The sequence below is a fragment of the Cyanistes caeruleus genome, chromosome 18, assembly GCF_971803275.1.
Source record: "Cyanistes caeruleus chromosome 18, bCyaCae1.hap1.1, whole genome shotgun sequence".
NCBI lineage: Eukaryota > Metazoa > Chordata > Aves > Passeriformes > Paridae > Cyanistes > Cyanistes caeruleus.
The window spans coordinates 9559556-9628507 of NC_141718.1; the positions used below are offsets into that span (position 1 = coordinate 9559556).

Consider the following 68952-nt stretch of genomic DNA (forward strand, 5'->3'; position numbering starts at 1 on the left):
GCTGCTGTGGGGACAAGTGACACACAGTGACACCGGGATGGAGGTGGTCAGTGCTGTTCCTGCTGGTATGGGCAGGAGCTGGGCACTGCTGCCAGCTGCACACAGCAGCTGAGGGGGACACGGGGAGGGAGCCAGGGGGACAAGTGACAGGAGTGACAAGGGCAAGGTCTGAATGCATTAGTGACGGCGTGAGGGTCCTGTCAGTGCCAGCCTTCATCCCAAGTGACAGCCCTGACAGCCCGGCCACGAATGAGGCAGGAGCAGAGGGTGACGGGGGAGGGAGCTGGGTCCCTGTGCTGTGACACCTCCCAGAGACCCCTTGAAGGGCAGGAGAAGGGACAAAGGAGCAGCTGTCCTGGGAGCCCCAGGGCTGTGGGGAGAGAGGGGCTTGTGCTGTGCACTGTCCCTCTGAGCAGGGCACTGATGGTGCTCCCAGAGCATCCCACTCTCTCCCGCTCCCCCTGCCCTGAGCCTGGCCATCTCCTCTGCTCTGCCTCCCTGGAAAATGCATTTCGCTTGCTGTTCACCCTGGGGGAGAGCAGAGCTGTGCCCCAATCCTGCCTGGACACTGGCATGTGGCTGGCTTGGGGCTGTCTCCCCTGCCAGTTCCTGCCCTGTCTCCCTGCTGCCTTCAGCCTTTGGGATGGGCTCAGCCAGCTGCAGCAGCCTCAAAGGGCCATTAGGAGATGGTGTGAAGGGGGTGGAATTACTCCAAGTCATCCCTGGGGTAACTCCAAACTGTGGCAAGAGTGGGCAAGGGCTGGTGCTGAAGCACAGAGCTGTCCCGAGCATCTCCCTCTGGGAATAAAGGTGTAAAGTTGGATTTCTTGGCTCGTGTGAGACAAGCAGAGCGGGGCTGAGGGGCTGTGAGCAGGAGCAGATGCTTGAAGAACAATTCTGCTCCCCCAGATATGCTCAGCCTCCAGCAACAGATCATGGAAGCATAAAATATCCTGAGCTGTAAGGGACCTACAGGAATAATGGAATCCAACTTCGGGCCCCCCTCTGGCAGGAAGAGCCTTTTTTCCTGATATCCAAGCTAACTGTCCCCTGGCACAGCCCCGGCTGTTCCCTCGGCTCACAGCAGAGATTGGAGCTGCCCCTCATGGGGAAGCTGTAGGTGGATGTTCAGGTGGGAAAGGACGTGCAGTGTTCAGTAATCCTCAAGGGATTTCTTTATTCCATGATTTTTGCTCTCTTTAATCCTTCAAAGCTGTCACAACACAACATCCTCTGGCTGTGGGGATATTTAGCTGTCCCTTGGAGGGAAGCTGCTTTTATTCATCAATAGCAGAGTGGTTTGGATTTGAAGGGGCCTTAAAGCCCGTCTCATTCCATCCCCTGCCATGGGCAGGGACACCTTCCACTGCCTCAGGCTGCTCCAAGCCCCGTCCAACCTGGCACCTTGAATATATTCAGGGATCCAGTTTCCCTGGGACAAGCCCTCTGTTCCCCTTCCCTCCTCGCTCCCTCATGACTTTTAGGTGTGACATGGAGGCCCTCAGCGCCATCCCCCCGCGCAAACTCAACATCTCTGGAGGGGCTTTGGCTCAGTGGCCGCCCGGAGTCCGGAGCGGCGGGCGCGGAGCTCCCTCCTGCGGCACTGCCGAGCAGCGCGGACGGGCCGGGAAGCTGCAGCCGCGCTCTGAGGGATAACCGGGGGGTGGTCACCCCCTCCTCATCCCGCTCCCCTGCCCTCCCCGCCGCTGCCTGTCCCCGGTGCCCCAGCGCTGCTCCCGCGGGCCCCAGCCCCGCAGGCCCCGTTGCTAAGGGGCCGTTGCTAAGGACCAACATCCGGGTCCCGCCCGCGCATGCGCGGTACCGCACTCGGCCCACGTGACCCGGGGAAGATGGCGGCGCCCGTGGGGCGGCGTGCGCGGCGCTGAGCGCTCCCTCCTTGGCGCCTGGCGCTGCCATGTCGCGGCTTATCGTGAAGAATCTCCCCAATGGGGTGAGGCGTCTGTGAGGTGGCGGGTGGCATGCGGGGGCTAGGATGGGTCTGAGGAGACGCTGAGAGGGGAAGCGGGATGCCGGGCAGGGAGAGGCACCGGGAGGGGAGCGTATGGTGGGGATGGGGAAGAGTGGGGAGACCCCCTGGGAGAGAAGGTTTGAAGTGGTGGGAGGATGAGGTTTGGAGGCGGAGCGGCGAATGTGCCGGGGGAAGGGGCTGTGAGGGGATTCGGGGTCGTGGTCAGTGCTGGGGTGGGAAACACGGGGTAGCTTCTGGGAGGAGAATGGTGGGAGAGCTCCTGGAGGAGTCAGGAAGGTGCAGGAAGCAGCGTGAGCGGCACGGGCTGGGCAGGTGGCAGCCCCTCAGGGTGGGCAGCGGGTCTGGTTGTGGTCACTGTGCCCCCCTCGTTGTCCGGGAGCTGGGGGCGGGTGCCCTCGGTGCTGCTGTGTCCGGCAGGATCCCCTCCTGTTCCCCATCCCCACGTGCGGATTCGTGGGGAAGATGAACAGCTTTGGTGGCTGAAGTAGGGGTTTGGTTCACAACGTGGCTCCTGCAGCCTTCCAGAAGCCCTTTGAGACAGAATATTTTGGGGTGGTCCTCAGAGCCTCTCTGTGGCTGATTTCCCTTCCTTTCCCAGATGAAGGAGGAGCGCTTCAGGAAGCTCTTTGCTGCCTTTGGCACGCTCACTGATTGCTGCCTCAAGTACACCAAGGATGGAAGGTTCCGGAAATTCGGCTTCATTGGCTACAAGTCTGAGGATGAAGCTCAAACAGCCCTGAACCACTTCAACAAAAGCTTCATAGACACTTCCAGAGTCACAGTGAGCTGATGTCTACAAATATCTCCCTGGGATTCTTAAGGAATGGGAGCTTAGAAAGTGATTCCTCCCTGTGAGGGTGGGCAGGCCCTGGCACAGGGTGCCCAGAGAAGCTGTGGCTGCCCCTGGATCCCTGGAGGTGTCCAAGGCCAGGCTGGACAGGGTTTGGAGCATCCTGGGGCAGTGGAAGGTGTCCCTGGCCATGGCAGGGGTGGCACTTTAAGGCCCCTTGCAATCCAAGCCATCCCTGGATTCAGTGCCTGTCCACTCCTGACTTTCCCATGGTGATTGAATGTGTAGCTCTGTGCTTTTAAAACAAACTGTAAAAAGTTGTTCCTGCACACACCCTCCATCCCATCAGGGTTACAATAACTCCTCAGTGCAGTTAGCCAGCAGTTAGAGCCCAGGCTGCTGAGCACATGTTTATTAAGGACCTGACTCATTCCAGGTGGAGTTGTGCAAGTCTTTTGGTGACCCTACAAAACCCAAAGCCTGGAGCAAGCACTCTCAGAAGGCCCCTGCCTCAGAACAGCAGACCAAGCAGTCCTTGGCAAGTGCTCCTGCAGGCACAAAGAAGGTGAGTCTTGCCTGATTCCTGGAGGCTCTGATGTGTGGCAGTGCCAGAGAAGGGTGGCCTGGGCTGTGGGGAAGGGGACACCGTGTGCTGTAGTCCTGGTGCTGCTGTTTCCTGCCTCAGGGTCTCTGTTCCTGTGCTGTTAGGTTACCTGGAATTGCCTGTGCCTCTAATAAACCTCTCTGGGTTTTTTCCCAAGGATAAAAAGAAGAAAGATCCAGTGGATAACTTAAAGGAGGTGAGTTGAGGTTGGATTTCTGTCCCTGCATTCTTGCTGCTGAATAGTTCCTTTCTGTCCTGATTTCCATGTTGTTAATTCAGGCTGGGACAGCCCAGTTCTATTGTAAAAAAATATTTTAACAACCCCAGTGTGGGGGTCCAACTTTTTAATGGTCAGCTATCCCTGTGAGCACACCTTGCATCCAGGACAGTTCTGTTGCAGCAGTTCTGGGCTTTAACCATTTGTGAGTTTTGTCACATTTAACTTACCTGGTGTTTCCTCATTTTATTGTTTTGTTTTCCTCTTTGAAGTACTTTCTAAACACCAATTATAAAAAAAAGTAGGAATGGGACACCTTGAGAAGACTTTAATCATGTTGTCAGTGTAAATTGAGCTCCCCTTAAGGGATTTTTGGTTTTACACTGTTGGAAATGAGGTGGTATCTTGGATTTCAGATTCACTATCAGTCTCTCTTCACAGCTTGTCTTTTTTTCCTCCCCCACAGCTGGAGGAAGATAAAACATTCCAGGAGTTCCTGGTGGTTCACCAGAAGAGGTCCCAGGTGGCCACTTGGGCTAATGACACTTTGGCAGAGCAGCCCAAGAAGGGAAAGTCAGCAGCAGCTGATTACCTTAACTTTGATTCAGATGAGTCTGAGGAGCTGAGTGAGGATGGGGATGAAGCCTCTGAAGACGAGGAGGAGATGAAAGGTACCCGAGGGAGCTGTCACCCCTTGCTTGTCTCAGGCACAGTGCCTGTGAGTGACAGGGTTGGACTCAGTGTCACCAGGAGAGTGGGGTCTCACCTTTCTGTGCTGGGAATGTCTGGCTTTTTCCCCAGATTTGGGGAAATGTGACAAATGCAGTGTCTGCTATTCAGGGGGGTGGCATTTGTGCTTTCCCAGTGTCATAGGGAGGAGTAACAAGGCAAACATCTGCAGCTTTCCTTGAAGTGCTTTCCTACTTGCAGCCTCTTTCATCTGCAGGATTTCCAGGGCTGGATGTGGTTTCTGTGGGTTTAGGGACCTGTGGGTGTCTGTCAACTTGTCTGGTCTGCCTTTGATGCACATTTCTGGGAATTGAGCCTGCCAGGGTTGGTGGGAAGGGACTCCTGGCTCCTGAGAGGAAACCTAGAGTAGTGGGTTCATTCTGAAGACTCACAAGTCTGGGCTGCAGTGTGGTGTGTGTATTTTAGAATTCAGTGTCCCTGCAGCAGGGATGGGTGTGGGTTTGGAGCTTTTCTCCCTCCCTCCATGACATTTCCTCAGGCTGTTCTGGTGGAGCGAGTGGTGCTTTCCCTGCTGCTTCTCATCTCTCCTTGGGTAACTCAAATGTAGGTGTGATTGTGTCCTTTTCCCGGTAAAACTGAACACTTGAAACCCTTCTCTGGGGCCTGCTTGGGGTATTTAGCTAAAATTATGACAGAACAGTTTTCCCTGGAGTACCTCAAACCCCCTTCTAATGTGTTTTGTACGTGAACTGTTGCGTTGAAATCCAGGCTCAGTCTGGAGGTGCCAGGATGAAATTGTTCTGCTGTTCTCAAGCCTTTCCCATGGAAAAGGTAGAGGATAGGGAGGTGATGGTCATGATTGTGTCAGTTTGCAGCTTTTTCCTGGCCTGGGGGGAGAGCAGCAGCATCTGTGTGAAAAAACTTCTCTGCTCTCTCCTCTCTGCCAGGAAGCAAAGAAGGGAAGAAGGCAGCTACCAGCAAAGACCTCTCAGATATGGATTACCTGAAATCTAAAGTGGTGAAGGATTCTTCCTCCTCATCCAGTACAGAGGAAGAAACAGAGACTGAGGAGGAAGAAGAGGAAAGTGAGACTGAGGAGGACTCAGGCATTGCAGAAACACACCCAGAGAAAAGGGAGAAGCCAAAAGCCCAACAAACAGAGCAAAAAACACCAGCAGGGAAGAAGAAAAAAGGATCCACACTAGAGGTACAGCAGAATTAGACTTCTGTCTTCTTTGAAGCAGCAGCTTTATGGATGGCAGGTGCCTGTCAGTCCCTGCAGGGATGAGCTGACAGCCTGGGAAGGCTGCAGGGCCCACTGGGTACCAGCTTTCTTGGCATTCCTGGTGTGACCCATTTACAAATCTTGTTGAATCTCCTCAGGGCTGACTAAATTCCCAAAGATGAGGCTTGCTGCTAGTGCCCTTTTCAGAGGCTTTTTTTTTTCCAGGAAATGCTGTCCTGGAAACAGCAGAACTCTGATTTTCATGGCAGTGCACCTTCAGCTGGCACCTCCTGCCCCAGGCTGCTGCAGCAGCAGCAGTGGGAATCTCCTGATCTTCCCTCCCACTCTTCAACCTCCTGTTTGTTGGCCAAGCCCAGCTGGTTGTGCTGTGATTTTTGTTCTTTCATTCAGCTTTTTCTCCCTTTTCTTTACCCCTCTCTGTGCAGGGCAGCTCAGGGGAAGCCAGCACTCCATTCACAGTGAAACTTCGTGGGGCCCCCTCAAACATCACTGAGGCAAGTTTGTTTTCCCAGCTGGGGAGGGAGGCTCAGGGGTGTCTCAGAGCGTACCTCTGCGAGATATTTGTAGAGAATTGTCACTTCTCACTCTTTTGAGGGTTGTGTGGGTGATCAGGGGAAGTCTTGTGCAGAGATCTCTTTGTTGAGTGGGCTGTTTCATATATAAAAAAAAACTAAGCCTGTAACTTGCTTCTTCCTGTATCTGAGAACTTACTCAAGCAATTCTAATTCTTCCCACAGCAAAAAATTCGGGAATTTTTCTTCCCTCTGAAGCCAGTGGCAATCCGGATGGGAAAAAAGGCCCAGGGGAAGAATTCAGGTAAGAGCTGTGTGTGGAAGGGGGGTGGGATCTGTGAGTTTGGGGACCTCTTGATCACCCCTCTGCTCTTTTAGTCTGCAGTTCCAAATCCCTGGCTCATGGCCTGATTCTTTGAGACCTTTCTGTGACTTTGCAGCTCTCCTGCCCTACTTGCTGCCCACAGGATGCCGTGGGCAGAGTAATGTTGGCTGTGCTCCCTTAGGAGTAGCAGCAAGAGCCTTTTTTTATTGAGCTGCATCCAGAATTTTCTATTCTAACCACCCTAAACCATGCCAAGGAAAAGCCTGTTCCTCTGGGATAGCTGCAGCAGCCCAGGGCACTGTGCTGATTTGTGTGAGCAGGTCCTTGGAGCTTTGCTCTGTGCTCTTTTCCTTTCATACTCCAACAAGGGATGCACCTTTTATTTGCTCTTGGGGGCACCTGTGAAAGCCTCCTCCAGCTGCTAAGTCAAATTTTTTTGATTTGTATATAGAGAATAAGCTTTGAAAAGGCAGCCTTCCAGTCTGACATGGCCATTTCCAGGCTGGATTGAAACTTTCCATGGGAGCTGAATGCTCTGTCTATCGGAATCTATATTAAAGCAAGCCCAATTCACCCTTAATTACCCAATTAGTGGTTGTGTGTGTTCCCCACATGATGCTCAGTTGAACCTTCCCTTCCTCCAAGGTTACATCTTTGTTGACTTGAAGAGTGAAGCAGAAATGCAAAGGGCCTTGAAGCGGAAAAAAGAATTCCTGGGTAAGGGCTGTTTGTTCCTCCTCGTTCCAGCCGTGGGAGCTCAGCTGCTCGAGTGTTCCCTGCACAAGTAGCTCCTGTGATTGGAGTTTTTCCCAGGCAGATGGGGGGCTTGTTCCTTGGGATAAATCAGGTGCTGTGACAGGAGTGGGGTTTTGGGACCCTCGTGTTTTGCCGTGTGCTTGAGGTTGTTCTTGTTGGGGTAAAAATAACTCTGCTCGAGTCCAGCTTTGTACAGACAGTGCTGCAAGGCTGGGCTGGAGCCCTGGGCTTGGCCTAAGCCTTGGGGTAACTTCTGAAATTCTGTTTGCAAGATACTGTGTGTGGAATGGGAATGGCTGTTTGGATGAGGCTGGGGCTCCCTGAAAGGAAAGGGGGCTGGTGTTGATATCCTGATTTTTATGAACACTGATTCTTACAACCCCACCTCCCTGTTATTTTTGAGTCCTGCTCAGAGCCTGTGGGGCTGTAATTGTGTCTAACCCTGGGCTCTTTGTCATGCCATGAGTTTTAGCTTTCACCTTACCCAGATTGCGTGCTGCATTAGTTTTTAACTCTGAGCTTCACCTAAAGTGTCAGCAAGTTCTCCTCACAGCTCAGTCAGACAAAACAATCCTTTTCCAGCCCAAGAACCAAGGACACCATTGCAGCTTCAGGCCCAAACAGTATTAACAACAGCAAATTGAGAAGAGCAATCTGTGAGGATTCTTTATAACCTGAATATTCTTTATAACCTGAAGCTGTAATTGGACAATTAACCCCACAATGGAAGTGGACCAAAATTTATAAAAGTGTGAAAACTCATGACTGAGTGTCCATCGTGGGTGGAGCCTCAGCCAGGCTCTTGTACTGCCCAAGGTGCATCCTTGGAAGACTTTTTAATAAATCCCTGCTTTATTCCCTTGGCTCTGTCAAGTCTCTGTTCTAGGCAGCCTCTCAAGGCATCGTTTGCACACGGGTGTTGTTTGTTCATGGCCTTGGGAAGCTTCCAACGTCCCTCTGTGTTGTTTGGGGATCAGGTGGACGCTGTGTGGAGGTTTCCCGGTGCAGGAACACCACAAAAGAAACTGTTCCAGCAAAACCTGAGCACCAGCCCTGGCAAAGGAGGCTGAGGGATGATGAGGAGGAAGAGGACTTGTCTGAATCAGGGAGGCTCTTTGTCAGGAATCTGCCGTTCACCAGCACGGAGCAGGACTTGGAGAAGATCTTTTCGAAGTACGGTGAGTGTGCCACGGGACTGGAACTTGCAGGGCAACGCCTTTCCTTTGTCCAGAGGTTTTCCTGCTGGGTGGGAGTGGACAAAGCTCCATGTCCCATATCTCTTGGAACGTGGCCCAGCTCCCATCATCTTTATTTTCTGGTGTGATAATGTGAGCCTGCTTGGCAGGAGGCTTCCTGCAGGTTAGAGGTGAATCCTTGAGATCCACATGACATTCCAAACAATACCTCCAAATTAAACACATTTTAGGTTATCTTGGCATCCTGGGGCAGAGAGGGTGAGGTTGTGGGAGTCTCTATTCCTGACTGAAGCTGAAGGCAGCTGCTCAGAGCTTGCCTGGTTTGTGTCACCTGTCAGAGCCCATGAGCTGCCACACCTGGACTTGGGGTGCTTGTGCTGGGCCCTCCTTGTCCCTCTGCAGCTCCTGGCCCAGGCTGGTGGCTCAGCACACATCCAGAGCTGCTCCTCTCATCCCTGGTTGTGTCTGGGAGGTGCCAGTTCAGAGCTGTGCAGGGACATCTGTGACCACCAAGCCTTCCCTCCTGCAGGACCCCTCTCGGAGATCCACTTCCCCATAGACAAACTCACCAAGAAACCCAAAGGATTTGCTTTCATCACCTACATGCTCCCTGAGCATGCTGTGAAGGCCCTGGCAGAGCTGGATGGGCAGGTGTTCCAGGTACAGCAGCTGGTGCTTTTCCTGTGCTTTGGTGGGAATGGTTGGGAATGTGGCTCAGAGTTTGCTTCTGGGCTTTGCTAAAAAGCTTGAGGCTCTCCTGCAGGCTCTTTTGGGTAGAGTAGCTTGCTTTGAACAGCTTTGCAGACACCAGAATCCTGGTAGAGATGGGGAAGGAGCTCTGAGTCTGTCTCACATTGCAGCTGCTTGGACTTGCAGCTGTGCTCCTTTGGGAAGGAAAATTCCCTCTTTCCACCAAGGTCTGACCAGAAGAGGTGCCAGGAAATTTCCTCCATGTGGACATCTGTGGATTATTCCCGAGCTGCTGAACCTCCTCTTCCTACCTTGCAGGGCAGAATGATGCATCTTTTACCCTCCACCATCAAAAAGGAAAAAATGGAAGATGGAGATACAGAAGAGTCTTCCTCCTACAAAAAGCACAAAGAGGCCAAGGACAAAGCCAACAGTGCCAGGTACATCTGGGAATTCCAGATTCCCAGGAAGTGGCAGGAATGGCTGTGGGATCTGCACAGGGGCTGTAGAGGTGCCCAGAGTTGATGAAGCGTTTGCTGTGCAGCTCTGTTTCCTTTCTCTCTTACCTACCCAACTCCTCTGCCCATGTAGCTGCAGTAGCTCAGTGAGCAGCAGAAATTTGGAGCAACAGGGGTTTGAATGGCTTTGGTATGAGTTACTTCTCTAATAAGAGTTAGTCTGATTCTATAATTCTTCAGTGGAGTGGTTTCAGATCAGTTGGGCCTTTCTCCTCTGCTTGGCCACATGTAATTCTAAAGCTTGTAGCAGCTTTTTCTTGCTGTGGGACAAATCAGTTTGAAAGAAGTGGCTGATACTTTTTGTCTTGAAGGGAAAAGTGTGCAACCTTGCTTGCATGGGGTTTGTGGGTTTAGGAAACCAGTTGGAAAGGTGTGTTCCTCTGAGCCAGTGCCTGAACTTCAGCTGCAGAGCTGTGACCAGTCAGGTCTGGGGAAGCAGAGCTCACTGCCTTCCATTTGATCTCCAGTCACATCTCCCTCATCCTGTCCCTTCTCTAGGGATCTCCCACCCTTCTTGCCCTCTCTCTTCACCCTGCGTGCTCATGGAGGTGCTCAGAGCTGCTTTTTCCCAGGGTCATTGCCTGGAGGGGCCCCATGACTGACCCTGGCTGTGTTTTCTCTCGCCAGCTCCCACAACTGGAACACGCTGTTTGTGGGGACCAACGCTGTGGCTGATGCCATGGCCCACAAGTACAACGCTTCCAAAAGCCAAGTGCTGGATGCTGTGAGTTGGGTTGTGGTGGATCAGCTGGGGTGGGACATCACTTTCCTGCCTGTTTCTTTATGGGCAGGACCTTCCTGGTTTTGTACAGGAAAAGCCTCAGGGCAGCCATGGGCACCACACGGGCTGAGGCCTGTGGTGCTGTAGCACCTCTGTGGGGTCTGAGCTGACTGATCCCTTGGTCCCCAGCCTTCCTTCCCACTCTGCTTTCCTGTGGCTGAATTTTGCATTTCTACAGCACTGGAAGTTGGGTGGGAATTTACACCCTGAAGTTCAGATCCTTCCTGGAAATTTCATTTTACTTTGGGATGTGTTTGAATTCCGATTTCCAGCAGCTCCAGAGGAGCTGGAGCATTTTACCTTCAAGCTGCCTGCCACATTCCCTTTGCATGTGCTTCTGAGAGCAGCAGAAGCAGCAGGTGACTGAATTCTTGCCTGCAGGAGAGCAAAGACAGCGTGGCAGTGAGAGTGGCTCTGGGAGAAACGGAGCTGGTCCAGGAAATCCGCCGGTTCCTCATGGAAAACGGAGTCAGCCTGGATTCCTTCAGCCAGGTGAGAGGCTCAGCTGGAGGCACCAGTGGGGATCCATCTCTTCTAGTCCTGGTGTTCTCAGCTCTCTTGGGAATTGGTAGTTGAATCCTCAGCATCTTGCAGGATTGAACCCTCCCTGATGAGTTAGAAAATGTATCCATTTGAAAACACAGCTGCCCTCGGGATGGGCGAGATCCACAATGTGATGGCTTTGGGATGGTGGGCAGTTTGCTGTAGGCAGGGAAGGAGCCCTGTGGATCTCCATCCATGAGATGTGGTTGCAGTGGGATGTGGATTTTGCAGGGAGCGTTTCCTAAGTGACCATTGGCCCTTTTGGAAAGGGAAAAGGAGTGACACGGAGAGAGGGAGAGCACAGCCTGTCAGATCCAGGAAACTGCTGGGTTTGCTCTCTTCCATCCCATATTGTTTCTTTCCCTGCTGGCTGTGTCAGGCTGCTGGAGAGAGGAGCAAGACAGTGATCCTGGTGAAGAACCTCCCGGCCAGCACGAGCGCCATGGAGCTGGAGGAGCTCTTTGGCAAACACGGCAGCCTGGGCCGGGTGCTGCTGCCAGAGGGAGGCATCACAGCCATCGTGGAGTTCCTGGAGCCCACAGAGGCCAAGCAAGCCTTCACCAGGCTGGCCTACTCCAAGGTGGGGACACTGCCTGGGGAGTGGGATCTTGGTGAGTTGGGAAGCTGCGGAAGGGCTCGCTCTGAGTGTGAGGGGCACGGGGAGTTATCCCAGAGGCACCAACATTTCAGCCTTTGGATTTAGGGAGGTGCCTGGTACAGCAGAGCAGGGCTCAGCCTGCAGAGGATGCTGGAGATGGGGCTGTGACACAGCTGGAGGGTTTGTTTTCCCTTTCACAATCCAGGAGTGACCCATGGCAGGCTGTGGTCCTGCAAGGCTGGATCCTTTCGTAAGAGTTTTGGCTGTAGTCTTGTAAGCCCAGATCCTTTTGTGACAGAGTTTAGCCACTTGAAAAGGTCACTCAGCTTTTCCACTGCTGTTTTCCGTCACAGAATGAGGTGAAAACGAAGCTGAGAGCAGAGTTTTTCATTCAGGCCTTGCCTTTCACTCCTCATTTCTCTTCTGTCTTCTCTTCACAGTTTCATTCTGTGCCCCTGTATCTGGAGTGGGCTCCAATGGGGGTTTTCCTCAGCCCAGCCCCTCAGAAAAAAAAAGCTGGGGTTCCAGGAAAGGAGGATGAAGCGGGGCTGGTACCAGGTAAGAACTTTGGCTGACTTGCTGGGGGTCTCTGTGATTCTCTGCTATTGTGTCAAGCCCCAGGATATGTTTTGTCTGGGTGACTTCCCACTGTGAGGGCTGATCTCCCCATCCCAGGGGCTCATCCACAGTTTGAATGGACAACTCCCCCAAAATTCGGCTTTGTTGCATCTTACAAAGTTGGATTTATTCTTCTTGTTTCAGGTGAAGCTATAAAAGACTCAGAGGAAGCAGCGGCACAGGAGGAAGAGGAGGAGGAAGAAGAAGAGGAAGAAGAAAATATTCCTGGGTGTACCTTGTTCATCAAAAACCTGAACTTTGCCACCACAGAAGACACACTGAAGGAGGTGAGCAATCAGGACACAGTGTTTAAAGGATTTCAGCAGCAGCCAGTGTGACCTAGTGAGAGATGAGAGAGCACTGGGTTCTACTGGGACCAGGAGCATCACTCCAGGTGTCAGTTAAGACAAATGCATCTGGAACTGTTTTGATGGGGTTTAATTCCACCCAGAGACAGGTGGAGGCAGTAGGAAATCTTTTAACATTCCTGATTTCTCATGTTTTCTGTAATGCTCTTCCGTGGGACAGGCACTGCTGCAGCTCTGCCACTGCTTCGTGTGTGAGAGGCAGTGAATAAATAAATGATGATTTCTGAATGTGCTCTTCCCCTCAGCTTCTGCTGACATTGTGCTGCCTTGTGCTGCTTCACCTCAACAGGGCACCTGGGAGTGTGGCATTCCTGGAGTTATGTGGGGTGTTAATACCAAAATAAGGAAAAACAGCTGAATTTCCCATCTTTGGCACTTCTTGTAGCTGTGTAAAAGGCCACATTCCATGGCCCAAGAATCCTGGATCTGTGAGACTGCCTAGAGACTCTGGTCCAGCTGAGGACAGATAAATGTCCAGTGGAGGGCTGGGATTTCTGGCTTTACAAGGGAGTCAAATAAATAGTGTGCTACCTTCTAGCCCCCCATTTTTGGGAAGAGCTGTGTTCTAGGGACATCACCCACCCTTAAGGCCTCTCCCTGGCTGAGGGCATCTTGTAATCCAGAGTGTTCCTGCAGAGCCATCTCAGATCTCTCACCCCTTCTGAGGGGTGGTGGAGGATTTCTGGGAAGGTGTGTCTCCATATCTTTAGAACTGTTTGTGTACATTTGTACAGAGGTAATTTGGTGAGGAAAGGCTCAGCTGCACTGCCTGGCAGGTGTGTGCTGGGGGAGGTGGGCCACGCTGGCAGCTGAGTTGTGAGCCAGTGTCAAAGGGAACTGAATCACGTGTCCCAATTCCTTGCAGACGTTTTCCAAAGTGGGAGCCCTGAAGAGCTGCACAATATCCAAGAAGAAAGACAAAGCAGGTACTCTAGATGTTGCTGTTCAATTCCTTCCCTCAGCTGCTTGCTGAGGGCTCAGGTGTGGCGTTGTTTCAGCATTCATCTGGCTGAGCATTTGTGTTCCTGCTGGCAAATGGAGCCTCAGCGCTTCCAGAGGCATTCCCGTCGAAATGGCTGCAAGCAGCAACCAAACCTTGCCCCTAGGGTTGGGTCTAGAAGGTTAAGCTCCATGGTGGGATTTGTGGAGGTGTGACCTTGTCTCGAGATAGGAGAAGCCAAACTCCTTCAGGATCACAGAAGAGAGTGGGATGCTGACAGGAGCCGGTGCCCTGTGATGATTAAACCCGGCATTATCCTGGAAATGGCCAGATCCTCAAGGATGTCTGGCTGAGAGCTGTGCTGAGTGGGCTTGGTTTGCCTTCTCCCTGCCAGCCCTGAGCCCCCCAGGCTGCAGGGAGGAGTGTCTGTGCCTGCTGTTGGCTGCTCTTGCTTCCTGAGGAGTTGGATTAAGGCAAGCCCTGGCTGGAGGAGCTGTGGCTTCTCTGGGAGCTGCACAGCTTTGTGGCATTTCCCCTTGACAGAGCTTCCCTGTCAATATCTGAAAACTCAGATCCACTGTGAGATAAAGAAATAAAGTGAACTCTTCAGTTCTGCTGGTGGGTCTGGCTGTAGGTCTGAGCAGGCAGCACAAAGTGTGGGCTGATCTTGTAGCACCTGATCCCTTCTGGCACCGGGGGTCATCTCTACACTCTGCCACTACTGAGGTTCTGAAGATGAAAATGGGGTGGTGTTTTCTCCCCTCATTATTAACTGTCCCTTCATTCTGGCTCCTGAATTAGGCAGCATGTTCCTCAGGGGTGTGGTGTGACTGCAGGTGCTGCAAACCTTTGCTGTGCAGGGAGGGGAGGAGATGTCTCTCCTTTGTTGTGGAGGTGGCTGCTGCCCACCCCAGCTTATGGAATGTCTGTTTCCACAGCAGGATCGCTTCCCCTGACTCTGACCAGCACTTGCTTTGCAGTGTTTTCTTTAAGGAAGCTGCACTGAGATGATAAAAAGCAAAACATGGATTCTGTGTGCAGCATCTGTTATCCCCTGTTCACATCAGCACCAAAACCAGCTAGTCCAGAGCACTGCCTTGCTCAGAAAACTCAGCCCAGGTGCTCATGAGGAGCATCCAAAGTCCAGCCATGGACAGGCTGGCCCTTTACATGAGATACTAAGCTTTTACCCCTGCCCCAGGTTTGGCAATCAGTGCTTGCTCCTGGTTTGTTTTTATCATTTATATCATCACTGCTTTCTTAAAAAGTCCCCTTTCTCTCCCAGGCACTTTGCTTTCCATGGGCTTTGGATTTGTGGAGTACAAGAAGCCAGAGAGTGCCCAGAAAGCCCTGCGCCAGCTCCAGGTGAGCCTGAGCCTGCCAGGCTGGAATTCTTTCCAGAGGCTTGGATGAACCTGGCAGTTCAAAACCGAGCTGAGGGTGTCAGTGCTGTGGGTTGCTCTGGACAGGAGAAGCCTCAAATGGGCTAGGTTTTTGTGGGAAGAGGGTTTGTAAAAGGACAGAACCATGGAAAAGTTGTGTTTCTTAGTGCTGGTCCAACCTGGAATCCCAGAAAATGTACAAGGATTGAACTTCCTTGAGTTTTCCTGTCAGGTGCCCCTTGCAGGGGGCAGAGACCTAGATATCCCCTCACAGAACAATCACTGATTAATGTTAATTTAGTGCTGTTTTTACTTCTATTTCTTTTATATATTTATTTCTATTAATGATATCCTTTTTTGCTGCTGTTTCTCTGTTTGAACTCCCAGGGCTGCACTGTGGATGGACACAAGCTGGAAGTGAAGCTCTCAGAGAGAGCTGTCAGGTAAGGCTCACCTCTCACCTCAGTTACAATCCAGCTGCAGTAATCCTTGGGAGCTTCTTCCCTTCTTCCCCAGCATCTGCATCCTGAGGGGTGTGACCAGGACTGCTCCAGCTGTTGAACACATCAGCCTTTGCTCTGCTTTACTCAGAGTCAGTTTTGCTTGAAAGGAACAAATAAAATTTAAAAAAAAAGAGGAATGAGCTGAAGTGGGGCCCCAAAACTGAGCCCAAAGTGAGAACCAGACAGAATTTTCCTCCCTGCTCAAGGAACAATCCTCTGCTTTGGTGAGAGGTCAGGCAGCATTGCGAGTTCCCAGGGGTTTAACAAGTTCTTGGAGAGAAATCTTCTCTGGGTAATGAAGTCTTTTTACCTGTTCATCTGAGAGAACAGGAGCTTAAGAATAATATTCAAATCAAGACAAAACCAGGTTTCCTGCTTGATAAAAAAGTTTGTATTTACCTCCTTTTCCCTGGGCAACCAGGCACAGAGGAGATGGTTACTTGTGAGTGAATTTACTTGGAATCAGCCTTGGTTTTTAGGGATTCCTTCCTAGTTTTTGCTCAGCGCAGAATATTCTAACTGCAAAGTTGCAAGTTAATCCAGATATTTGAATGTTGGCACCTAAACACCATCTTCAGACACTCTGGAAACCCTACTGCAAGCAATATCTGTTAAATGTCAAAATTTGTTTGAAAATCTGGTTCCTGGGGACCACAAGCAGTCTGACAGCTCCCTGTGTCTTCACTTTGTATTTGAGTTCTTTCATAAACCATTTTTATCCAGTTTGATTTTGAAAATCCCTTCAGCAGGTATCCAGGCCACAATGGGAAGTGCTTTGCTTTATGGAATAAGCTGCTGTCTTTTGTGTTAGGTAAATTCTGACCTTGTCCAAATGCAATACAATTCCAGAGGTAAAAAAAAAAAATTAATACTCTGTTACAAAATTTCATTTGCTGTTTTATAACCCAGGAAGAAAAAGAATCAAAATTAGCCTACATTAAGCTAATTTTTAAAAATATATTCATTAATGCATTCTCCTGACAGTTAAAGGGCAAGATTTGGTGACAAAACACAAGTTAATGGCAAATCTGAGTTGAGGACTTAAGTTGTAGCAAGATGGACTATTTAATTTTCAGATGTAGGATTTAAAGGTGTTTGGAATTTGATCTTTCTTGGTGTCCTGTGACTGTCACAACCAAGGATGCCAGTGTAAGCTGGTGCCTCAATTTTCCACATTCCAAATCCTGAGGGAGCCACAGTTCCAAGGGACTTTGCTGCCCTGTGGTCTTTACCTGCCTTTCCTGTTGGCTTCCAGGCCTGCTGTGAAATCAGCCCGAAAGAAACAGATTGCCAAGAAGCAGAGAACTTCCAAGATCCTGGTCCGAAACATCCCCTTCCAGGCCACTGTCAGGGAAATCAGGGAGCTCTTCAGGTAGGAAAATGCTTTGTTGGGTCTGTGGATTACTCTGAGGGGAGCTGCTGGGATTTTCGTACATGGTCTTTCTCAGATTGTAAATATTGTGATTTTTTTGTTGTTGTTGTTTTTTGTGGAAGAAAACAGTGATTTTGGGATCACCTCTATGATCTGTGTCCCCTCAGCCTTTTGTGCTGTGGTTTAAGCCTTGCTCCATCCTGAAAAATAAGTGAGGCTTTGTGAGAGGAAAACCATCTTTACTGCTCCCAGGACAAGAATGCCCTGCTCACTGCCCCAGGCCGTGCTCCCTGCTCTGCTGTTGGTTTGCAGGTGGGATTTTTCTGCCAGCTCCCATCCACAGGGTGCTGTGTTGGAGCTGGCCTCTGTGAGCCTGTCCTAGCAGAAGTTGGGTGCTTTTGTCACAGCTGGGGCCTTTCTTTCCAAAGGGGAGCTTTGAGGTATTGCTTAACCCTTTAAAACCTCCTCAGACCATGAAGTGAAAAGCCCCTGGCAGTGAATTGTTTGTGTTCATAGAATTCCAACCCCTTTACTTGTGTGAAGGTGTGGTTCCTGTGTGGCTGTGAGGAAAGCTCTGTGTTGCAGCACTCACTTGGGATGAATCCCAGGGATTTCACTGAAGGCAAAGCCTGCCTTGGCTTTTGGACAGAGGTGTGATGATGGTCACAACAACGAGATGCCTCTAGAGGAGCAAAAGGATTTTTTTTGTGCTGTGCAGCTTGGATGCTTTTACTTCAATTCTACGCTGAGGGATTGAGGCAGAAGCCCCCAGGGGCTGCCAGTGCCCATGCTGAGTTTCCTCAGCAGTGGAGCTCTGCTAATTTAAATCCCAACACTCTGAGCTAGAGACGTGACCCTCGCAAAGCTCCAGCCAGCAAAGCCGGGACGGAGGTGAAGTTCAAGGCGCTGGGAGGGTTTGTACATCACAGGCACAGAGCCTGTGGGGGGTTTTTGGTGTGGGCTTTTTCCCTCCTGTCTTGTCTAGCACCTCAGAGCTGTGGAGAGGAGGGGCTGGGGAGCATCTGATGAATATTGCAGGGAATGTCACCAGCTGGTGACAGCGCTCTCGGAGCATCCCCTTCCTTCACCTGGGGTATTCAGAGCTGGGGCTTTATCCTCAGAACAAAAACCAGCATTCCTTTCACTCCTGCCATCTCCCCTCTGGAGCAGCCAAAACCAGGCACAGCAGAGCACTGCCCACCACCTCACCCTCCTGGACTGCTTTGTTTGTGCCTCTAAATCAGCTGCCTTTGCTCTAGAGCTTCGGGCTTGCTCTGCGTTTAGATCCTGCCTGAGTTTGTCTTTTGTTAGGGATTTCTTGGGAATGGCAAGCAGTCCTTGGCAGTGGAAGGGCTGGCAGGGCTGCAGGGGGCACTCTTAGCCTGCCCAGGACAGCCAGCCTGGGGACAGCAAGGGACAGCCAGCCTGGGGACCACCAGGCCACTCAGCCAGGCATCACCACACAGGGTGACAGCCCCAGGTTTTACAGGATGAGCATCTTCCCTATTGTTTCACCTGCTCCAGAGCCACCTTCCAGCTGTGCAGCAGGAAAAAAAAATAAATTGATTTTTAAATTCATATTTCTTTATTTTTAAATTCATATTTCTTCATTTTTAAATGTATTTCTTTAAAAATTAAGAAATATTATTTTTAATAAATATTATTTTGAAATATTCTTTTTAATATAAATATTAATTTAAACTTAAATATTAATTTAAACATATAAATATATGTGTATTTATTTTATGTGCACACACACATTATATACATCCATGCAGAATCTATGTATATGTATGTATTACCCCAGAAAAATTCATAGATTATGCCAATATTGTTGAAAAAAAAAAATCTATAACACATTATATGTGTGTAGATATATTTATTTTTTTCCCCCAAACAAATATTTCCATGTTTTGAGCTTTGTCAAGGAACTCAGTCCCCCTTCTGAAATGGCCCCCCAGAAGGTGTTGATGACCCTGGAACAGCAAAACAAGGGAGCTGGGTGCCCTGAGCAGTGGATTTTTCAAGGTGTGCTGTACCTGCTCAGCACTGGCAGTTCAGGGATCCCTGCCCTGGCTGGTTTTCCACTTTTGGATCTTGTTGTTTATGGATCCATCACTGAAATATCCCTACAGCAGCTTGGAGGAACTTCTTCCTTTTGGAATCTGGGGATCCCAGGTTGTTTCTTGGATTGGAGAAAGGTGGTGCTTAATTAAGGTGTTTGAGGGGAGTCAGGAATGCTCTGATCAACAGCTCAGGTCCTCTGCCTGCAGCATAATCCTCTTTTAGCAATTCCACAAGCCTCAGGTGCTGCCCTGCTCCCACCCCAGCCCCAGTGGCTTTGCTGGGGTGTGACACTGGTTCAGAGCATGTCCTGCCACGTTCTCCTGGAGGTTCTGGCCTCTCTTGCACCCTCAAGGGATTTATTTATCTTTTTTTTTTTTAAAAAGATAGGTGTTATCTCCTTCAGAGGGAGAAATGCTGTTCAATTATAGGGGCTGCTTTTGGGCAAGGTGTGAAGATTAAGCTTTTGTGGGTGTGTTTTTTTCACCTATTTTTGTTCTTGATTAGCTCCCACTCTTCTCTTTACTACCTGGAAAAACAACAAAAGGTAAATGGTGCTTAGTTCTTTGCAAAGAGCTACAGTTAGGGGAGGAGAGACAAAGGGATTGCTATCCCATGAGCACTGCTAATTTTTGCTACCAAATTGTGGGGTTTTTATGGCAAGACTTTTTTATTTGATTTTTTTTTTTTTTTTTCAAAAGGAACTCTAGTCGTGGCAAGCTGAACTGGAATCTGTGAAAGGCCACACTTTCACAGATTGGAGCCCTGGCAATTTCTGAAAATTGGGCTCCTTTAAGAATCTATCACATGAGATCCATGCAGCCTTCATTGAGAGTTCCAATTAACTCTTTGTTTCAGAGCATCCCCTTCCATCCTCCTTCCCTCTGCCTTGCACCAACTCCATGAAGATTGAAAATCTGGCTGTTTTGCAAGTGGTTTATAATGTTCTGATGAGATGGGGGTTTAATTTTCCTCAAAAAGGGAATGATAAAATTTAGAAAAATGCTTCCTAAAAGATTCCTGCTCGATCCAAGGCAGTCTGGGGGATGGACACAGTCCAGAGTTTGGCAGAGCTGCTGTTCATCCCACCAAAGGATGCAGTGCTTGGAGTTGTGTTTTTGGGGGATGAAGTTTCTTTCCTTTGCACAGTATATCTGAGAACTTACCATTTTGGTTTTATCTTTGATTTCTCTGCAATTTGCAGCAATTGTTAGTTCCAGCCCTCCCCTGCCAATTAGCTGTGGCAGACAAAATTCAGAGGGAGGTCAGGCTTGGTGTGGAAGGTGTTTTATCGTCCCCCTGGCCATCCCTGGCCTTGCACCTGTAGGACCTGCAGTCAAACACCTTGCACAAAGCTGTTAAGTCACAAAATCATTATCAGCTGGGAGACTGGACTTTAGTTTGACTAAAGAAACAGCAAGCAGAAAAGCAATTGAAAGGTATTGCAGAGCAAAGAACAGGTTATCAGGTGTATTTATCTCCATATTCTGATTTTCCTACAGAGAAAGTAACGCTGCTTCTCGCAAAGACCTTTGGGGGTGGGTGTCTCTTTTCATTTTAATTCCTTTGCTGACTGTTTTCTCTGTCTTGACAAAGACATGGCATTTATTGCACCTGGCAAAGCAAGTGGCTGGGCCTGATTAGGAGGAAAAAGAACTATTCCTTCTGATGGAGGGGAAAAGTGAAGTGGGACAAGACTTGGGAGTCAGCCCCTTCTGGGAGAAGAAAAAAAATCTCTGCAGGGAGATGCAGTGGATAAACTGGCAGAGTTGTTTTTTTTTTCTTTTTTTTACACAGTCTTTATGAAGTTAATTTTATAAGATGATGCCTTTCACTTCTTCTGACCTATTATAATAAAGTGTAGTTACCAGAATGGGCTTTTCATTTCCCATTATAAAGGACACGGTGGGATAATGAATCCGTCTGCCAGACATGCTTGCTGTTCACACCTTTCTCCCAGTAATGGAGTCTACATGACTGGAGACAATTTTTCCTTCCCCTGTTGAAGATGTGGAAAATCTGTGCTGGTGAAAGACAGAGGAGGAGGAAAAAAAAAAGGAGGAAAAACGTGAGTTTGTTAAGCAAGTGCTGGGCAGAGTTAATTAGAGCATTCCATGCAAACAGAATGTCCAGTGCTGCCAGGATTGCTGGGTTTCACTTTTAAAACCTTCAATATTGTGCTAGAAACGGCTCAGAACCAATTGCTGCTGCTTAGCTGCTTGAATTTTGTCTCCATGCTGTCCCCCTGCAGTCAGATGGCCCAAGGGCTTGGGGACAGCTGCAGGACTCACTGGGAGCATCTCCCTGGGGTTTGAGGGGCTGCTGGGGGCAGCACAGGAGGCTGCAGGTGCTGGATGACATCTGGAGAAGCCAGGAGGAGACATGTGAGCCAGGACAGAGCTGCTGGTGTGCTGGGGTGGCAGGAGGAACAGGCAGAGCAGGGGAATCACTGAACTCCCCTGGAGCATTGACTCTTCTGCTTGGCCCAGGGTGCTCCGCTTGCAAGAAGGGAGTGCCCAAAAATGAGTGTTGGAGAAGCAGAAAGGCCCTGGGGAAGCAGCTGTGCACCGTGCAGCCAGCCCCCAGGGCTTGGATCCCACCTTCCTGGGCTGCCCTGAGCGCTGGAAGGGCCGTGCAGTGTGCACCTGGCCTGGAGGAACACGCTCAGGTGGGAAGCTGTCACGAGCAGAGCAGGGAGCAGAAGGTGTTTCAGTGCTCAGGTGTGCAATGGCAGCTGGAAGGTGCCTCTGAGTTTGATGTGGTGGTGAGGGGGATCACCACATCGTGTTCCCCAGCGAACAGCTAGGGTCAGGAGCTCTCCAAAGCCCTCCCCAGGCTCCTGCTCCAGGCCACCACCTGCCAGGAGTTATCATGTGCTGCTCAGCATCCCAGCGCTGGGTGTGGGTGTGCTGTGCTGTTTCCAGCACTGGGCTGCATTCCCAAGCCTTGTCTTTTGGGATAACAGCATTCTAAGGCTGCCTTCTCCGTGCTGGGAGCTCTGGGCCAGGGCTGCTCCCGAGGCACCGGGTGATGGCACACAGGATGTGGTGCCTGCCTTAATGCTGGATTCCAGCTCCTCTCTGGAATGCAGGGGCTGTGCTGGGCTGCTGAGTGTCTGAGGAGGAGTTTGGCTGGCCCTGGGAGCTGCAGGATGCTCCTCAGGACTGAGGTTTTCCACCCTGGCATGAAGCTGTCCCTGTCACCCTTTGGCTGTGGGCTACCACCCCTGCTGTTTGAAGGTTCTTGCAAGGATTGCACCTTTGGATGTGTTGAGTTTGTTTTTTTGGAAGAAAGGGAGCTGCCTGGTTGATGGCTCCCTCTGTCCTGGCTGAAGAGCTCAGCTGTTTGCTTTCAGTGCCTTTGGGCTGCAAGAGCAGCACAAGGCAGATGTGGAGCTGCTGGAGCGAGGCCAGAGCTGATGGAAGGGCTGAGAGACACAGGAGAGAAGGTTCCAGGAATACCTCAGAGCCCCTTCCAGGGCCTAAAAGTGCTCCAGGAGAGCTAGAGAGGGACTGGGGACAAGGCACAGGACACAGGGAATGGCTTCCCACTGCCAGAGGGCAGGGAGAGATGGGATATTGCCAAGGAATTGCCCCATGAGGGTGAGGAACCCCTGGCACAGGCTGCCCCATGAACCACCCCATGCCCTCTGCTCTCCCACACCTTTGGATTGTGTGTCCTGCATCTCCTGCACTGCTGCTCCCAGGTGCATCCCTGCAGCCTCTTACCAATCCTGATGTTTCCATGGCCAAACTGCAGTGCCAGGGGATGTTGCACAGGGTGCAGGAGCTTTTTGGGAAGCGAAAAAATGTGCACCAGCCTCATCAGCTGCAGGTGGGGATACAGGGACCTGCTGGGATGCTTTATTTCTCTTACTATTTCAAACAGCATAAATTAAACTCCTTTTAATTTTTTTTCCCCCCTTTTGAAGTCCTCTCCTCGTGGACTGGAATCCCAAACACAGCAGAATTGGGTTGATATTCAGAGCCCAGAAATGGAGCTGGCCACTTTAATTTGGCCACTCTCCAAAGCCAGCCATGGGGTGGGGGAGAGGGAAATGGGTTTGCAGTGCTGTTTTTCAGTTTGAATCATAAAGGTGTTTAACATAGATAAGGAAGTGTTTAACTCTGTGTTATCTTAGCAAAGTTGCTTTAAAAGGTGGCTCTTCCCAAGAGCAGAAGGAAGATTTTTTTTATTTTTTTTTTCCAGCACATCCTTTTCCTGATATTCATTACATACTTGATTTTTACATTTCTTTTTCTCCCCTTTTCTGCTCTCCACATACTCCAGGTCCCTTTTCTGCCCACCCAAAAGCTGGATTTGTCCTGTGCAAAGGAAGGGAATTTCAGGGCTGCTTCCTCCCCACTCCTGCCACAGCACCTCTCTCCAGGACACCCAGCCAAGCTTCCTGAGGGAACTTTAATTAGTTTTCTACACAAATTCCTCTGCTCAGCAGCGTGGAGGGGCTCGGGGAGGTGGAATGAGGTGGGGAAAGGGCTGCTTTTGGAATGTCTTGTTCAAATGCCTCTCTGGGGTTCTGCTTTGGGGTTTTTGCCATTTTTTCAGTGCAAAAGAATTTCACATGTGGGCAGGTGGTTCTCCAGAGGGAGCAAAACCAAAGCCTGCTTGTGCTGTGGCCTGGAAATAACCCACTCAGGGTTCTTAGTGTTACAGGGTCTCTCTTTATCTGAATTAAGAAGAGTATGTGTGTGTCTGAGAAAGGAAGAACATAGGTTTGGGGTTTTCTTGCCTTATCTTGTGGCCAGTTCTTGTTCATTGCCAGAGTTGGCCCTCTGGGGGCTGGCAGCTGGGGCATTGCACAATCTGTACTGTTGAAATTACACTGGACTGACTTTTGAGCTTGTGTCTCAGCCTTTCATCAAGGTACAGTCAAGCTGATTATTTCCTTGCTCTTCCAGTTCCTCTGTCTGTTGGATTCCTTAACTCCAGTTCTTTCCCGGTGCTGTTGATCCATCCACCCCCCACCAATCTTTCACTTGTGTGGGTATTTTTCAGTCTCACTTCACGAGAAGGTCCTGAACAAGCCTCTAATGAATCACAGCTTTCTCCTCACGATGACATCGTGTCCTTTATTTGCATCTCTGTTTGCATCATTATTTTTTTAACCTCATGCCTGCTGCAGCCTTTCTCCCTCTCTCAATCCAGGAGATTTTCAGCCTTGGGATGTGATTGCAATTAAAGCCCTTCCATTGCACAGTCTCTCACCCCCCCTGAGGCAGTCCCTGTGCCCAGGGCCTTTGAACTGTGCTGGCTTCTGCAGCTGCTGGCACCAGCAGCATTTCTGTCTGCACGCTGCTCCTCCTGAAGAAATCAAGTTAAGGCTGATCAGGACGACCATCTGTCTTCTCACCTCTTTCCTCTTCTCCCCCAGCAGTATCCTGAGCACTTCCAGGCATCTGGTAGAGGACAGGAGATCTTAAATTTGCTGCAGTTAAGTACAGGAGGGAGCTCCTGAGCCTTGTCCTCTCAGGAAGGTGCTGCTGTGGGACTGACTTACCAGGCACCCGGGGATTCACACCAGCTGCCTGTGAAGATGGGATGTTTTTCCTGCCCACATTCCCTTTTATTAGATACCAGGGAAGCTGGAAAACCGCTCTTTGTTGTGCTGCCCATCGGTGCTCTGTGCACATCAGGCTGTCCCCTCATGGGTGGGCTCTGGGCCTTGCCCAGGGGTGTTTGGAGGGCAGGTTTGGACCTCCTTCAGCCCCTCATCTTTTCCATTTTTTTGACATCTCTTTGTGAAACCTCACATGGAAAAGCAGCACTGTTGACTTCTCCAAGCCCAGGAGTGCCAGTCTCAGCATCTCCACAGGCTGGGGCCGCTCACAAGCAGCACCGCTGAGATTGTGCCGAGATTCACCCTGTAAATCCCATTTCAGGTGGGCTGCACGGCCCTTCTCTGCTTCTCTTTAACCCAGCTCTTGCTCTTTCCACTCTTTGATCTCGTGCCAGCAGCTGAGGGGTTAAAAGAGTCTGGGGGGCGAGGGGGTGGGGACGAGGTGTTTCAGCTGCTCATTACTCACTGCCAACTTCCCCCAAAATCATATTAATTTCACGCTGTCACGCAGGACTGCGCTGTCTCTGCCGTCAGCAGCCAGGAGGGTGACGGGGCTGGGGGGAGCGTGGGTGCCCCTGCTCCCCAGCACAGCAGCCATTGGGGGAGCTCACTGGTGGCCTCTTTCCTCGCCCAGGGACCCACCCAGGTGGGCTGGGGCTGCTCACCTTGGGGGGGTCTGGGCGCTGCCTCCCGATGATCATTTTCCACCCCGCTGCTTGTGCAAAAATCCCATGAAATTGGGTCTGCTGCAGCAGGGAGGGCTGGAGGAGGAGGAGGAGGGAGGGAGGGGAGCTGCCAGCCCTGCCCTACCTGTGCTCAGCAAGGATGCTGCTTAAAAGTTGTTTTTTAACAACTTGCCTCCCTTTTTTAATGCCAGCGAGCACAGCCCGGCTCTGCCTGTAAAGATCCAGCTGCCTTTGCCTCCTGTCTGATTTCTCCCCCTTTTCTGCTGTTTGCTCACTGCATCTGCCGGAGCTGTCACCTCTGCAGGGACTTACTGCCATCAGCTGGGACTCTGACAGCTCCCACACAAGCTCAGCTTTCCTGAGCCCATCCTGGCTGAAGCTCCCTCTCCATGACAGACGTTCTGCTCTTTGCCATTTCAATTGTTCCTACCCCTAAAACCCATCTCGCCTTTTTTCCTGGTGCCTGCATTGTTTTTGTGGGTTGTGGCTGGAAGGATGATCCCTTCCCCTTTTCTCTCATCGTAGCCCCACTTCTTGGAGCTCTTGGCAGTGGGGTTGGACTAGATGATCTCCAAACCTGTTGGTCCCTGGGAAATTTCTGTCCTCTCCATCCAGCACTTGCTGAGACGGGAGGAGAGCGATGAGCTTTCCATGGAATGGAGTGGAAACACCATCACTGAATCCTGGGGTGGCTCAGACAGTGCTTGCTTCCCTGTCCTGTCTTTTGGGACTTTTCCAGGTGACCTGTAAAGACAAATCCCATGGCAAAGCAGCCTCTGAGCTTTGCTGTGGTCATGGCAGGAGGACAGCCACCATCATAGCTTGGGCAGCAGCCACAGCTCCAGTTTTGGGTGCAGGATGGGCAAATTGGACTGTTAGCAGTGAAAATACAGCTCAGCTCTTTCAGCATGAGCAGAAAATGGGATGTTCTGCTGTCTCTGGAGCGTGGTGGCTCCCAGCTGGCCTCACCAAGGAGCTCTTCTGTGCCTGCTCTTAATGCTTTGCCTCCTTCTGAGCCCTGGCAGGTGTCACATGTGGCCAGGCTGGGCTCTTGGGGACAAGCCTGGGCTCAGGAGAGCTCGGCAGCCTCGTTGTGTTTGAGTCACCAGCACAGCTCCCGCATTCCCGCTGCGCTTGCGTGCATTTGATCTTCCCTCTGTGTTTCTCTGTTCTCCTGATGAAAATAATTAATCAGGTTATTTTTCTAAGTCATCCTGCAGCTTTACAGGGACAAGACTTAAATAAGGATTCTCTTTAAAGCAGAGCTGTGTTAAAATAGCTGTGTGCCTATAAATATCTCACTGCTTCTATTTTTATTCTCCAGCTCAGTGCAGGAGGTTCTACAGGTGAATATGAGATATATTTTTATTTTTTGGATTGTTGATGCAGCTGGTAGCTTAACAGCAAGGCTTCCTTCTCCAAGTGATGCTCTGGGTACACCTTTGGCTTCCTTCTGTTTCCTAGCTGCTAGTTGTACAAACTTCCTCTTGTCTTTGAAAGGAGCTGACTCAAGAATCCTCCAGGAGCAGAGAGATCTGCACCAGACCCTCCTGTGAGCACTATTTTTAGCATAACTTATTTTTTTGACCAGAGCTGCACTCTGATCAGGATTTTCAAAAGAGCCCAGGAGAGCTAAATCCCCAAATCTCAGCGCTGTTGGAGCTGCGGGTTCCTGTGAAATCCTGACCCTCTGGTGATTAGGGCAGTGACTTGGTGCCTCCTAAGCCCTGGTCCTGCAAGGTGCTGCGTGCTGGGAGAATTGTGGCTTAGGACTGTGAGCTCTGGGAAAGGCTTTGCAGGCATTGGAGGCTCTTGTTGAAGGCTGTGCAAGGATTGAGATTTCAGGAGGGGTCGTGGCTGCTGCATTTGTGCATCCCAGGGACAGCTGCCAGGGGAGCATGGTTCGGTCCTGGTGTGCTCCTGGGAGGTGATGTGGGGGAAGATGTCCTGGTGGAGCTGGTCCTTTCTCCTCCAGACTTGAATGATTTTTGTCTCCCCCAGAAAAAAAATAAAAATAATGAAGTGATTACTATTAGGAGTAATTAGTGTTATCAGTAGGAATAAGAAGGAAGATGTTGGATGGGTGAAATGAGGGGATTTGGTTGTGGCTGACCCATGACAGCAGAGGGGACAAGAGCCCTGCTGTGACCAGAACCAGCTCAGAGCTCTGTAAGATTGCTAAAGAGAGAAGCAACAACAAAACCTGAATAATATTAATAATGAATAATATTAAAGTGGGATTTTCCACCTCCATTCTGCTTTGGGGTGACCTCTTCCATCACACATCCACCAGTTATCTTTAAATCCTCTGAGTCACCAGCTCAAACTCTTTTGGGATGGCTTTGAGCTCCCAAACTCATTTCAGTGTTCAAGTTCAGGAGTGCTGCTTAAACCTAGGGCTTCCTGAAGCTTGTGGTGTTCCCTGTGCCAGCTCTGCACCTTCCCCTCTCCCTCAGGAACTGGAAATTGTAGGCATTGAGGTGTAAAATTTCAGGAGGAAATCTGTTCCTGCTTTCATCAAGCAGTGAATCATCGTTGTCTTTAAAGCACGGAAATAAAGGTGGAGAATAGGCAGGTGTCTTCTCCAGGAGGTGTCAACAAGTCCTGGCTGCTTTTCCTTGGTGTCACCAAGTCCAAAATAGATTTATGGCAAGAAGTGGATTAAAAAAATACTTCCCACCCCAGTGGTGCAGGCTCTTCCATCAGCAAGAGCCAGGAAACAAAGCAGGGCATGTGCAAAACCCCATGGGCAGGCACAGGTGGGAAGGGACATCCTGGGATCTTGCTTTGCAGTGGGACCAGAAGAAAGATGGGAACAAATCAGGAGCTGACTCCATCCATCCCTCCACCCTAAAGGTGTGTGAGGCTGCTGGGTGGGGCTCTGCACATCCCATCTCCTGCTGCAGGGGCTCCAGGGCTCTCATTCCTTTCTTCCACACTAGGATTCCAGGGTGGGAGCCAGCTCTGGAGGGCGGGGTGGCTGCGGCACTCACACCACAGTGAACATGGAAAATCAGCACGGACTGGGAGGAGCAGGGGGCTGAGGGCTGCAAAGGGACACTGCAGGGACACCCCACTGCTCCCACCAGCACAGCAAATTCAGGGAAGGGAAAGGCCCCTTTTCCTATCAGCCTTTAAAACCCATCTCTCCCGATGTTAAAACCTCCCAAAGTCGGATTAAACACGGCAAAATTAAGAAACCAAACCTGTTTGCAGCACCTGCTTAGAAATGACTTAAGTGGAGGGATATTAAAATTTTAAGACTTGCTGCTGTGCTGCTGATGGAGGATTTAAAAAAATAATAATTACTGTTGTGGGTTTTTTTTTTTTCCTTTCTGCTTGGTTTTCAGGATTGGTTTCTGTTTAGCGTGCGGCCTAATTGCGTAATTACACGATAGACTGGAGTAGAATTTAGTGTGTGTAATACCAGTTATAAAGAAGAGCCCTAATTATGTAGATCTTCTCAGGTAAATAATACATCAGGGGCATGGAGTGGCCTAATTACTGTTCTGAAAACCTGCCTAATGACTAATTTGCTTGGAATTTCAGAACGCTTTTGATAAGGTCCCTCATAAGCAACTGTTAAGGAAAATAAATCGAGAAGGGATAAAATGTTTTGCTGTGTTTTTAAACGAGCCAGTTAAGCCACGGGAAGCAGGCACTGCCTCCTGAGCCAGCATCTCAAGGAGAGGGAAGATCCCCTGGCTGCCTCCTGCTCTGGGGCCAAAGCTGTTGTGTTCCTCATCCTGCTTTGCCATGAGCTCCGAGGGAAGCTGCTGCCACTGTCCACTAAAAATGGGATTTGTGGGTAAATTCCCAGCTCCTTGGAAGAAGCACATCCATGTCCACATAGTCCCTGGCACTTGCAGTAGTTGTGGTGTTGGGCAGCTAAATAATTTTGGAAGCTCTGTACCAAAATTCGATAAGCTTGGAGTTTTCCACGGGCACGGAGGGTGTGAGGGCAATCCAGAAGCTGGAGCAGCTTTCCCAGGACGGTTTTGTAGTGGATCTCCCGGGCTGCCTCCACGAGGAGGGAGGTGCAGAGCTGGGACCAGCAGCAGTGTTATCCCAGGGAGCGTGTGAGATGCCTTTGCACCTGCCCCAGGAGGCTCTGGCAGCGAGGCCAGGCCTTCCCAGGAAACGGGGCTTGGGAAGGGATCCATGGCTTGGAGCAGGCAGCAGCACAAGGAAAAAGAGGAATCACATAAAGCAAAACCCAGCAGCAGATTGAGGGACATCCAAACAAAGACCATGCTGCTGGGCAAAAGAGGAGAGGAAGCTGGAAAAGGCTGTCCCGTGTCCTGCTGGCTTTTCACGAGGATTTTGAGGTGCTTTGGTTATCCAGCAGGACTGGCCAGCGCAGGGAATGAAGGATCAGCTGTGCCCTGGGCACCTGTCTGCTGGTGTCCCTTCATCTGTGGGCCAGGGGGACACGGAGCCCTGCTCTGCTGCCAAATCCCTCCACCCACAGCTCCACCGGAGCTGGAGGGAGCCACGGTTTGACTCTGCTCTGGATCCACAGCTTTCCCTCCCACCTTGTCTGTCTGTGCCTTCATTTGCTGATTTTCAGAGGTGAAGGAGACATTATTGATGCTGCTGCTGATAATGGTAATAGGGGAGATGGGTGCCAGATTAATTCCTGAACTCTCTAACAGGATTTAAGCTAACAAGAGAGGAAGGCTTTTTTCTTCCCTCCTTCCCTTTCCCTTCCTCCTTTTCAGATATTTCCTGTGCTGGGGATAACAACACCAAGGAGTGTTAAATTGGCTCTGAATGTCCACCCCTGGCTGTCCACATTCTTGTAACGATTTCATTAGCTTGAATTATCCACGTTATTTTCTTGTAATGGGATTAGCCGTCCTGGAGTCAGCTGAAGTCCTGGAGCGGGAGGCGGGAGGGCCCTTCTGCTGCGTATTCCATTAACTCCCTCATGCAGGGGGTGGAACTGGCCATGGCTCAGCCCAGGGGCAAAACCATTTGCCAGGGTCCTGCCTTCCTCAAGGAGGAAGAAAGAAAAAAAAAGGACCATTACTGTATTTTATTTTTTTTTTCTTCCCCCTTTTAACCAGCAAACGGGTGTGGCGGCAGAGCCTGGCAGGGCCGTCGCTTTCTGAGGGGGGAAGGTCCTGTTTGGGGGCGAGCAGGGAAAAAGAACAAAAGAGATTGAGTGAATTCTGTGTGGCTGCAGCCTGCTCCTGGGGCTGAGGCTGTGCAGGGAGGGGAGGGGAGGACTTGTGTCCCTTTTGGACTCGTCATCCCTGCCCAGAGCCATTTGGGATGAGCGGTCACGCTGCCCGGCTCATCCGCCTGCGCTCCGGCCCGGGGCTGCCAGCAGTCACGAGGGGGGATTTGGGCAGGGCTTGGGATAGGAAGGCAGCAAGAGGAGAGCAGGAGGAGATGGTGGCAGTAGATGGCAACCCAGGAGAAGGTCGGCAGCCTTGGTAAAGGTTGTCATAATCAGTTTTTCAACATGGTTTTGCTGTTTCGTTTTTCTTGAAGGACTATAAACCAGAGAGGGGATTTAGGCCTGCTCTGTACACATCCGCAGAATGCTCAGGGTGATTTTTGTGGTTGTTGTCCAAGATGTTCTGTGGTTTTGGCAGTGGGAGGATTCATGGTGTCAGTTGTACTTTCCCCCTCAGAACGTGGCAACCCAAAATCAGCTCGCGGCTTGGGGTGCACCAAGATCAACATCTGTGCATTTGGGACTTGAAAATTCCTGTCAGGTCTGGCCTGTCCCAAGGATTTTGCAGTTTAAATGCTGCTCTTTGAGACAGGGAAGGGCTTGAAATGGAGGGAACACTTCCCGGCTGGAGAGATGTTTTTAACTTCTTAGGAGGAAATTCTTTGGAAGGAATTGTTCCCTGTGAGGGTGGGCAGGCCCTGGCACAGGGTGTCAGAGAAGCTGTGGCTGCCCCTGGATCCCTGGAAGTGTCCAAGGCCAGGCTGGATGGGGCTTAGAGGGGGAACTGGATGGGCTTTAAGGTTTCTTCCAACCAAACCACTGTGATTCCTCAATTCCTCCGCTCTGGAGGTACCAGAGCAGCCTTCACAGCTGCCTGAAGCTATGAGGTTTTCTGGAAACCAGGGAGGAAGGAAGGGGAGGGAGGAGGTTTTCTGGAGCCCACCTGTATGCCCATTCTCTGTCCCACTGCCTCTGGGCTTGGTGAAGGACGTGCAGGCTCCTTCTGGTGACCAGGCAAAGCCAAGCGAGCTGTGGGTTGTCTGCCGAGCTGGAATGTGCAGTTTAATAGCAATATAATGTCCTATAATTAGCAGGCAAAGGACTTGCCTCCCAGCTGGCCTGTGCCAGAAGGATATAATTACAATCCCAAGGAGTGATGTTCCTCTGACCTGCAGCCAGCTTGCAGTGAGGAGGAGAAATCTCCTTTTCCTCCCTGTGTTCAGCCAGGGAAGCGGGATGGCAGCTGGAAGAGCTGCCAAAGCAGCAGGAGAGCAGCTGATAGCCAGCACTGCCATGGAGAAATGCTGCATCTCTTGTGGGTGGGAGGGAGGGGATGTCCCTGCTGGCATCTCTGGGATGCACCCTGTGCTCCTGCTGAGCTTGGAACGAGTGGCTTGTCAAAGGAGAGCTCGTGGCTGTCTCTATTCTGCAGCCCTGTGGCTCGTGGCTCAGCCAGGGCCAGCACAGGCTTTTTGCTGGTTTCCCAGCAAATCTGGATGGGCACAAAACAAAGGTTCTCATTTAGGAAATGGGACTTGCAGTGTTTGTGGAGGCTGTCATCCCATCCCAGCCAACGGCAGGAAAACGTGCCAAGCCTGGGAGAGCGAGGCGTGAGGAGAGAGCTGCCAGCCTGGCTGGCAGGGACAGGGGAACCCAGGCAGAGCCACGTCCTCCACACCTCTGCCTCCCCTCCTGGTCCTGATTCCACTTTGGATTTCAGGGAATAGCTGGTGGACACTATTTTTCACGGATCTGTGGGAAGGAAGCTGGGAGGAGTTGGAGCAGCCGTGTGCATGGCAGGTCACCAGGGGCTCTGCCATCCTGCTGCCTCCGCAGCAAAACTCTGCTTTTGGTCCCCCACACCTTCCTGTGTTAATTGTGAGCAGCTCCATGGGGGCTTCACAAGACATTTGGGATTGCTGCACACCTTGGTCACACTGAAATCCCATCCAAGTGTGGTGCCACCAGGAGCTGTGGGGGTGTCCTACCAGAAATCCAGTGCAGGCCAGGCACAGGGGTCTGGTGGGCTCATCAGGACTGAGGCTCAAGTTAAGCCAGGCTGACTGCAAAAAAGTCAATGTCTCAAGCCTGGAAGGGTTTTGCTCCTACAGCCACGAGGTCCTTCAGCCCTGGTGCAGGGTCTCAGGAGCACCTGGAGAACACATGGATGGGTGGGTGAGTATAAACCCAGGAACTCCTCTGGTTTCACACTCACTGATGCTGGAAACTTCCCTGTAAACCATCCTGCTTGAGGCCAGGAGCCTGGCCTGATGCTGTGCTCTGTGCTGGCAGCAGGACTGCTGATCTCTGCCCACTTTGAGAGGAGAGAAGCACCAGCACCCAGAGGAAACCCCACCCTGGGCTGCCTGTGGGGTTTTTTTGCTCCGTGCCCATCAGAGCTCTGAGCTGGAAGGGGAAGGAGCTGGCAGCGCCACCAGGTCTGACTTGCTGTGACACCCCTGCCCTCCCCAGCCATCCCAGCCCCTGGAGCACATTTTCAAACAGCTCTTACGGAAAAGCTGCTTTCTTCCCTCCCTTGCCATTCTGCACCGGTGTCATTTGGGTGATGTGCTCCGTGCTTTTCCTCCTCCCATCCTCACTCCCGTGCCTTTGCCCGTGGCACAATCCATTCCTGGCCATGCTGGGGCCTGGATGCAGCTGGAGTGGGAGCAAACATGTCACACCTGGCTTCCCTCTGGCTTCCCCGGGTACCTGCCACTGCGGGGGGTAATTGGGTTTCCTTCTGCCTCTGCCTCTCTCTCCCCCCAAATCCCAGAGAAATAATTGGAAAAGAGAGGTGTGAGTCTGTGCCTGGCACCGGAGAGGAGAACATTAAAGGCCGGAGCTCTGCGCTTCATTCGCAGCTCCCGGGCTGGTAATTGCTGTGTTGTGGTTTCTAATTAGCGCCGCAGTGGGGGGGACTCTGTTCCCCTGCACAGCCCCACCGGGGTCAGCCCTGTCCCCTCGGCTTCCCTCACCCCTCCACCTCGCCTGGTGCCTGGATCCTTCCCTCTGGAAGCCCCTGCTGGCTCCCACTGCCCAGGAAAAGCTTGTGGCCAGCCCTGCTCTGGATCTGGATCCAGGTCTCCGCTCCCTCCACGCCTCTGCACGTGCAGGTGGCTTGGGCTGCTCTGAGCTGGGGAGGAAGGAAGAGCCAGCTTCTCCCAGCACTGCCCAGGCTGATGAGGGATGCCCAGGCTGACTCCAGAGCCATCCTGCTCCTGTGGGTACCTCCTGGGTCACCTGGGGCGCTGGCTCTTGGTGTCAAAAGGACACATCGGTGTTTAGGTGCACAGACTGAGATCTCCCTTTGAGCAAATACTCTGCTTCTCTTCCTTCAGCAAATACTCTGCAGCCCCCAGGCAATGTCCTTGATATTTTTCATGGAGAGAGAGAGACTGGAGCATGCCCATGGCTCCTATCACCCATTATTCCTAGCTCGATGGGCATCTCCATAGCTCAGGAGCTCTCTCCTCGCCTCTCCCTTCACCCAACAGCAGCATTTGAGGTGCTCCAGGGATCTTGGGAGTCCCTGTCACCCCCCACCCCTTTGCAGGGGCACCTCTGGCAACTGCAGGATGCGAGCATTGCCAGCAGCTGAGGCTGCTCCCTCTCCTGTGCTGGGGTTTGTTTGTTTGTTTGCGTAGCTCCAGCTCGGAGGGGGCAGGAGGGAGAGCGGGAGGGAAAGCACCGAGCGGGAGACGTGCGGATTCATTTTGAAGCTTCATAATGGTGCATTTACACACCACGTTGCCTAAGGAAATTGGGTGGATGAATGCCTGGTCATGCTGCCAGTGCAGCAGGTTAACTCCCAGGATTTAGCTTATATCATTTCACGAGAGCGTTTATGGCCTTTACTGTGTTTATTCCCAGGTGCTCTTTGGCACTGCTGTATCCCAGGCTCCTTTTGTGTATGCACGCCTGTGTGGAGATTTTCAAATAAAATAACACATCTCTTCAGACCTGGGCCACATTAAATATTTATTGCCTGCAGTTTGTGCATATGTGTTTGATAAATGGGTGTGAGGGGAGGGGAGGAGAAGGGGAAGAGGGAGCTTGGCAGCAGGGAAAGCGTTGGCTTTGTCCTGGAATTTCTCCAGGGGATGGCACTGGAGAGGGGTGTCTGGCACGTGCTGCCTTTGGGGCTGTTTTTAGGGGTTTTGGACAAACTGGTCAAAGTGCTCAAGCCACAGGTTCATTCTCTGGGATGGGAACACCCTTATCTCCCCATTCTTGGCTTTCCATTGACGCTGCAAAACTTGTCTGAAATGCTGTTGGATACAGAGGTTGTTGTGGTCTGCTGGATTCGCCTGTTGCCCTTTCTATATCCAGAAAGCTTAGATAAAACCAGTTTACTCCAGCACAGAAGCTGCAGGGTGGGAGAGGCTGAAGGGTTAGAGCGAGGAAATCCAATAGTAAAAAATGCCCGGGATCCCTGGAGTCGAAGGGATGACACCTCTGGGGATGGAGGAGCTATTCTGGAAACAGATTAATTCCCTGTGGGGCATGCTCTGTTTCCTGCCTGGATCCTGTGCACTCCAGCCCCTCTTTAAAGGTGCAAATGAATCTGTTTTTGTGGGATCTGGAGCAGCCCTGGTAACCTGGAGATGCTTTGCCCACCCTGAGCAGGGTGGCTGCATCTCCTGAAGGAAGAAGGAGCAAAGCAGTTACATTAAAGCAGATTTTTGTATTGTTAATTATTATAACCAGAACAATCCTTGAAATCCAAGCTGAGTTTTTAGCTGGTTGTATTTGCTCTGGAAATGGGGCTTGCAGGGAAGCAGAGTGGCTGCAGGACACCTGGAGCAAGACTCATCTGCTGCGAGTGACCCACTCAGTGTGGGTCTGCAGCTGGCACTGCCAAGGCTTGTGGGAAAGGGGTGGCTCTTCCCTTTATCTCACTGTCCCTGCTTTTCCTTGCATTCCCAGCACCTTTGGAGAGCTCAAGACCGTCCGGCTGCCCAAGAAAATGGCAGGAACGGGATCCCACCGGGGCTTTGGCTTCGTGGATTTCGTCACCAAGCAGGATGCCAAGGTGAGCTGTGCTCCTCCCTGCCCTTCTGCCACTGCCCCAGGTGGGGAAGGGAGCCTGGAGGCTCCGTCCCACTGAGGCTTAGTCCAGGCTTGGGGCAGGCTGGTAGCATTCGCCAGGAAAGCTGCACTCAGGCTAAAACCCCCCTATGGGCAGCAACAAAACCCACAACCCAAACCCTAATGGGGATAATTCAGGTGCAGCTGGTGAAACAAATCAAAATTCTTGTAATACAGAAGGACAGGAGCTTATTTTTCAGATTTGTCATGCAGCAAGGTGAGACAGGACGGTTTTGACCCAACATTAACACATCAGGAAACCTCTGCACATGTCCCACCTCCACCACCGCCTTGATTTTAGGGGAGTTCTGAATATTGTGGCTGTTTCCTAATTTGTAACCTGTGCAAGGCTTGTGTTCATCAGTTCTGTGTGTTCTGAGAGCCCCCTGTGAGCAGCCTTACCCTGCTGCTTTCCCAGTGACTGTGCCAGAGGATCAGTAGCTATAAATTGGCCTCATTCATTTATTTTTTGAAAGCTTTCCTGTATCTTTAAGTTCCATGCTTTTAGCAGAAACAAGGGGATTGCAGCTTGTCTGATGGTATCCTGCTCTTACCCTTTGCCAGAGGTTCTGGAGCAGGGTGGATTTCATCCTGCTGCTGATTCCTGGTGATTTGTGCAGAGTCTGGAAGGAAGTGGCTGTAATCACAGCCCACAGATGTTATTGCTGGAGGGAAGGGGCCACATGAACCCCAAAAACTCCAGATTTTCCAGACTGTGAGCGGAGATGAAGGAGAGAGAAGGGGGGAGCCAGCCAGAGCCTGTGTTTATGTTTTTAGACAGCATTCATTGATCCAGGATCACAAGGGACTATTAGATCATCCCTTCCAGCCTGACCTCCTGTACAACACAGTACATGGAGTTTCTTTGTTAGTCCTGTATTGATCCTAACTCAAACTTCCCTCTGCTCAGCCTCCCTCCTCCACTTGGAGATCAGCTGGGGGTGCAGGGATCCCCCCAGGAGCCTGGGTCCTCTCCCTGCACCTTGAGCTGTGACTGTGGCTCTGCTCAAAGCAGCTTTGCTTTCACCTCTGCTTCACTCCAGTATCATCCAGGCTTTGTTCCTGGGGGTTGAATTAATCTTTTCCTAAGGAAACCTTCGGCTTTGGATGGAAAGGTACGTAGTAAAGAACCCAACTGGTTCTTTACTGCTGCTGGGTTTGGGGGGCAGCTTTTCTGCTGTTCTCTGGGGGAGACAGACACAGGCTCAGTGTTTGCCTCCCATCCCTTTTCATCCCCTCAGGGACTGATTCCAGCTGCCCTGGACAAACGGGAATCTCAGTGATCTCAGCCCTTCTGTGGTGAGGGGAGGGAGCCAGGCAGGGCTCTGGCCCAGGGCACTGCTGCCAGAGCTCATGGAGGGGAGCATGCAGGGAGAGAGCTGCCCTGTGCAAGAGCTCTCAGCAGGGTTTTCTTCTTTCCCAGCAAAGCAGCTCTTCTTCCTTCTTCATATTTTTTTTCCACCCTCGTCTCTTTGAGGGATTTAATTGTCTCACAAGTGGCACATCAAGTACACTCCATTGGCCGTCTGGAAAAGGATGCACGGTGTATTGATGAATAGGATCCTGAATATTGTAAACACGCTCATAATTGGCTTAGAGTTTATTGCTGAGTGAAATGAGAGAGGAGGGGAGTGGGCCTGGAGACCTCTGAGCTGAATAGCTCTGACTGTCAGTGATGCTTTTGCTCAGAGTGGTAATCTGGAAATTGCTTATAAGCATCTTATAAAACATGATGGGTTTGTAATAGAATAGTTAGGCTGCCTTTGTTGGGCATTTAAAGCCTGTGACCTCCCGTGTTTGTCTTTTTCTCTGAACAGCCACTGTGGGAGCGCACATGGAGATTTTCCACAGCCAGCACGGAGATGGGGGGCTCCTCCTCCCAGCTCCCCAATGCTGTGCCTGCAGATCTGCCCCATCAGGCTTGGCTTGATCTCCTCAGCCTCCCCTGGAACTCTGATGCACAAGCAATACCAAATTAACTCCGGTTAAGGAAGCACTAACCGTTTCCTGACATTCCCTGTGCAGAATTGTTGCGGAATTGTTTTTATTTTTGAACTATTAACTGGGAAGCCGAGTTCCCACTTTTCTCCCCTGTTGATATAAAAATACATCTGGTCTCCAAATAGAAATTGCCCATTTGGGAGAGACAGCCAATGCTTTCAAAATGCACGCACACGGAAGGAGAAATCCTTGTGTGCAGCTGGCATCGCGGAGAGCATCCTCAGCTGGGACCGGCTCTTGCGAGGGAGGGATATTTATCAATCTCCTAATGTTGTTGACCCTTTGTCCCTCTAATGATTCCAGCCTGGAGGCTCTTTGGCTTGAGTATTTAATAGGGCAAGGGGGAATGTGGAGGCAGAGCAGCACTGTCCTCCAAATGAGTGCAGCAGGCAGGGCTGGCGCTGTCACACCCGGGGGTGACAGACGCTGCGGTCCGGTCTCTGCTCCCGGCCCTGCCAGCACAGCAGGCTCTGCTCCAGAGCTCTGGCTGCCTCATCCCAGCAGCCTGGCCTTCCTGGGCCTTTACCAGCCCACCTCTTCACTTGGAAATTCTCTTCCTGAATCCCACAGACCTTTTTAAGCTGCTGTTCCAGCCTCTCCCTTTCCTCTACCCGCTTTTTCCCACCGTGCTGGGCTGTAACGTTAAGCTTGAACCAAACTTTGCAAAAAGTGCTCAGAAATGGCATTTTTAACATGCTCACATCCCATCCTCAAGGAGGAAAAGCCTGTAGTGTTTTCATACAACCCTCAAAGCATCTGGAAAGCAAATGAGGCCCGGGAGAAGGCTTGCCAAGGATCTTCAGGCTTTGGGGTGGCCTGGCAGAGGGTGTGTTACCAAATGCAGCAGCTTTATCAGAGTCAGGTTTGGGCATTTCAAAAGGAGCTTTTTGTGGCAAAGGCTCTCCTTAAAGGTGTAGGAAGATATTCAGCCCTGGAAATTAGAGGGCTTTTGTGGTGAGTCTCTCTCTTGGATGAGCAGACACCGCACCTCCCTTTATCCCTCATTTGGATACAACTCCACAAACCTCTGGCCCTTCTTTGTTCCTCCAAAGAGGTGTCCTGGAAAGGCAGATCCTCACATAGAGGAGCTGCACCCCAAAAATAGCTCCTGCTTTTTGTGAAAGCCAGCCTGTTTCTCCTCATTTCATACTCGTCACCTAATTAAAATACGTTTTTTCCCTACCTGTCTTTTCATTTGAAATAGCAGCAGTGGCAGATTTCCTCCTCTCCCTGGAAGACTTCCAGCAGTGTGGATGTATGGTGATGGCATTTCTCCCCTTCATCCCTTTGTCTTTTAAATCATCAGTGCTTTCTCTTTTTATTTTTCCCCCCCTGAAAAAGTCTTAATTCCTCTCAGAGCAATGAACAGCTACGGTTTGTCTTATAGCTCGTTTCCAAAGAAGTGACATCCATGTTTTGTCACCTGAAATGTGCAGCTTCTCCTCTGCATCCCCAGCTCCTGGAGCCCATCTGGAAGACAGGGAGCAGAGATTCCAGTACAGGCTGGGGCTTTCCTTCATTGTGGGTGCAAACCAACTCATTCTGGGGATGTGTTTGGCCAGGAAGGGCCAATGTCACCAGGCTGCTGGCAGTTGTCTCTCACCCAGCGGCTTTCTTGCACATAACACAACTTGATGGCAGCATCTGCCTTCCCTGTTGCTCCATGACCTTTGTCAGGGCTGCCACCAAAACTAGAGGGTGGCAATCCCGTGAGGAGGAGGAGGAGGTGGCAGAGAAGTGGCTCAGAGGACCAGAGCCAACCAAGTGCCACGTTCACCATGGTCTGCCCTCCTCCATGACCTGTGGAGCACGGATGGGCTGTGTGCTGTCACCCAACCTTCCTCTTCCTTGTGCTGAGGGAAGGAGAGATCCAAAAATAGGAATTAACAAAGGAAATGCAGTGTTTAGAGCCATGGGTTGTGTGCCAGGCTTTGGAAAAGGCTCCTTGTGCCAACATAAACAGCCCTCACAACTCCCTCCCCCCGAGTGTTTGTTTAAGCCAACACATTGCTCTGCTAATTGGGAGATAGGCCTTGAAAACACAGCAGCAGCAAATAAAAACAGCTGGAGCTTGCAGCTCTTCCAGGAGGAATGTGCCCCTGGAAAAGGGGGCATTCTGCCCCACCGGGATCACCCCGGGGAGCTGGGGGTGCTGGGATAATGGGAATTTCACCCACACCATGGGGCAGGTGGAGCTGCTGCTCCTCGTCACTGAGGGTTACATGAGCGAAAGGACTTTGGAAAGAGAGGAAAACTCAGCTTACTGGCAGCTGGTTACTGAAAATGGAGGTTCTTTATGAGTTTGATAACCCAGCAGCTCAAGGAGGGATCCTGAGGAGCAGCTGTGGGCAGCAGAGCAGGACAAGCCCCTGTGCCCAGAGATGTGGCATTTGGGGACAGCTGCAGCACTTGAAAGCTGCTTTTAGCAGGAGGCTCAGAGGAGAGATGTGGGCTTCTGCAGGACAGCTTGGGAGCTGGTTTGGGGGCCTCCAGCTGGGAGCACAGGTCTCTGTTGGACAGCAGGATGTGTCTGACCCTAGAGTTTCCATTTTTGTTCAAGGGATATGAGTTTGCAGAGCTCAAAACCTGAGCTAATCCCAGCCTCAGCTGGGGATTTTAAAAAAGCATTTGGGGCATTTCTCTCCCTCTGTGCCCAGCCTTTACTGTGGAGCACTTTGTGGGCCCTCTGGGGATAAAAATATTTGGCCAGTGTGTTTGTGCATATGTGCTGTGGGCCCAATCCTGCTCAATCATCAATTTCCTTGAAATTCAGTGGGAAATAAAGACAAAATCAAACTTCCCTGGGCTGAGTCAGTGTTTTCTGGGTGTTTCTGCTGGTTGTCTAAGGACAGAGGAGGTCATCCGAGCTCTGGGCTGGCTGGCATGTTTGCATTCAACTTCACCAAGAGATTACAGAGGTATGGGTGTTACTGAACAGGATCTAGCACCAGGAAACCTCTGGATTTCTGCATTAGAGCAAACCACCACAGGCAGAAAGAGCAGAGGGCTTCTGCTCTGCCACATTTGCTGCCAGCACAGCCAAGTCACCAAATGGCTGGCAGGAGAAAGGCAGCTTTCCAACTTGCTTCCAGAGCAGAAAGGAACTTCTGTGTCCCAGCAGAGAACAGGGTGCCAGGGAGTCACGAGGTCCCACCGAACGCTCCAGAGGCTGCAGCATTCCCAGCTCCCCCTCCTGTGCTGGATTCCAGCTTGCCCCACCACAACCAGCAGCTGTGGTGATGGGAATTTGCTCTGCTGCAAGTGCAGAGGAGATAAATGACCGAGTCAGAGCCTCTGATGGAGATGGATCCTGCCCCATCAGAGCAAAGCACTCCGAGTGCGATGATCTCCGGTGGTCGCTCCACTCCAGGCCAGAGGGAGGGACATTTTTCCCTTCCCTCCTGTGAGGTTGTTCTTATTTTCTCCTTTAATTTCTTTTTCTCTCTTTTAATTCTGCAGAAAGCCTTCAACGCCCTGTGCCACAGCACTCACCTGTACGGCCGCAGGCTGGTGCTGGAGTGGGCAGACACGGAGGAGACGCTGGAGGCCCTGCGCCGCAAAACCGCCCAGCACTTCCACGGTAACCCCTCCTGCCTGGCACTGCCCTGGCACACGCTGCGGGCTGCCAGGCAGATGCTGGAGCCTGAGCATGCAGGGGGAGGCAGGAGGCATCCAGGCCAGGGCTTTGTCTGACAGCTCTGCCTGTGAGCTGTTAACTCCGCGTGTGCCGGCCGTGCCCAGGCGCCGCGGTGCCACCTGCCAGCCACGAGGCCTTTGCTCCCTCCCCTGGTGCTCCCTCCCAGGCTCTGTGCAGGTAGCACGTGGGTTTAAAAGGAAAAGCCTTGTGGTGATGGGCTGGGATGCAGAAGGGGCTGCTTGGCTCAGGAGCTGGGAGTGACAGCTCCGCAGATGACAGCACTGCGGGCTCCTATTGACAGCCATCGACAGGCACAAATGCATTGCTTGGCAAATATTTATGTAGCAAGGGCTCCCCTGGGCTGCAGGGCTAAGCTGGAGATCAATGCTCCTCCTCCTGCATCCCCTCCCAGCTTCCCCTCTGCATCACCACATGCCCGTGGCCCGGGGGTTTGGCAGCAGTTACCCATCCCTGGTGAGGGAGAGCAGCACATCTCGGTTAGTCGGTGATCCTGGCTGATCCAGTGCTCCACTTGTTCCTGAAATAGTGCAGGGCTGGTTATTCCAGGCTGGGGAAGCTGCAGTTTGGTGGTGGCAGGGCTGAGGGTGGATGTGCCCACCCAGAACCCAGCACTGGAGTGGGGACACGTCATGCTTGCTCACAGTGATGTGAAGCTCCACTTGGGTGGAGAAAACAGCAGGTGAGATCTTTCAAGCACCCAGTTTTATCTTCAGGATCTCCTTCCCCCCTTTCCACTCTGCTCAGTACAGGGGGAAATAAACAGTCTTTGCTTTAGGGTCCTTGCAGACTCTCTGCAGGTGTGACTGTGAGGTCTGCCATCCCCCCACCCCAGACTCCTCTTATTCCAATTTTTTGCCTGTCTTTGCTCCAGCCTCCTCATCTGGGCTCTTCCTCACCGAGCTGGGGCCCTGGGGAGGGCAGCAGGGAGAGCATTTTCACATCCTGGCAGGAATGCAGCTTTGGAGCTGAAGTGGCTCCACAGTCTCAGCTGAGAAACAGGAGCAAGGATTTAGGGATGGGAAGTAGGATGGAAGCACAATCCCTCTGTGCTCCAGCCTGTCTTGAGGGGAGAGCAGGAACATGCAATGACTCCAGGCCTGGCAGAACTGCCAGTGGCTAATGCTGTGGCAGAGCAGGGTGTGCCCGAGGGGATCTGTGCCAGGAAAGCCAGGCTGGGGCACACCCGTGGGCACCAGGATCTGGCTGGTGCCTGGGACCAGGTCTCAGCCTCTCTGTGCCTCTCTGGAGGGTCATGAGTGGGGTTTTATTCCCTTGGGAAGTGCCTGCTCCTGATTTCTTGGCACTCTGGGGTGCCCAGTGGCTCTGAGCTGAGGCAGGAGCTGCACTCTGTCCCTTCTGTGGGTGTGGAGAGGGTGGTAATGATAAAGAGGGGGGAAAAGGCTGCCACCACTCTGCCTGCAGCCCCTGGAAGGGGGATGCTCCTTCAGCTTTCCTCCCTGGCGTGGCTAGAGGCTGCTTTTCCCACATGGAGCAGGGATGGAGAGGATGCAGAGCACACACAGCGCCCAACAGCCAGGCTGAGACCATGCATCTCTTTTCACTGGTGGTGCAGACCTGAAACCAGGCTTTCTCCTGATCCCCAAGTCTCCTCCTCTCCCCACAAGGCACAGGAGCAGCTCAGACATCCGTGTGCTGTTTATCAGTGTCCTGAGTTCTCCTCTCCTAGCACAGCATGGGTGAATTGTGAGGGTCTCCCCACAGCTTTGCAGGCTGCAGTGGCCACGTCCCCATCCCGAGCTGGGAATGGGAGAGAAAAGTTAATTTTGGGTCTTCAAGCCTCAGGAAACAATCAAGACTGAGGTCTGTGGTGTCCCCAGCTCTAATGTCAGCCCCATCATCTTAGTCTTAGTATTTCAGAGTCCTGACCTGGGCTGTGACAGACATGTCCTACCACTGACTGCTCTCTGCTACAATTACACACCTTATTTCTAGAGACCATTTAGAGAGATTGGGCTTCCAGTTCCAGGTCTCTGCTGTTATTTGTGAAGGAGAGGTCTGGTCTCCCAAATCTTTTCTCCATGCAGGCGTTTGTCATGGCAATCAAGCCACTTCTGAGCCGTCTTTTCAATAGGTCTAATAGACGCAATAAAATGGAATAGGCTTCCTTCCCATTTTGTGTAGTTTTCAGGTCATTCTTTATGGCTTGTTCTGAGGCTTTGTAATGTTCCAGGAGAAAGTGAGGAGCCCAGGAGTGGTCAGTGACTGACCACGGGTGGTTTCAATAATTGTGTCAGGAGTGAAGCCACAGCCCAGCCCTGAGGCCTGGGACCTCAGCCCTGCTCTCCACGCTGGCTCCCAGCACAGCCTGGGAGGGGTTGAAGGCTTTCTGCTCCTTTCTGAGAGGATCTCTAAAAAAAAAAATGAAGACACTTTGAGTTTTTTTTGCACCCCACTTTTAATGTGGGGGACCCACAGCTGCAGGGAGGCTGGAGAGCCCGAGGGCTTGGCCTGGCACGGGCGAGGCTTTGATGCTGCTGTGGATAAACTTAGTGGCTCTTAACGTGGGAAGGAGAAGCCAGGGAAAGCCTGGCCAGCAGCTGTCCCTGGATTCTCTAGTGCAGCCCATAACCTGGAGCAGGCTTGTGACAAATGCCACAGCAGGGCAGGGACAGGTGACAAACCCTGCCAGCGGCAGCATCTCGGCCCCGGCTTGGGCAGGGAGATCCTCCCTTTGGAAAGCAAGGATCACCAACACTTTGGAAAGCAGCAGGGTAGCTGTTCTGGCCCTGGCACCAAGGGCCAGCTGAATTTGCCAGCCCTGGGGCAAGGGGCAGCCGTGGATCCGTGCAGGTCCTGCATCCCCAGATGACGGAACCGCGGCTCCCCCCCTTTCCCCCCTCAGCTCCATCCTGGAGGAAGGACGAGCTGGGGGAAGGCTGGCGAGCGCTGCCCATCCCCTCGGCATGCTCTGCTCTCTCCCGGGAGCCCAGGGCCGTGCAGGGAAGGCGCTGGCTCCCAATCCCACTAAATTACAATTACTGGTGTGCGTGCGCTCCGCAGAGCCCGCGCTCAGCCGGCTCCGGCGCGGCCGCCGCTCTCCTGCCAGGCCTAACTTGGGAAGCCAGCTGTGCCGGGCCGCTTTTCCTGCTCTTTCCCATCGATCAAAGAATTAAATTGACAGATGGGGAATTTCGCCACGCCGGGAGGGGAAGGAATGGCTTGTGTGGAGGGGGTGAATGGGGGAGGCGTGTGAGGAGGGGGCTCAGTTGTGAGGGGCTGTGGGGGGGTGTAAAGCAGCCGAGCCCCGCTGCGGCTCATCCCTGCTTATTTACAGTTGTTGCTGGAAGCAGGAGTTTGCCAGGGAAGGCCTGATCCTGATCCTGATGGTGGGGTGGGAAAGTCTTCCTGCCACCATCACCTTTCCCAGTTTGCTCCTGCCTCCATCACCTTTCCCAGATCGTTCCTGCTTTGGCCACAGACCCCCAAGTTCCCCTTGCCCTCACCTCCCAACCGCTGGGCTCCCTTTTTTCTCCTTTGTCCTTTCCTCTTTCTTTTTATTTTATTTTTTTTATTATTATATTTTTTTTTTCCGAGAGCATCTGTAACTAATGCAAACACATGCCGGAGCCGGAGAGTAAAACCCTGCAGGATTAGCGTGGCATCCGCAACCCTGCCACGTTCTAATCCCGTGGTAATCCCCCTCCCGGCCCACCCCCGCCGGCTTTGCCCATTGTTTAAAGGAAGCAAATGGGATCGTTAGCAGGCAAACCTTAACCAGCTTGGAGCAGCAGAACGGAAGGAAGTCGAAGCAATTCGCTTCCCCACCCTCCTGGGTTTTTATTTTCCCCTTGTTTGACGAGAGGGGGGTGCTGCCGGTGCTCCCCGCGGCCGAGCTGGTGAATCTGGGGGATGCAATGGGGGGAATTTCCCTGCCAGACCCCTGCCTGTGCCATGGCAGGTGCTGCTCCGCTGAGGGATGCTCCCTGTGCTCCCAGCATCCCAAATCCAGCTTTTCCTCTGCTCTGCAGCCTCAGCATTGTGGCATCTCCGTGTGGGGCCTGCCAGGGTCTGGCTCAAAGGGGTGGCACCTACAGGACACGCTTCCTACAGTGGATTTGGGAGGAGAAAATTTTGGCATTTTGATGCCATTCCAAAGCAGGAGAGCTGAGTAAAGGAGAGGGAGAACTGCTGAGCTGGCACCTTTCCTCCAGGATGGGCTGTCCCTCGTACCTTTGGGTGATTGAACTGGGAAGAGCTGCTGCAGGGCCTTGGGGTGGCACCTTGTGCCCCCTTGGCTCCCCTGAGCTGGTGGGGTGGCTGCTGGGAGGGTCCAGGAGCACCCTCATCCCCCTCCCATCCCCACAGCCCCCAGGGAGAAGGGAGGCAGGTTCTGGCTCTCTGACAAAGAATTAATTGAAAAATAAAATCATTAGATGGGAACTCCAGAAATGCAAAATTCTTGGGAGTTGGGGGGGAGACGAGGGGGGGGGGGGATGTGAGCTTTTGTCAGGTTAATTTCTTCTGTATTGATGTTTTGTGACATTTACTTGTTGTTTATCTCCCGCAGCAGCTGTAATACTAAAAGAAAATGCACAGCTTGTTCCATTTATTTATTTTACACCTTTTCTTTAGTCCTATGGTATGTTTGTTTGTTTGAGAAACCCAGCGAGGCTTTTGATGTCTGAAAGCAGGATTTAAACAGCTGTTCTCCATGTGCTGCGAGCGAGCTGGGGAGCCAGGGGGGGAGAGGGGGCTGTGCCACGGCTCCTGCCGGGAGGGCACCGCTTGCCCAGCATAAAGGAGGATGTCAGCCTCAGATCAGGGACCAAATGGCTTTGTCACCTCAGTGCTGGGCGCTGCTGGGATGTTCCCTCAGGTGCTGGCAGCCCCCGGGGCTCCCCCCTCTCGTGCATCCACTGGGAAGGATGTGTGCATGGTGCTGTGTCCCAGGGGTGGCAGTCCCAGGACACGGCTGTGCTGTGGGGCAGGAGGGGCAAAGCAGGGCCGTGGTCCCACTGAGGTGAGGGATGTGCTGGGGTGAGCTCAGCGAGGATCTTGGTGGGGCTGTGTCCTGCCAAGAGCCCTGGTTAGGCTTGCAGCCACTTTTCCACAGGGAATTCCACGGTGAATTGGGGTCAGCTGGAAGGGCTGGCATCACCATCACCTGTTTGGATGCTGTTTGCTCCCAGCCTGTGGACTAAAGCGTGGGTGGGAGGTGTTGGAATCCCAGCTCCTGCCAGGGCCTGGCTGGGTAGGAGAAGTAGATGATACTTGATGATCTGGAAGGGTATCCTGCTACCTCCAGCCCCCTCAGCACCTCCCAAGGTGAGTCCAGGTTGTAATTTTTGCTTTTCTTCTTCCCCTCTTCGCTCCCACCTGGGCCTGGACAGACTCCCCAAAGAAGAAAAAACGATCGGAGATTTTGAATGAGATCATGGAGCACCTGGAAGACGGGGACAGTAACAAAGATGAGGACATCTAACAGCTGCCTGGGGTCTGGTGAGGTGGGTACTGGGGCAGTGGGGCTGGGGTGGGCACAGCTAGCCCTAGGGGTCAAAATGTCCTGGCTTGCTGCAGGGTCGGTAGCACTGGGGGCAGGAGAAAACGGAATTCCAAAGGCTCAGCAGCCTCCAAGCAGGGATCCCACCCTTTGCCTCTCCCCCCTGTGACCCCACAGGCTCCTGGCTGTGGTCCCAGGGGTTACAGCCCAGATTTGGGCTCGGTTTGGGCCCCGTGTGGAAGTGAATCCATGTCCTGGGTGTGTTCTGTGTGCTCCCCTGGCTGTTGGCATCCCCCGCAGGGGAAAGCAGCAGAATTGCTGCTGTAGCAGGAATCACTGTCAGGGTGTGAATTGTCCCTCCCTGAGGCTGGGAGAGAACAGATGGGCTGCCAAAAAATCAGAGTCTCTGTTTGGACACCAACCTGCAGCTGCCACCGTGCCACAGATAGTTTGGCATAAGCCTTTTCCCTGCCAGCACCAAAAACTCCATGGCTTCTCTCCCTCCAAAAGTACCACTCCCCAAGGTCCTTGAGTCCTGGCTGCCATCACTCCTCCTTGCTGTGTCTTGGGGTAGCATCTCAAGGCTGGAAAACGTGGGATGGCAGGAGGGAGCTGGGATGAAATGGCTCCCTGAGGTGAAGCCCTCCATCCTGTCAGCCCCTCTCATCTCCTCGAGACCCCCACACTCACCCCGTGGGGTTTGGGAGGTGAGATGGGCTCATGGTGTCCTTTGTGTGTGTCTGTGGGCACAGTGGCAGCCCTGGTGTCTGACAGGAGCCCTGTTGACAGCATCTGAGCTGGGTTAAAGCAGCACTGCCTGCTCCAAGCAGGACCCTGCAGGATGCAGGTGACATCTGCTCTGGGATGGCTGCAGGTGTGTGCTGTGAGCAGGCAGCCCGAGGCTGGAGCAGGGCTGGAGCAGCACGGGGCACAGGGTGCTGCTCACAGCCCAGCCCTGTGCTTACAGACGTGTCCTAGCACAGCTTTTCTGCAAGATGCCCAAGAGCAGGGCTCAGCACTGAGGCTGCAGTCCCAGGCTGAGCTCCTGCTCAGGGACCAGGGGTGTGACACCCCTTGCAGCTCCACAGCCCTGCTGCTGCCACTGAGAGGCTTCCCAAACCCAGCAGGAGCCACTCCTGCAGAACCTGGGAGTGCTGGCTCAGGGTACAAACCAAAATTCAGGGGTTCCTGAATGGTCTAAAACCCTCATCCACTGCAGCAGCACCAGCTGTGCACCAGGTAGGGAAACTGAGGCACAGGTGTGGAAACAGCATTGTCAGAGGGGGTGGCAGTGTCACCTGAAGTGGTGACAAGCTTTATTCCCCTTTCTTTGCTGATGAGTGACATTCCTGTCCCTGTCCCCCACTGCCTTCACCACCTGCCCCACCACTGGCATAGCTCTGCACCAGAGGGTCACTGCAGGGAAATTTCAGCCTTAGCTAAATGAAATTCCAATTCATGTTTGCCCATCCTGGCTGTGCAGGACCAGCCCATGTCCAGCACAGAGGACAGAGAAGCCAGGCAGGGCCCCCTCCAGGCATCACCCAGCCCATGATTTCAGCAAAGCTCTGCAGCCTTGCAGGTTGGGCTTGGATTTTCCTGTGGGTTTGGTTTTTTTTTTTCCTGGTTTTCTTTTTTTTTGGTTTTTTTTTTTTTCCTCTTTCCCTTCATTGTCTTTTGTGGCAGGGCAGGTTTCTTGCTGAGTGTCTCTGAGGTCTGCAGCAGCGACGAAAAGGATTAGCACAAGCAGAGCATGTAGGCTTTAGAGAACAGAGCAGAGTTTGGTTTCAACATCTAATTCAATTTGTTCTGCCGAGATTGAAATATGAAATGGTTGCCAGTCAAATGTTCAAAGGGGGAGGAGGGAGGAAAGAAGAGAGGGAGCCTTCTCAAATTTAAATTTTAATGAAAATTAATTTAACCCTTTGATATGTTTTAAAACATGTTATTTCCCAGGCTGGGAACAGGCTGGAAAACATTCATGAGGGGTTTTTCTTTTCCCTGTACCTTCAAACATAATGAAGATTTTCTTTTTCCCTTAATGATACTTATCTTGTGGAGCAGTTTGACATTGGTTAATTTTTCAGGCAATTTGGTATCAAGGAAATCTGTTTGATGTGAGCAGGGGGGGGCTGTGTATGTGTACACAGATAAATATGTGCCTGGACATTAATTATGGAAGTGCTGATCACAGCTCTGGAGAACAGTTGGAGTTAATTCCTGCTCCACTTCTTTGTTACGTATTGAGAATCCCACACATTGCACCCCTAAAATTACAGCAGGAATTTTCTAAAAAAGAGCATACACCTGAATTAAAATGATCACTTAAGCAGGTCTGCAGAAATTCAGCACTCCCCACTGGCTGCTTTCTTTTTTCCCCCCTGATCTGAAGCAACCCTAATGATAAAATAATGCAAACTCTCTTACCTGTCCATGGAGCTAAAGCAGGAACAGTCTCCCCCTGGTCCTTAACCTCGGCAGTGCTGCTGCAATGCTCTTGTTTGCTTTGGAATAGTTTCTTTTCTATTATTCAGGAAGGTTTTGTCTGTACCAAATGATTGCACACTGATGGCTGTAACAGGGCTGGGATGAGCTGTAGCCCTGTCCCCCTCGTTTTGCCGGCTCTTGACACCCCAGGGGCGGTGTCACCGTGTGTGCCTGTCACCCCTCAGCTGCCCCCTGGGCAGAGCTGGGCACAGGGAGGCTGTGATGCTCGTCTGGGTGTCCTTTTTGGGGTGAGAGTGCTGGTGGCAGAGCAGATGAGCAGCTCCCAGCCAGAGTCACCATCAGCCCTGGCTCTGCAGGTGGGGGCTGGGGTCCAGCCAGCCCAGCTGGGCTCCGGAGGCCCCTGCTCTCCCCAGCAGAGAGCTCAGACGAGTGCTTTACACCCAGTTCTGGCTGCTGGGACACGGTGCAGGGTCCCTGGGGGGTTGAAGCCCACTGCCTTGGCCAGTGGGTTTCTGTCAGGTTGTGACAGCTTCATCCAGGGCGAGACCTTGGCGAGCTGGACAAGAGCAGGAGCTGCTGCAGCTGCTCCCCAGGCACGCTCCAGATCCCCCTCCCCAGGGCCAGCTCTGCAATTGGATTAGGATATTATTCAAATGCAGCTTTTTTACTGAATGAGAGGGTTAAGGGTTTTAATGTAGAAGCAGCTCTCCCTCATTGCTGCCTGTTGCCAGAGGGCTGTGTGGGCTTTTATCTCCTTACGGGGACAGCCGGCAAAGCAAGGCGAGGCACAGAGCGTGTCCAGGGAGCCTGGGTGTGCTGGGCACTGCCAGCCCCTCTTCTGTGCCACTGTGCCCTGTGAGTGCCCAAAGTGACCCATTCCCTTTGGAAACCACTACCTGTGTTTTATTCCCTGTCCCAGAGCTGGCAGGGACGGGCAGGCAGCATCTGTGAGCTCCTGGTGGTTTTCTTCATCACCACTGCACTGCTCCTGCCTACAATTCAGGAATTCCAGCTCCTCTCATCCCTTCAGTCCCATCTGGCCTGATCTTCCTCCCAGGTGCTCCCATGGAATGAGGTCTGGGAGGCACTGGGAAGCACCTAAGGGCCAAGGAAGCACCATGTGCTGTTCCTTTGCCAGGGCTGCGGGAAGATCTTGGGTCCCCTGTTGGTTTCCCTGCTGCTTCCCAGCCCAGCTGCTGACTCCAGGAGCTCTGGAATCTTCAGAGGGAGGTTCAGGTTGGACTTGAGGAAGAATTTGCAAATGCAGATTGAGAGAGCTCACTTGGATGCTGGCTGGGAGATTTGGGGAGCTTCACCTTAATCGCAGAATCCCAGGAGAAGCTGACTCGGAAGGGACCAATATCCCAACAGATCTGGACTGTACCCTGCATCACAGCACATTCCAGCTTCCACCACCACATTCCAGCATCCACCAGCACCTTCCTCAGCAGGAAATACAGCAGCAGGAGGAGGAGGCAGCGTGCAGCTTCCCTGAGAGAGGCACTCTGCCTCCTGTTTTCCCTAAATATATGCATTGGAGAGGAAGAGAAATCGCATGGCCGGGCTTGAGATCTCAGCCTTCGCCAGCCATGAATAATAATCAGGCCCTGTAATTCACAGTAAATAGGGATCCAAATTGGCTAATCAGGGAGGCTTTCACCCCAAACTGGAGCTGGGAAGGGAGGCAGAGCATGAGGGGGTGTGCATGACAAACGGGAAGTGATGCCAGCACAGGAGCAGGGAGCTGGGAAGGATCCTGGAGAAGGGAGTGTCTCCTCTCCCCTGGGAGCTGCAGGGGCACAGTCCCTGCGTTCCACAGGCCATAATTAGTGCCGTTTAATTAGGTTTGTCCCTCTGTTCCTGCCCCAGGACCATGGTGGGCTGCTGGGGATGAGTGTGGACCAGGGGATACAGAGCCAGCGTCACCATGTCCCCACACATGCCATCATCCCCAGCTCAGGGTTTAGCAAAGCTGCTGGGACAGAGAGTGAGGGATGTGGTGCATGTCAGGAGAGGTGATCTGGGGGAAACATGTTTCCTTTGTGTTCCCTCAACTAAATTTTTTTGTTTTCTGGGTAATTTTCTCCTGCAAGAGCAGGCGGGGCAGTGGTAGGAGCTGTGTTCAGGTGCAGTGGGGTGGGGTTAGGGGTCTTCACCTGCCAGCAGCAGGCTCTGACAGGGAGGGGACATCCCAGGGACAGCCCCTGTGAGCAGGGAACGGCTCCCAAGTGCCAGCACTGGACAGAGCAGTGACAGGCAGAGTTTCTCCCTGCTGCTTCCCAAAATATTCTTCCAGCAGCATCTGCAGGCACTGCTAGATCAAGTGAAGATAAAACCATGAGAAAACCCCTCAGCCCAGACCCCCTGCAGACCTCAGCCCATGATTTGGGCTATTTAAATACATGGAGCAGGAGCTGGCAGTGCAGCTGATGATGAGCTGGAGGAAGGCTGCCCCTGCAAGGTGTTTTGCAGCTGCTAAATGACTGCTGAAATTGAGGAGGGACCTCTAGCCACGTTCCCAATGCCCCCAGGTCCCCTGGATAGGGCAGCACAGTGGCTGGAGAGCATCAGGCTGCTGCTTGCCTCCTTTTCCAGCTCTCCCAGCAAGGAATGGCTCTGCCTTCCACTGAACCACAGCAGCTCTGTCCAGAGGTGATTTCCCTCCTGCCCTGTCCTTCCCTTTTCCCATCTCTCCCTGCCCCACACGGCTGGATTAAGAACACTCAAGAAATTCAGCACTCTGGGAAGGATGGAGCAAACAAACCTCCTTTAGCTTCCTTTCCTCTGTGACTTGGCTTCTTTAAGTGGAAGGGGGTTTGGGATGGGCAGTGCTTTCCTTTGGGGTGTGGTGGGTGCTGTTTGATGGCCAGAACATCCCCATCCCTTCCCTACAGCTTCAGTCATCCCTCCCAGCCCAAAACTGGAGCTGGGGTTCAGCAGGGGTAACAAGGGCAGCTTTAAAAACCATGAGAGACAGAGAGAAAAGCAGGCTCAGCCTCTCCCCACATCTGGTGACCCCAAATCCTTCTGGAGATAAGTGTAGCCGCTGTTAGCAGCCATCCCTCTGGTGCCTGTGGGGCTGAGAAATCCAGGGCTTTTCTACTTCATCAACTCAGAAACAGACCACAAAAGGCAAAAATCTCTCCAGGAGAGATCTGGGGCTAGGCAGCCATCCTGTCAGAGCCATCCTCTGGCAGCAAAGCCAGGTTTAACCTCAGCCTCAGCAAAGCTGAGCCCACACTGGAGCTGGGACAGGGATCCCTCCTGGTATTTTGGGCAAGGCATTTTGTTTTGCATTTTGTGGTTTGGTTTTAAGCTGATGATGTAGAAAACTTTGAAATTTCGTTTCTCCCCCAGGCTCTGTGTGGGTGTGTGGGGTCAGCTGCTGCCTTGGGCTCAGCCCAAGGCAGGACCCTGCTCCAGCCCAGGGCTGGGAGTGTCCTGCTGGATCTGAATTAACCTGGGCGGCCCCAAAGTCTCCGTGACACCCAGTGGGGAGGCAGGAACAGGCAGGAGCTGCTTCAATTCCATTTTCAGCCCAACTCAGCCCAGTGGTCAGCCCCAGGAAAGGGTTGGACTGGCCCAGGAGCAGTTCCAAGCTCGAGGCAGAAAGGACTGGTGCAGGGCTGCAGAGGCATCAGCTCGGGGGGGGGGTCACAGCCCATTCTGCCCCCCAGCAAGATAAACAGGACAGGCACATCACCCTGCAGAGCAGAGCAGGAGCTCCTCCCGCCAGAGATAAGTGCTGGAAAGCAAAACCTGGCGAGTTTCTTATTTTAATTTCAAAAATGAGAAGCCAAGTCAGCCCAGGGTGGTTTCAGCTGGGGGTCTGCAGGCCCGGGTGGCAGCAGGAGGGGGCCACAGCAGGCAGGAGCCTTGGACTTCGTTAGGATTCAGCCCTTGGATCTCTCCTTTCCCTCTGATGGCTGAGTGTGATTGACACTTACAAATTACCCAGCCAAAAGTGTCGAGTCTTTGACCCCTGAGTAACATCTTTGGCAAGCCTGAGATTTGCCAGCATTTTGTCATCTAATTACTACAAATCCCTTGAAAATTCACTGGCTGGTGAATTTTTAATGCGGGACAATTTCAATGTGATGCATCGCCCAGATGGGCACGCGCGGGCTCCTTCCCTCTCCCCCCGCCCCTTCCCTGCCCTTCCTGCTCCTGCTTCCCTCCTTTCTTTGCTCCCCTTCCTCCCCCCCATCCCATTCCTTATCTCCTGCTGCCTCTGTGTATCCATGGAAGTGCCCCGGGATCTCGGCCCTTCCTGGGCTCTCCAGCCCAGCTCGTGTCCCCTCGCTGAGGGAGCTGCTACGTGGAATTGATTTTTTTTTCCCCTCTTTCTCAGGTCTCTCTGGCTGATGGATGGAGCAGGAGAAGCCTCCATGAGGAGCCGGCCCACTTGTTGCCAGTAGAGTCCCCTGTGAACCCAGGGGCTGATTTATGCTGTGTCCAGGTCTTGGAATTCCCAGCCTTTGAAACAGACTTTAAATTCAGAGAGGAAGGAAACCCCTTGTCTGCTGGCAGCTCCTGAGCATCACTTCTTAAATCCAGGCAAGGAGTGATTCCCTTCATCTCAGCCCAGCCTGAGGGAAGAGGAACCTGGAGCAATGGACCTGGGGACTCTGACAGAACCTGCCCTTAATGTCTGAATTCAATAATTCCTGGACATTAAAAACCACGTTGTGTACATTAAAAACCATATTTTGTTTCCCAAACTGAGTCTGGGTTTTGTTTGGCTTTGTCTCTTCTCCACAGCCAGGTAGATTTTTGGGGCTGATGGGGAGATAAGAGCATTTTCGGAGGGAGGCCTGGGGTTTGCTGCGCTGGGCTTTGTCCCTGTGTCATTTCTGTCCCTGCTCCCAGGCACTCGCCTCCCATCTCTCCCTTCCCAGCTTTCAAAGGGAAAGAGGCTTTGCTTTTCAACCAGGGTACTGCTTTACATATGTAGGCAGCTGATAAAGTATTTTCACTTCGCCCCTTTCCCCTCTGGGAATCGCTGTCTTACGGCAAAACTGTTTTGTCTGACAAGGGCTGCAACAGATTACACATGTTGGCTGCAAACACGGGGCCTTTTTTTGCCCCCCTCCCCCCATTTTTTTCCCTTTTTTTTAAAAAAAAAAGAAATCTCTATCTCTGCAGTGCCAGGAGGAGCTCTGCCCTTAGCCTGCAGCCCCCAGGAGCAGCCCCAAGTCAGGATCTGCTGGTGGCATCACACCCCTGGGTGGTGCCTCTGGCCAGGTTGCTTCTCTCACCGAGCTTAATTGGAGCCTGAGTCCATGAAAATGCCACTGATTCCATCTGGGCTGAGCAGGGTTTGGGGTGGGAGATTTTAGGAGCCTTTGGAATCCAAAAATGGTGCACCAAGAGCATCCCTGGAGGCTGGGGGGACTCAGAGTGATGGCCTCGTGCTGCTGAGGGCCAAGCTCCCGGTGTCACACTGACAGCCACAGCAGGGAACCACAGCTGATGGACCCAGCAGCTCAGGGACATCCAGGACACCCCAGCCCATGGGCCAAGCTGGATGCAAGCTGGGATAAGTTTACAATTTGCTTTTCAAATCGTCTGTTCAGGCATTGAAAACCTTAAAACCTCTGGTGGCACCAGCGGGAGATGAGCAGAGCTGAGACACCCCTGGCCAGGTTTGTCCCCTGGCTCTGTCTCCTGAGCTGCCCCTTCCAAAAAACGTCCCTTGTGCCCCCAGCAGCTGGAGCACCCAGAGGGAGGGGCTGGGAGAAGCTGGGGTTAAGCACCAGGGATGAGGGGAACACCAGGGTTCAGGGATGTTTTGCTGCACACCAGGGCTGAGACGTGCCCAGATTTCTGAGGGAGGAAGATGAGGACACTGCAGTGCCCTGGAATGGGCACCCCAAACTGGGGGTGCCACAGGGGCGTCTGGAGGAGCCCTGAGAGGGGGACAGCTCATCTCCACCTCATGCAGGCAGTGCCTCGGCTGCTTTAAAGGGGAAACACAAAAAGTTTACTGGGGGGTTTGAAGGATTAGGGGCTGGAGTCAGCCCAGGGGGCCTGGGAGCATCCAGCAGTGCCAGCAGCTCTCCCTGTGCCCCGCTGATGGGCGGCTGCCTGCCCCAGAGAGCACCCAGCACACTTCAGACACCTCCTGAGCTGTGTCACCACCCAGGATGCCTCCAGGGAGAAGCCCCAAGCACTGGATCCACCCAGCCTGAGGGGATTTCACTGACATTTCTGTGGGACAGGACCCTCAGCAGCACAGTCTGGCTCTGGGCACCTTGAGCTGGGCCTTTCCACACCCAAGGACAGCCAGAAGTGATGCGAATCCTTTCCTGCTCTTTCCCACATTTTCCCTTTTTTTTCCCCCTCCATTTTCACATCTTCACTCATGGAATCCCATGGAAGCAATAGGTCTGGGCCCAGGGAGCACTTTGCTTGCCCTGAGTTGTTTGTGGAGATAATTAACTGTGTGTTCTCAGCTGAAACCTGCCATGGCAGCGCTGAGTGAAGGCAGCCCGGGGCCTGTGCCATCCCTGGGGGATGCACTGGGAGAACTTTCCGCAGGTGGGAAGCACAGGAGGAACCAGCTGAGAGCGACCCTCCCTGGGCTGCCTCTTCTCTCAGTCTGCACTTGTTCCTCAGCCCAGGCCATTCAGTTCTGGCCACGTCCTTTGTGCCCTTTTCCAGCTTCACCAGAACCAGGGATGGGCACTGCATCCCCCCTGCCCATGTGGGTGCAGCTCTGCTCTATCCCGTGGTCCTTTTCCCATCTTTTCCCAACGATTCCTGACCCTCGGGCTCCCGTGGCTTCAGCCCACTGCTGTTCTGGGGAGCACGGTGGGTGCCGCAGCCCGGGCCACTGCTGGTCTGTGGGGCACCTCCTCAGGGTGTCCCCAGGGCTGGAAACACCCCAGAGCCCCTGGCACCCCGTGAACCCCCGCTCCCGTCGTGCCTGGCTGAGGAAGGAGTAATTAGTGCCGCTTGCTCCAGCAGGCAATGCCCAAATGTCAGGGAATAGCAAAGTTATTAAACCTGGTTTTACTCCGTGTTTGCTCCCAGAGTCTTTGTGTCTGTGTGTGAGAGAGAGAGGAAGTTTGGGGGGGTAAATCCAGCCCCAAAGCATTGGGAAACATCCCTTCCCCCTGGCTGTGCCACCTGCCTGCCTCAGTTTCCCTTCCATCACCTCTGTGAGGGATCCACCACATCCTCCGTGGGGAAAATCACAGGGTTATGTGATGGGGGGCCAGGTCCTTCCCAGGGGGTGCGAGGGACCTCCAGTACCCCGAGTTTCCCCAGCTGGGGAGGGCCAGGGTGGCTCGGCAGCCAGGAAAAACCTTCTGCTCCCATGTAGAGCTTCAAACCAGATCAGCTGCAGTGAGCTGCCCTCGCTTGGGTGCCCACCCGAGCGCTGCCACAGCCCAGAGCTGGGTGCCCGAGGCTGTGGGGAGGCTTTTGGGGCACAGGCAGGCTGAGGGTCCTGCAGCAGGACCGTGCTGCAGCCTGCTTCCCATCCCTGCACCAGGCAGGAGAGGGAGAGAGCGGCAGGGAAAGGACGTGTCAAATCAATCATATTTAAACAAAAGCCTCTTCGGCCCAAGGGCCCTTTTAAAAGCTGCTTATTTAATTAAAAGTCCCATTTTCCATATTTATGGCCCTTATTCAGTTAAATATTAACCGCCTGGGCCAGGGCTGGTTTATTCTTTGGGAAGAGGCAGAGTTGGGAGGTTCATTAGGGGTTTATCAGGCAGATGGATGGATGGAGGGATGGAGGGATGGAGGGATGTGGGACAGCTCATGTGGGCTCCTGACAGTGCCTGGGGACTGTGGGGATGACACCACCACTGCCCTGTCACCTCCCAGCAGGACTCAGGGTTAAAAATAGGGGGACTGGGGCTGTTGGGATGGTCTGGGGGATGAGCAGGGACAGCTCCTGCAGGAAACCACCTGAAAGACACCACCAGGCACAGCTTGTGCACCCAGCTCCCCTAAACTGGGGCAGAATAATCATAAAAACACCTCAGTTTTTCCCTGGGGCCACTGGTTCCTGGCCAAACCCGTGCCAGGACTGTTTTTCCCCAGGATATTATTCCCAGCAGCGTGTGAGAAGCACAGCTGTGCCAGACCCAGCTCTGCTGGGCTCGACATCTCAGCGCTGGGCAGGACCTCACTGAAGGCTCATCTCCGTGTCACTGCTCCAGGCTGGCCTTTGGGACCTGGGGACAGGGACCTCTGGGGGTCCTTGGGGCCATGGAGGGGGCCAGAGCAGCTGAGCTGGCTGCAGTGAGAGGTGCTGACTCCAGAGGATGTGGGAATGAGGAGAAGCTGGGGTTCATGTTTGCCTTGGAAGGCCTCAGGACCAGGCTGTTCCACCCCCCGCCATGGGCAGGGACAGCTCCCCTGGAAGGGAAACCCACGGAGCAGAGGAGCAGCCGTGCCCCAGAAGGTGTCCATGGGATCACCCTCAGCTGCCTGGGCACCACGGGGCAGAGGGGACGCCCTGGCAGGAGGAGCTGCAGTGTCCCCTCAGGGCTGGACCCTGCAGGATGCCCTGCTCTGGGTGCTGGGAGATGCCCTGGGAAAGCTGCAGGACAGTGCAGCTCATCCAGACAGACCAAAAACGCGCTCTGAGCTCTGTCCACCCTTCTCCCCTTAATTTTTTTGGGAGCCAGCAAGGTGCAGCTGCATCACCTCCACCCCAGCACAAAGCTCCTTTCCTTTCCATCCCCAGCAGCGGGACAGGAGCGGGCAGCAGAGCCGGGGGAGCCCTTGGGAGGCTGGGGAAGGGAACGGAGCCGGTGATGTCCTCCGGGGAGCGGGGCAGGGAGGAGAGGGGGGCTGGCTGCCGGGGAGGGGGTGCTGGCAGGAGAGGGAGAGACACCGGGTTATCAGAGAAGTGTGAAGACAATAATGCAATCTGACATTTCTGAAATGAGACCCCCCGGTTGCCCTGGCAACGGCTCACGTGGGACCAGCTCCCGGGAGACGGCTCCGAGATGTGCTATAAATGATGTTTGATTAGAATTTAAATCATTTAGGCGGAGAGAAGATAGGCCTTTTGTCAGCGCGGGGACCCGCGGGGGTCACCCACCCAGCAGCTGCCGGAGCAGGGACCGGCCCGGGGGTCACCCCAGGATGGAGCCCGGGGGTCACCCCGGGATGGAGCCCAGGGGTCACCCCGGGATGGAGCCCAGGGATCACCCCGGGATGGAGCCCAGGGGTCACCCCGGGATGGAGCCCGGGGGTCACCCCGATGGAGCCCGGGGGTCACCCCGATGGAGCCCGGGGGTCACCCCGGGATGGAGCCCGAGGGTCACCCCGGGATGGAGCCCGGGGGTCACCCCGATGGAGCCCGGGGGTCACCCCGGGATGGAGCCCAGGGATCACCCCGGGATGGAGCCCGAGGGTCACCCCGGGATGGAGCCCGAGGGTCACCCCGGGATGGAGCCCAGGGGTCACCCCAGGATGGAGCCCAGGGGTCACCCCGGGATGCAGCCCGGGCTCTGACCCTGCCAGCCAGCACAGCACGGAGCTCCCGGCCACGCCAAACACGGCACGGGGGGAGGACGGTCCCTCTGAGCTCTGGGACCGGACCTGGCATCTGGACCTGGCATCTCGGCAGCATCACCTGAGCTTTGCTTTCTCCCCAGCTGGGGCAAAGCCACCAAAGCCCTGCCGTGGCTTCCTCCGGCTGAGAGCCTTGGCTTTTTCCGTGCTCTAATTGAGATAATGACACTTCAGAATTCATTCTGCCTCCCTGAAAGTTTCCTGCAGGTGCAGGGAATGCAGCACGGTGTCACCCCCAAGGGGAGTGCCCTTCCCCAGCTGCCTCGGGGGATGTGTCCAGGTGTTCCCCACCACCTCCAGACCACGGCCTGGCAAATCCTCCAGCACCCAGAGCTGCTCGGGGCAGGAATTCCGCTGGACAACCATCCCCGGAGCATTCCTTGCTCTTTCCACACAGTGAAGCCCTTGTTTTGCTGTACAAAGCCTTCCTTGGGATGAAATATATTCCCCTGGCTCCGGGGGCTTGGAGGACTTCCCGCACAGAGCAGCAGAGCCGGGGGCAGCAGCCGTGGTTTGTGTTCCTGCCGTGCCCAGAGAGCAGCTCCTGGGCTTCTGAGGGCTGCAGGTGACGAGTGCAGGGCAGCCTCATCCCGGGCCAAGGTCTCTGATGAGGACACAGCCCCAGGCAGCACAGTTGTCATCACCCAGCTCAGTTAGAAGAAGACTTAAAGGCACCTCGACCTTCCTCTGAGGTCTCATGGGTGCTGGCACCATCAGCTGGAGGAGGCCACCCCGTTTTGGGAAGCTTTTTTATTTGTTTTAAACTCAGCCAGCCTGGTCCCTGGGCTGAGGCTGAGTGAGGAGCAGAAGTCCCTGATTCCCCAGCTGGTGGGAGAACTGTGTTAGAAGCAAACCAGCAACTGGGCATGGGCTCTTTTCCTGGAAAATCTTGAAATTCCTTGCTCTTTAATGCCATGATTTAGATCCAATAAATCTTTAGAGCTTGCTTTTCAACTCCCCAAAAATGCCATCTGATCATGAAATTAGAGCTAAACTAATAAGTCTCAACAAATATTAATCTAATGAATTTAGCTTCTTTCTGTTTGTGGACCAGCAAAGAGAGGAATTGCAATGTTCTCATATTTATTAATTATGTGAATGTATTCCACAAACCTTTCCTGGCTGCTTTGGGTGGGAGCCTTGGTCAGGAATATTCTGACTTTTGTTTTGTGGTTGTGACCACATTCACCTGTGGATCTGGGGATGAATTCAACCAAGGGAGCCTGGATCTTAAAACCATTAAATGTTTTGTGTTGGGAGGGACCTTGAAGCTCATCCCAACCCCTGTGCTGGGGATGGGACCCAACACCTTCCACCAGAGCAGGCTGCTCCAAGCCCACCCAACCCAGCCTTGTCTCACAGGCTGAGCTTTGCTGTAGAATTGCCCACTTCTGATGGTCTTTTTCTTCTTCTCTGGGTGTCTGTAGGATGAACTGGGTGTGGGGAGAAGCCTTGGGTGATGCAGGTTCTGGATGCACAGGGCTGGGCTTGGGGGCTGGAGGAGGCTCCTGGACACCTCTGGGAGGTTTTGGTGGGAATTTCCACGACAGTAACATCACAGAAGAGCCTGTGTGGTATCTCCAGCCAGGTCTGGTCTGTTGCACTGGGATTTATTGACAGATGTTGTATTTGGAGTGGTGGTGAGCTCTTCCTTCAGGGAGCAGCTCAGCTCTGATCAGGGCAGGGCAGTGCTCCCCAAAGCACCCCAGCACTGCCAGCCCAAAATCACTGCTGCTGTGCTGTGTGTGGCTGCAGAGCCAGCCCAGGGGTGCAGGGGGTCAGAACCTGCTCAGCTGGAGCTCTCCTTTCATAGCTCTGCCTCTGGAAATGGGTTTTGGAGCAGGAGACTGCCTGGGCAAGGTCCCTGCCTGCTCCCAGGGCCGGGGCAGGGCTGTTCTCACCGTGCTGGAGCAGCACTGGAATTACAGGTGCTCTGCTCAGCCCTGGAGCTGCGGGAGGGAGCCTGGCCAGAGGAGCCAGAGGGTTGGCACTGGGGATTTGGGGGCTGGATTTTCCATCCTTTGGGGTTTGGGCACCCCCGGTTTGGGGAGAGGGGCTGAGAGAGCTTTGCAGGGGGGTGAGGGCAGGAGGGGCCGTGCAGGGCTGACTCTGGCGGTGACACCTCCTTAATTGGCACGAGCTGGAAGTGCAAAACCACGGCAGGAACGGGCTTGTCATGGCCCAGGAAGCTGTCCTGCAGCTCAGCATGCACACAACATGTTACTTCTGGGTGGGGACAGGAGGGAAAAGTAAGGGGGTTTGTTCCAGACCAGAAGGGAATTAAATACGGCCTCACCTGATCCACCTCCAAGCTTTGTGCCACTTCACAGAAATGAAAAAACTGCTTCTTGTTGCTGTTGTTCTCTAGAACTTCGCTTTTGGGGCTCACCCTGCGCACACCAACCCTGGGGACATTCCCTGGGTGCCACCTGCTCCAGCTCCTTTGCCCTCCTGGTTGCTGGTCCCTGGCAGACCATGAAGGAGCTGAAGTGGCCCAAGGTAATAAAGACTGATCCAGAACGGACATAAAACTAAATATACGTCGGTGAATGATTAAAGACAAATTATTTTTGGCAAATATTAATGTTCCAGCAGGAGTGGCACAGCAGCCACTTCAGCGCTCCTGGGAACAGCTCTTTATTTCCTTCCAGCTTTTCAGTTTGATGTTTGAAATACCCACCCAGGACTGGAGCATCCTCCTGGGGCTGGGGACAAGGACAGGGAGAGGCAGCCCTTGTCACCTCCCCAGCACCTGCAGCTCCCTTTTCCCTGCCTAGAAGTGCATTTGTGCCTCAGCTGAGGTCTGCAGCACCTGGCTGGGCATGGAGAGGCTTTTCCCACTGGGAAAATCCCTGTGCAGGGAGCTGGGAAGGTCAGTGCCTCTGCTTTCATCACAAACCTCCTGGCAGTGGAAAGGGGAGCTTCTGGGTGTGGCGGCCTTGGGAAAAGCTGGTCCTTGGGAAGGGTCGTGGCTGTGACACGGGACAGAGGGACGGAGCTGTAACACTGGGGAGGAACTGGTAATAAAGGCCTGGAGTGACAGACAGGGGGGAATGGCCTTAACTTGACAGAGGACAGGGTTAGGTTGGGTATTGAGAAGAAATTCCCCTCTGTGAGGGTGGGCAGGCCCTGGCACAGGGTGTCCAGAGAAGCTGGGGCTGCCCCTGGATCCCTGGAAGTGCCCAAGGCCAGGCTGGACAGGGCTTGGAGCAACCTGGGACAGTGGAAGGTGTCCCTGCCATGGCAGGGCTGGAATGGGATGAGCTTGAAAATCCCTTCCCACCCAAACCATGCCTCGATTTCTGAGCCCTGAATCTGCAAAGATCCCTGGCAGAGATGAGAGGTCCCAGCTCTGCTTCTGGGAAGGCTCTGAGCAAAGCACAGAGCCAAGAGCTGCTGCTGGGGCCGTGACCGGCAGCACCTCTGTCAGCCTGGGCCATCTCTGAAGGCGGGGGACCTGCCTGTCACCTGTCCCCTGTCACCTGTCACCTGTCACAGGAGGAAGAGCCGTGTCCCTGCTCTGTCCGGCTCCTCACACCGCCGGTGGCAGCCCAGGGAGGGGTGACACGGCCGGGACCCTCAGGGGAGCAGCTCCTCTCACTGACTGCAGCTCTGCCAGGCTCCCAAAGCAAGCCTGTGCTTAACCCTTCCCACACCCCAGCCGCTGGAGGAGCCCCCTCCTGAACTCGCCTGATTTTCACCTTTCTCCTCTTTATCTTTTCTTTATCTCTAGACGTTTGCTGCTTCCCCTGGTGCTAATGCAGGCATCTTCCATCAGCAGAACGCCTCCGGGGCAGAGGCAAATGGCATCGATAGCTCGTGTCAGGAGGAGGAGGGACAGCGGGACACCGCGAGCAGATGGGGCCGCTCCTCCTCCTCCTCCTCCTCCTCTCCTCCTCCTCCTCCTCCTCCTCCTCCTCCTCCTCCTCCTCCTCCTCCTCCTTCTCCTTCTCCTCCTCCTCCTCCTCCTCTCCTCCTCCTTCCTCCTCCTCCTCCTCCTCCTCCTCTCCTCCTCCTCCTCCTCCTCCTCCTCCTCCTCCTCCTCCTCCTCCTCCTCCTCCTCCTCCTCCTCCTCTCGCTTCACCCACCCTCTGACCCCCTCGGCGCTGCAATTCCTCTTCTTTCCCCTTTTTTCTTGGGAAATCTCCTGGTCCCAGCCCCGTTTGCTGCCCAGCTGTGCTCCCTTTTGCTGGGGCCCTTTGGCTCACGAATATTCCTGCGGGGAGCGCAGGTTCGGGCTGAGCAGGCTCCCGGCCGGTGCCCGTGCCCTGCTGCTTGCCGTGGGGATGCGGCGGGCTGGGCTGGAAGGAGGGGAGGGAGAAGAAAGCGGGTGCCTGGCAAAGCAAATCCATTTCTGCATTTGCCTCGCAGCTCGGGAGCAGAAATCCCTTCATTTCCCCGTGGGAAATGGGGGGATGGATCCGTGTCGGGTGCTGCTGAGGCAGCTGTGGGGAGAGGAGGGGGATTTGGGGTGGTTCGGGGGATCCGGCAGTGCCATGAGGAGGGGGCACCAAGGCCCGAATCCATCCCTGGGGTCCGCAGGGCATCCCTGCTCCTGGAGGGGCGGCACGGGCTGCGGGTTCCGCCTGCTCGGGGTGACAGGAGGCACCCAAGGAACCCCTCTGGAGCCAAGGAGCGCTTGGGTAGCCACGCTTCCCTGCTGGGCCGTGCTTCCCAGCCCTCCTCCAGGTGAGGAACTTCCCTCAGCATCCCCGGGCACGGGGCCGGGCTGGGGATGCGGCAGCGCCCCAGAAAATAAACAACCAGAGCTTAGTGAAGCTGTTCCACCGAATTTACGCGCACGGAGGGGGTGGCAGGAGCCGCGGCCGCTGCCCTTGATCGCCGCATCCATCACGGGCTGTAAATGGATGGCAGCGCTCCAGGAGCCACCGAGCGGGGCCGGGGCCGCCTGTGCCAGCTCCCCTCGCCCATCCCCGGCCGGGGACAGCGCTGGCAGGCTCGGGGATGCTTTGGGAGCGGGGATGAGCGGCAGGATCCATCCCGCAGCTCTCCCACCGGGAGCGGGGTGTCCCAGCGGGGCAGGGGCTGCATCCCACGCAGCCTTTTGGAGGGAGTTTTACAGGGATCGCTGCCAACTTTGTGGAGCTCGGCAAGGCAGCATTGCTCCAGCTCCTCGGTTCTCTTGGAAGCCACGGTGCTTCCTTCCGTCTCCCGGCTCTTGTTTTGTCTCTGTTCCCATCTCCTCGTGCACGCACCATTCGAGTGCCTCTTACCTATTTATTTCCTCTAATGGCATCAGGCTACAAGTGGCTGAACAGTTAAAATGAACACCATCACCATAGGTTTCTATTTTTATTTTTTTTTTTCTTTCTCTCTCGCCTTGCATCCACTGAAAATGGGGATTTTTGCTCTGCTCTAGCTGCATTCCCAAGGGATTGGGCCTGTCCTTTTCCCTCTGTCCCCTTCTGAGAGAATGTCAACCCAACTCCAGGAGTGCAGAGATGCCTGGAAATGCAGAGCTCTTAGGAGGCGCTGCTCCGGTGATTTTGGGCTCCAGGCTGGTGCCTGGAGGGAGCAGACCCTTGGATGTTCTCACCAAACGGAGCTGGAGGAGCAGTGGTGCCCACCCCTCCTGCACAGAGAGGATTTTGAGCCAGAGGCAGGGGGCTGTGTGGACCCCACCTAGAGCTTGGTGCTCCCGGTGTTTTCCTGGCTTTCCTCTAATCCCTGCCTCCCATCCTGCTGGGATGGAGGTGCTGTGCTCCTGTGAGCCGTGGGATCCAGGCTGGGATCCCTCCTGGGAGCACCGAGTGGCCATGGGAAGCTGGGCTGGGCTGTGGGGGTGTTTGGGGGGACAAAGGATGGGGAATTCAGCCTGGAACTGGAGTGTGATGGGTGCTGCCACAGGCTGCTGTGACCCCGAGCTCTCCCTGCACCGTGTAAATCCATTTCCACCTATTCCAGCTGCCTTGGTGATTAATGCAGTTCAGCCCCGAGTTTACTGCTCAGAAGTTCAGACCAACTTCACACCCCAAAAAACGCTGGTTTATCCCCCCTGAACTATTATTCTCTGCTGCTGGCAACCAGCAACTGCAACATCCCAAACCTCGTGAGGAGGGTGAGGAATCCTCCTCCTCCTCAAGCCAGGCTGAAAGAGGGAAAACCAAACGAGATTGCAAAGAAACCTCTTGTGATTTATGGGGTTAACAGGAACATCTCTGCTGGATTTGAAGGAAACAGATAACGCTGCCAGGCCAAAGCTTGGTGAATTAAGTCCCCTTCCTTCTCCCCACTGTCCCCAGACAAACCGAGTGGCTCCACAGCTACAAGACTTTAACACACTGAGAATTAAGTGGTTCCTGAGTGCAGGGTGTGTTTAGGGAGAGGTGGGAGCCAGCTGCAGCCCCTCCAGCCAGGCTGGCACAGCTCGGGGTGCAGGCCAGGACCTGGGGATCATTTCCGAGGTGGCAGCTGCTGGCCTGCCGTGGGATGCAGGCAGGAGCTGCTGGCCGTGAGCTCAGGGCTGGGCTGGCAGTCGCCGTGGGGTGATGCTGCACCCTGCACAGCGGGGACAGGGAAATCCCTCTCTGCTGCTGGGATAAACGGGATTTGGGGGAGATCTGGATGGTGCCGAGGGGGTTCCCCAACAACCTGAGCTCATTGTCCCCGTGTCCCCCCAGCCCAGACCCTGCACCCCAGCTCCTCATCCCTCCCCAGGCCCTGGGCTGGGCTGGGGCTGCTCCGGGCTGTTCCTGCCCTGGCTGGGCGTGCTCCATCCCCATCCTCCCCCACGGCTCTGCTTTCCTGCTTCTTCCCTCACAGCTGCTTTCTCCTTCTGCTCCTGCTCCCCTCTCGCTCCCTCCACTCTGCCTCAGAGACACACATAACTCTCCCGTGAAATATATACAGTGTAAATATATAAAAAGCCGGCGTTTGCCTGCTGCTTATGTATTCATGAAATAGTAAATAAATTTTATGGGATAATGTGAAGGCTGCCAGGGAGCAGGAGGATGAAAACTAACCCCTAATGAGGCTCCGTGTCAGTTTGGCACACTCGGGATCGATCTGCCGCTTCCATTTAGCGCCCGAGCGTGGGGGGGGAGGAGGCGCATCCCCGGCGTGGCCTCGGCAGCGACGCCGCGGTGACGGTCCCGGGGCCCCGGGCTCGGCCGAGCGGGACGGGACCGGGGCTGGGGCTGAGCTCTGCGGGTGCTGGGCTGGCTCAGGACCAGGCTGGACACGGGGAAAAACGGTGGGGGAGGCGCGTTCCTGGGGAGGGGATGCTCAGGCTGAGCTTGAGGGCAGAGGCAGGCAGGGATGCAGGCAGGGATGCAGGCAGGGATGCAGGCAGGGATGCAGGCAGGGATGCAGGGAGGGATCCAGGAAAGGATGCAGGCAGGGATGCAGGGTGGGATGCAGGGAAGGATGCAGGGTTGGAACCAAGCTTGCACAGAGAGGGGTGCAGGGTTGGATGCGAGGTTGTGCGAGGAAAGATGCAGGGAGGGATGACAGGTAGGAAGAAGACTTGTACAAGGAGGAATGTGGGGATGGATGCAGGGATGGATGCAGGGATGCAGGGATGCAGGGATGGATGCAGGGATGCAGGGATGGATGCAGGCAGGGATGCAGGGATGGATGCAGGCAGGGATGCAGGGATGGATGCAGGGATGGATGCAGGCAGGGATGCAGGGATGGATGCAGGGATGGATGCAGGGATGGATGCAGGCAGGGATGCAGGGATGCAGGGATGGATGCAGGGATGGATGCAGGGATGCCGGGATGGATGCAGGGATGCAGGGATGGATGCAGGGATGCAGGGATGGATGCAGGGATGCAGGGATGCAGGGATGGATGCAGGCAGGGATGCAGGGATGCAGGGATGGATGCAGGGATGGATGCAGGGATGGATGCAGGCAGGGATGCAGGGATGGATGCAGGCAGGGATGCAGGGATGGATGCAGGGATGGATGCAGGGATGCAGGGATGGATGCAGGGATGCAGGAATAGATGCAGGCAGGGAAGCAGCGATGCAGGAGGGTTGCACAGGTTCCCAGGCCGCAGAGAGCACACTGCCCTCAGCAGGCAGGGGAGGAGCCCTGGGGTGACAGTGGGGAGGGCGCTGCACAGCTGGGGCTCTGCCAAGGGAGAGCCAAAGTGCAACTCTCCTGCCCCACTGCTGATTTTGGCCACGCAGCCAGCCCAGCTCAGGGGCTCCATCCTTCCCTTGGGAAGAGGCAGCTCCTGGGGCTTGCCAGGGCTGAGCAGAGCTTGGGTTCTGCAATCCTCCCCCGGGGAACAGCAGCTCCAGCAGGGATGGAGCAGGGTGACAGCTGCCCCGGTCGCTGGCACATGGAGATCCCCTTGCTCCCAATATCTCCTCCCAGGAGCAAGAGTGGGGACACCCCAGGCAGGGCTGGGGTTTGGGAGGACCCACAGAAGCCAGAGAGACCCTGGGCACCCCACAGCCCTGTGGGGCTCAGCCTCCCCACAGGAACAGCCGGTGTTTGAAGGGCTGTGGCTGCAGGATTTGCCCCAGTGCTGGGTCCCCCCCTGCAGCAGGGGATGGCTTGGGGTTGGCATCTGGAGCATGATACAGCTTCTCCTTTAATTCAGTGTTTGGGGAACAGGGAGAAAGCAGGAAAACCGAGTGTGTGCTTCCAAACACCTGGGAATCATCGGGCACACCTGAGAAGCTCCCTCACCCAGGGAGGGATTTTAGGATTTTTGTAGCTGCAAGTCCAGCCTGGGTTGGAAAGGAAGCAGAAATGTTGGCCTGGTGAACACTCGGAGTCAGCTGCAGGTCAGCAAAGTGGGAGCACCATGCCAGGCACTGGGCTGGGGCTGCAGCTTTCCAGGCATCCCTGAAAAATTTAGGGCTTCTTTTAGAGAGCAGCCAGAGTGCCTGATGGAACACCAGAGGGGATGAGAAATGTTTGCACACATAAATACACTGAAGTTTTATCCTCTTTGGTGCACCCAGTTCGGTGCAGCGCGGGGGAGTCCAGCAGTGCTGCGGGATGCAGGATGCTGCTGCTGGAATTTTGGATTTGGATGGGTTTTCCATCAAGGTTCTGAGGAAAAGCAGAGCTTCTGCCAGCCTGTTGGGTGGAGCAGCAGCGTTTCCCCTCCATCATCACCCTGCCAGCATCCTCCCAGGAGCTGCCCCACGCGAGGCACGGGGCTTTGCAAAGTCACAATATCTGGGGTATTTATTGCGCTGTTTCATTCCCAGTTCCCATCCTCAGCGGGAGGGGAGCTGGAGCCTGGATCTCCGATGCTTTCTGTGCCTTGTGGGGAGCTGCAAACGAGCCCCGCACGGCTCCAGCCCCTCTCCCGCAGCCCCCGCGGCTCCCACGGGGCGGGACGAGCTCCGGGTGCCGCTGGCTCCCCTCAGCATCCGCTCCCAGCCCTTCCCTCCCTCCCTCCTCCCTCCATCCCTCCCTCCCTCCCCCCTCGTATTTTTTTTTATGGACGGAATGAGATGGAGAAGTAAAAATTATTAACCCCGAGGTCAGCGCTGGCTGCCTCATTCCTCTCTAGCTTCAAGCACTTTCTCCCTCATCTGTTTCACAGACAGCGATGTTCGGCTCAACACATTTGCATATACTTATTGCATTTTTTTAGTCTTTATCTATTTATTTATTTTTAAAGAGACAGAGCTGCTCCTGCCTCTTTTTTTTTTTTTTTTTTTTTTTTTTTTTTTCCCTCCCGTGATTTTTCTCCAGCAGCTCTTTGGGATTTGATTCAGGAAGGGGAGTGCGGGACCTGCAGGGATGCTGGGCTTCCCTCTCCTCCTCCCACCTTGATTTCACCGCTGCTTTTTCCACGTTTTCTCTATAAAATGGCTGGGTTGTCCCTCTTGGCTGCTGAGGGAGCAGGAGCAGGGTGGAGGATGGCCAGAGGGATGGATCCATCTTGCTCTTCATGGCCATATTTCCCCCTGGAGAAGCGATGGAGAAGGGACTCAGGAAGCTCCTGGTGCTCCAGTGCAGGGTGGAGATGGAAGTTTCTCACCATTCCAAGGCCGTTCCTGGGCTTTTTCCATGGATGCCATGGCCAAGCACAGCTGGCTCCTCCAAAATCCTCAGCACGTGACAAAACCTGGACCCTCATTTGGGAGGCAGCACCCTCAGGCTCAGCATTCTCCTCCTCTTCACCACGGCGAAGCTTCTCCCATCAACCCCAAGGAATACCAGGAAGGGGGGAATTTTAAAAAATAAATAAATAAATAAATAATTGGGATTGTTTTATCTTAAACTGAGCATCTCCCCAAAAAAATCCCTGGCAGATATCCATTATGGTCCGGCAGCTATTAGAGGCGCGGGAAGGAGGGAAGGGAAGGAAATGAATGCCGGGTGAGAAGAGAAAATTCATAGCCCAGCTGATACGCCATGATAAATAATTATGAGTTATTAATTTTAAATTACATCTTTAATGCGTTGCATGATTTTAATTCCCACCACAGTATTAATATAGGGACTCTGGGTTTGATTAATTTAAAGCGGAACAGAAAGGTGTCGATTCCCAGCGCTGCCGGGGCCCTGGCGGGGCTCACGGGGAGGGCCTTTATTCCGGGATGAGCGCTGGGATGATCCTGCTCTGTGGGGTGGGAACAGCCAGAACCAGGGGCTGATCTGTGG

General features: G+C 53.4%; 1 protein-coding gene across 2 annotated transcripts; it reads left to right on the plus strand.

The window, feature by feature from the left end:
• The first annotated feature begins 1343 nt into the window (after positions 1-1343).
• RBM19 (RNA binding motif protein 19) lies at positions 1344-53532 on the plus strand. 2 transcript variants are annotated; one of them, XM_023937583.2, is made up of 25 exons: positions 1344-1951; positions 2589-2771; positions 3217-3345; positions 3542-3580; positions 4068-4272; positions 5239-5498; positions 5963-6031; positions 6275-6353; positions 7020-7091; positions 8108-8308; positions 8856-8986; positions 9335-9456; positions 10162-10258; positions 10697-10807; positions 11238-11438; positions 11897-12014; positions 12219-12361; positions 13308-13368; positions 14668-14747; positions 15152-15207; positions 16523-16639; positions 35082-35187; positions 40704-40824; positions 46254-46367; positions 53163-53532. In XM_023937583.2, exons 1-24 carry the CDS (start codon positions 1916-1918, stop codon positions 46343-46345), a joined length of 2829 nt encoding a protein of 942 aa, XP_023793351.2. In that variant the 5' UTR covers positions 1344-1915; the 3' UTR covers positions 46346-46367; positions 53163-53532. The 2 variants fall into 2 exon arrangements, with proteins under 2 accessions (XP_023793351.2, XP_086711332.1); XM_086855206.1 differs by having other exon boundaries at positions 1553-1951; positions 46254-46362.
• The last annotated feature ends 15420 nt before the right edge of the window (positions 53533-68952 follow it).

Bases quoted from the DNA above. Each gene is read 5' to 3' on its own strand.
- RBM19 (XM_023937583.2), top strand. From the start codon at position 1,916: ATGTCGCGGCTTATCGTGAAGAATCTCCCCAATGGG. The intron at 8,987-9,334 runs GTACAGCAGCTG...CCTACCTTGCAG, and splicing joins TGGATGGGCAGGTGTTCCAG to GGCAGAATGATGCATCTTTT. The intron at 35,188-40,703 runs GTGAGCTGTGCT...TTAATTCTGCAG, and splicing joins TCACCAAGCAGGATGCCAAG to AAAGCCTTCAACGCCCTGTG.